This window comes from Amphiura filiformis, chromosome 19 (genome assembly GCF_039555335.1).
Source record: "Amphiura filiformis chromosome 19, Afil_fr2py, whole genome shotgun sequence".
In the NCBI taxonomy this organism is placed as follows: domain Eukaryota; kingdom Metazoa; phylum Echinodermata; class Ophiuroidea; order Amphilepidida; family Amphiuridae; genus Amphiura; species Amphiura filiformis.
Genome location: NC_092646.1, coordinates 51325714 through 51389998, shown reverse-complemented (window position 1 = coordinate 51389998; position 64285 = coordinate 51325714). Strand labels below are relative to the sequence as shown.

General features: G+C 36.1%; 1 protein-coding gene across 1 annotated transcript; it reads left to right on the top strand.

Annotated features, from left to right (window-relative positions):
- Window positions 1-3673: 3673 nt before the first annotated feature.
- LOC140140639 (uncharacterized) lies at window positions 3674-32655 on the top strand. The gene is made up of 10 exons (XM_072162396.1): window positions 3674-3715; window positions 6851-6965; window positions 7790-8017; window positions 9070-9294; window positions 9739-9852; window positions 29650-29886; window positions 30063-30287; window positions 30627-30800; window positions 31180-31334; window positions 32452-32655. Exons 2-10 carry the CDS (start codon window positions 6896-6898, stop codon window positions 32653-32655), a joined length of 1632 nt encoding a protein of 543 aa, XP_072018497.1. The 5' UTR covers window positions 3674-3715; window positions 6851-6895.
- Window positions 32656-64285: the final 31630 nt, after the last annotated feature.

Here is a 64285-nt window from a genome sequence, read left to right as displayed (position 1 = left end):
GATAAAGCCTTGTAGGTGTAGACTATATATTAAATGGTATGCTTCATCCATGTTCAAGGGCCAAAGTACATAATATGAGGTTTTTCCCATAATGTCATTGTTTGACAGCGTTACGTGATTAACAACTAAAAATATCATTCAAAGCCCAGACTTAAATTTTAGGTATCTGTCTCATGATATCATGAAGGGAAACAGCGAATAATAATATCACACAAAATAACCTCTCCGAAAGATTTTGGATGATGATAAAAGTACTACTATACTTTCCACATTTGTTAGTAACCTTTATTTTTGAACAGGTATGTTGTCAATTGATGTACTCACTGACGCCACACAATGCAGCTAGCAAGAGAGCAATAAAGCTTAATTCCAGAACCAATTTTGAGCAATGTTCGAGGTCCAATACCATTTACCCGTTTCCCACGAATTCCATGAAATATGAGGGCAGTTTTCAGTTTAACCGTAGTTTATTTATTATGTCTGTATGTTTGCATGTCAAATTTGGTGTCAAACTAATTTTTCTATGCAAAGACACCTTCATGTTTGCTATGGATGCTAAAAACTAGAGTCATAAACGTTCAAGATGATATCGAGACTTTTGGGACACCCTGTATTGCCGAATTATCTTTTTTTTCTTCTAGTTTTGCAGTTATAATCAAGGAGCTTGAATAACATGGAGGTACAATAGACTACATAACATATTGTTCAATATATCAACCTGCACTACAAGCAGGTTGCATTCACCACCTATGTATTTCTGCAATCAGAGATTGAAAACAATGCCGCTCTTTTCAAATTTACTACTCTTACCGTTGCGAGTAATCAGTATGATTAGGAAAAGTCTATAGAATAATGTTTCTAGTCTTTATCCCTGTTCTTTGACATCTATGGTTCAATCCGCAGGTACCGCGTGAACGTTGTAGTGCAGTGATATATTCAAAAATTGTATTCACCTATTGCTGTGGGAGTTATTCCATCACGTCTACGGCGAAGCAAACTCATCGAGAGGTACCTTTTGTTCATGACAAAAGGCATGCTACTGTTAATAAGTGATCAAAAGAAAGTCGTGTGAAAGGGCCCATTTGATAATGAGGTACCTTTTGAAATATGGATATCGATTGGCAACATTTTCCAATATGTCAGCGCTCAAATCGGACATAATGGATGAATAAAAGCTTCCCTTTGTGCTATAACGTGTTCACATTCATTATTAATCATTTTAAGCAATGGATAAGAAGTACGTGTGTTAATCATCAGAAAGCAATATGGCAGTCAACTCTTCATTAATTTGAACTACTTTCTTGTCGATAAACATCATTTTATCGTTCGTAGTTTTACGATATAAACTAAGTGTATCGTGGATTTTGATCATAAACAAAATGTAGCTGATAAGTCTTGGTTTTTTGAAACAGCTCTGTTTTTCTCCAAGAAGAAAATATCAGAATTCAGATTAATTCCTTTTAATGATATTTGATGGAAGTTGCAGTTAGGCGTTAGCATGCTTAGCTATATTATAGTATTAAGCGTGATTAATGGTTGTAAAATACCGAAGCAGAAAAATTGATAGCTACGAAATGTGTATAATTATACATTAATGCCGTTGCTAAGGCACTTGTAGTTGAGGAATAATAGATGACGATGATACGACTTTGTCAACCAACGTTGCCAGATCTCTGCGTAGCCATCACTTGACCTAATAAAAATTCCCTTTAAAAGGGAAGGCCAGCCTCAATGCAGAAGAGGTCTTGTAAATAGTTTGGGTCACCGTGAAAGGCATTTTTAGGATCACGCTTACATCCATGTTACATGACAGTCCACCAAACCATCAATGGTGAGAACATGCACACTGAAACAGCAAAAAACATTAACTCCTATAACTCCTGTCAACTCTTTAATTCATTACTCCAAATTGTTCTGTATTTTTGTCTTTACTGCTTTTTACCCATGCTTATTATTAAAATCAAGAAATACACTGCAGTTGTTAGTTAATTCGCTATGTAAACTCAACTTACATGCACATTTTATTTTAAAATGATTTTATATTATTTCGCAATGTATAGTTTACTATAAAGTAGATAGTGGCAAGCACATGATAAAGGACTGATCATTCACTACAATCTTCACTTTTAAACTGTATTTCTTGAATGTGTTGATTGTTAGTCCGAAACTCCTGCAAAGCTATGGACATGGCATCTTACCTACTCCATTCTGTAATAGTCTGCATTGTGTGTTTTCTCAGTCTTCAATCATTTTGTTGAATGTAATTTTATGAATCAAATAAAAAGATAGAAAGTGGCCTCACTTTAGTTATGTGTAATTTTACAGTATTTATAATTTATAAAGTAAGACAATAATTTATTTATTTTCTTTAAGTGCATGTCAAAATATGGGATATATTGTTCAATATTATAGCTAGCCCCTAAAAACTCTATTTTCCATCGGATTTTTCCCGTTGAAAAGACAAAACTTAAAGATAGCAATAATATCATCAATAACATTTTGAGTCATTTTTATCCATAAAACGATACAGGATAGGATAGATAATTACTTTGACTTCAATGTGGTCCATATAATGAAGATTTTGATTCTACAACATTATTAGATCTGTTATCAACATATCAATTATGCACTCACAGCAACCAAACATCATGCTATGCTCAGTAGTCCACTGATATGACCTCGTTCCAGTGATCATTCCCCTAAATTATTAATTGTTGACCATGTCATTTTTTTGATATGCTGATTGCTGAACAAGTTTACGTTTATATGTGTATGCCTAACCTATGATAACTTTTTAAGTCATAATTAATTCAAACATAACTTTGGCAATACTCAATCGTTTTCGTTCGTTGAAACGGCAAAACATACTTTCTTTTCCTTGCAAATCGAATTAGCAGACATCAAAAACATTTCCACCACAAGAAGTAAAAAAAAATCATACCAATAGAAGAAGGCTATAATCTTAGCTAATCTTTAGTATACACAAATCCCATCTAAGAATTAGATACCAGCCCTATGGGCTGGCGAAAAACTTAAAATGGTGGTCAAAAAATGGTGGTCAACATGAATTTAAGGGATGGTCAACACGACATCTCGTTCAATCACCAAACAGGAGGCATTATGCTTAAGATGTTAAATGATGTAGACATTATTTCAATAACGAGAATATGGATCACTTGATAAAAGCACTTTGTAATTGTCGGATAAATCGTACAACCAAGATAAAATAAGAGGCCTGGGTTCGTTCCTCCAATACTATACACGGGAACTCATCAGCTTCACAGGTATGAACTACACTCTCAGAAAATATGGTTCCAATTAGAACCCCTTTGTCCTCTATATGGAACCCCTAAGAATTGAACCCTTAAAAATGGTCTTAAAAATTAAAGGTTCTTAAAGGAACCATTAAAGGTGCTAAACAACCTTTATAGAACTCATTTTGGTTCCTTGTAGAGGACAAGTGAAGAACCCTTTTAGAACCCATTTTTCTGAGAGTGTAGATGATGATACATTTTATGTACTTCCGATGAAACTAAACCTCAAACATTGGCTTGCATTTGACGCAATATTCGGTGGCTAAAGCGCGCCGTTGGCAATACTGCATGTCATGATAATGATATTGAAAACAGCGCGTAGCTACGCGTTCCTTCATTCATTACCCCAGTTTGTATCATAGAGGAAATATACCGGTAGGCGTTATATGATTACGAATTAGGTGAGTAGATTAAGTTGTATTTTTTACTTTTTTTTTTCAAATAACATGTTTACAGAAGTCTTATTTCAGATAGGCTAGCGCACTTGTTTCGTTTCTCCCTAGTGTAAGCCAAATCCAATCGGAAATTTGCAAGAAATACATATTTTATTTTCAATGAAGACGAGATGCATGCATATGCATCAAACTGCCCAGCAAACACAAAAATGTTTTTAAAACATTTTAAACAAGTTATATTTTGGGTTTTGGATAAAGTATAAAACGTTTTAATAGCATTAAAAGTCGGGTTATATAAAGGTCTTTAAAACTTTTTCAAAATGTTTTCAAAATGTTTTTGTAACTATTTTTGCCAAATATATTGTCAACATTTAAATAACATTAAATTTAAATTATTTTATAACCCTTTGAGCATGATGTCGAAAACGTTTTGTGTTTGTTGGTATCTACTTACTTGCTTTCAGATTATTTTCCAGACATGTATTTTGAGTGAAATTAAAGTAAAAACAATGTAACACGTGTAGTTTCATTGTTCTATTTCATTTCTTACAAGTCTTGAACTTATAATGATGTTCGAACCATAAGTTATCATATAATAATATTGCCATCTACGCATGGAAATGCTCCATTAATTAAATTATTATACCATTACAGTAACTGTCATTATTTGTTTATAACAGAATGCCTACAACCGATTTTTGGGTGTCGAAGAAAAGGCGATTTCTTTTTATACTCAGTGTTTTCATAAAACCTATTCTCAATTTTGATGGGGTGGAGGGGGGAGGGACCATCTTTAAAATGCCGTATTTCTAACAAAAAAGAAGTATTATTAGGGACACAAAATGTGTGGATCTCAAAGGATTGACTGTTAATATCGTAAACATTTAAATAGCACAGCAATATGGTCTAGTTTTGATCTTTTGAAACCAAGCTAGGACTGACGCAATTCCATTCATTTTCTTCGTGAATTTTGAGTGCATGTTACCAACTAGCGTTGCCAAGTGCTACTTACTTCTGAAACATTTGACAATGCTGTTACAGGTCAAAGAGTGTCCTAGTTTCGTATTTGAATAGACGCATTATTTCCTCAGTGACAACTAACGTATGATTTATAGCCAGAGTAAAATACATACTGAAGATGATGGAATACTACATTAAAGGGCAGGTCTATTGCAAGTTTATCTCTATTCAAAGAGAATAATAATTATTATTACATTACACGTTGACACTTGTTGCAAATTTTTTGTGCGTATTTCTTCTGAAAAAGGAGTAATTTTGTGTGTAAAGTTCAGCCTCGTACGTGTTCTCCCCCGTTTGAAGCGTACGTGTTCTCCCCCCGTTTGGCCGATGACCTAGGTAAATGAAGCGGGCACTTTATCATGCTCTCATCATACAATCACAATCACTTTGACAAGTTTGACATTAGCAACAATGAGTTGTACTATCACTTACCATAACAATGCTGCATAACAATATGCACACTATTGTTCTTCTCATTTCGGGAACAAAACCAACCCAGTATTGTTACTATGGGTTTGCTTTGTAATATCTCTGTGAACAGCAACAGTATACGTTCTGTCCATTGAGAGCGTGTATAGTCCCTTTTCTCATAGCGGCACATCTCATTTCATGACGTCACCGTTTTTCTAGGCTAAATCTGTCTCGTTCGAAGGAACTCACCGCTTAAGTTGGTTTTTGCGGAATATCAATTTTAAACGTCTTATTTTCTCAAAAAAGGAGTCATTTTCATTGTCCTCATAATTTTAGCTTGCCAATGATATGACGTTGTCCGAGCAATTATAGACCTGCCCTTTAATTCCATTAAGGGGGCACAAAGGATTACTCAAAGTGTCACACTTGAGAGGTCTATTGCCATTTGGTCTAATACCAGTTCGTCTAATTCCCGTTTAGTCTATATTCAATTGGTCTATTACCAGACAGGCTAATTGCCACTTAGTCTAATAATCATATAGTCTAATATCCATTTAGTCTAATATTGTTTGATCTAATAACTGGTATGTCTACTAACCATATAGTCTAATAACCGTTTGGGCTAATATTTCTTTAATAACCATTTGGTCTAATAACCGTTTGGTCTAATAACCGTTAGGTCTAATACTCGTATGGTCTAATAACCAGTTAGTCTAATACAATTTCGTCTATTTATTAATAAACTAAATGCTTGTAAGACTAAATGGTGTGTAGACCAAATGGGTATTAGACCAAATGGCTATTAGACCTATTGGTTATAGACCAAATGAGTATTAGACTAAATGGTTGTTAGGCTAAATGGTTTTAGACTTATTGGTTATTAGAGTAAATGGTTATCGGACCAAATGGTTATCGGACCAAATGGTTAAAGGACCAAATGATTATTGGACGCATGGATATAGACCTAATGGGTTTAGACGAAATGGATATAGACGAAATTAATATTAGACCAAATGGTATTATTATTATACCAAATGGCAAATCCCCATTTTAGATAGTGATTTGTACACTCTTAAAAATATTTAACTCAACAGGAGTAAAAAGGTCACAACAAAATGAGTAAAAAATTACTCAAATTGAGTAAATAATACCCAGCATTGAGATCATATTGATAAAGAGTACCCAACATTAAGGGTATTATTTATTAATATGAGCTGAATGCTGGGTATTATTTACTCAATTTGAGCATTTTTTTATTTACTCCATTTGCTTAGTTATGACCTTTTTACTCCTGTTGAGTAAAATATTTTTAAGAGTGTAATGTATCCTTAAAAGTAACGATGATACGTATATCTGCAAATGTATAATTTTATTTACACATCATCATTACTTTTAAAGATACAATACTGAAAAAACAATGTCTAAAATATTCAATTAATAGTGATCATGCGTGCCACTTTAAGTATGCTTTCAAGCTTAGTAAACATTTAGTCATTCAAGTATGACTACTAAGCCATGCTAAGTGGATACCATTGTACTTTCTATGTCTTGTCTTGTGAAGGTTTACTAATTCAGGTTTTAATGGTAATTTTAATTAAATCGGGTAGTAGGTTACCATAGTCACCCTGTATTGCTGTTCTCTAAACTCTGCCATATTTGTACTTTTGTCTTAGCATATAACCTTGTAATCTGTTATTATTTTTTGCGCAGCTTAAAAACTGAAGATGTGAATTGCATACATCGTACGGTACCAATATGTATTGGTTAATAGAAAACAATTATGTATGCCGGCTGCCGATTCTGTTAGTACTCTGCATTTTGTCAGGTAGGTTTACAATTTAAAAGAAATCCTCCTCCTCCTGCTCCTCCTCCTCCTCCTCATCATCATCATCGTCATCATCATTATCATCATCATCATCATCATCAGCAGCAGCAGCAGCAACAGCAGCAGCAGCATCATCATCATCATCATCATCATCATCATCATCATCATCATCATCATCATCATCGTCATCGTCATCATCATCATCATCATCATCATCATCATCATCATCATCATCATCATCATCATCATCATCATCATCACCATCGTTATCATCATCATCATCATCATCATCATCATCATCATCATTTGGGCGCGACCACGGGGTAAAAGCAGGGGCACCTATTATCCCTACTGCTATGTGGCCTGTGAATAGCTGTCGAATGTAAAGCGCTTTGATGTAAAATGTAAAATATAAAGCGCGTTGGTATAAAATGTCAAATGTGAGGCGGAAGTCGGAAATATTGATTGATTTCAAGATGTAGCCAAACAAAGGAAATATTTCCTTTTGTTTCCTATTGCTTTTACTTTTCCTTTTTTACTGTTCATATCTTTTGAACTGGTTGTCCAATTTTAATGGAGTTCTCTGCAAAATGTAGCTATACAAATCCCTGTTACAACCCAATAAGAAACCGAAAATTGTATATGACCGACTTCATCTGATTTTGCTTGATCACACCAAAAATGTAAAGTGCTTTGATGTAAAAATGCAAAATAATGCCAAGCGCTTTGATGCAAATGTATTGAAATCCCGTTTGATACTCTTTTAATTTTAAGGATCTAATTAATTTTATTTATTTACTCATTTTGTTTCTACTTTACCTCAGATATTACTATATTCATCCATGCGCATCAGTGTGAAGTCGGCCAGGAACATGATGAGAATAACACATGGCGCTGGGTTTTGCCGTACAAAGATCCATGCCATTATTGCACCAGTGTCGCATTAGGCGGGGCGAATCCTATCACACCTAAGCGATCTTTTAAACCAGTGTATGTCGATAAACCCATGATTACGAATGATGTCAGCATGATCATTAAACATTATTGCATGAGTAAGAATTTCGATTTTTTTTATCGTAACTTGTTGGCCCGGGCTTGTTGATTATGCCGATGGTAGCCATAAAAAGAAAATATGTAAATGTAAAGTATAAAGGCACTCTAAAACTTACAGGCATTTATAATCAGATTTAGATGTCTGCACTTCATGATTCCTGTAACTGTTACCTTTGATGTAAGTATGTGTCGCAGTTACCGCTTTTAGTACGTCAGTGCGGTTCGGCAGACCTTAACTGAAAGCAGATAGATAAATGCACTTCAGGGTCGTGCGTACATGGCATGTGTAAGTAATATATGTGTTGAGGTATTATGGAAGGAAGGTCAGACATTGTAAATATAAACCAACATTTTCCTCATGCAGGTATGGAAGGGAATTGAATAATGTGTGATTTGCTTCACAGCGAGGCCCTCAATTTTACTCGGATTTCGGCTTTTTGTATAAATGTAATGGCCAGTGGTATACTAAAATACCACGTAAAAGACTAAGCCTGAAGTGCTTTAATAACAGTACAATTTAACTTTTTATATTAAAACCGGGGCGACCCGGTTTTATTCAGAGTTCATCGATCGGGTGCTTGTTAACATCTCCCGTGGATGTCAGCTTATGTGTACACACGTCGAGTGCATGTTACGATCGGCGAGTGTAGTACACGCATTGTGTGCGCTCGAATGAAATCGCAAGTTTCTTCGTTATACCTCATTTGTTTGGCTCGAAATTAAAAGGGGATAATGTGATCAGTGAAAACAAACATTTAAATAGGAATTTATTCTTTATGCAAATCACACATTATTTATTGCTTTAACCAGTATTCCTGTAACTGTGAACCGGGATGGCAGGGAAATAACTGCGATTGAAGTTAATGTCGCAGTAACTAGTTTTTGTAATTCAGTACAGATGTGCATGCCTTACATGTGAAGCAGATAGATGAATACACTTCAGGGTTGTGTGTGCGATACGTGTGACTATTAAGTGTTAAAACATTCTGAAATGAATGTAGTGTATTATAAATAACAAACATTTTCCCTCATTTGAATACATATTATGCAGACATTGATGAATGCAACAGCTCCCCTTGTCAAAATGGAGGCTCCTGTATCGACCAAGTCAACAACTATACATGCTCATGTCTAAGTGGGTGGACGGGCATTAACTGCGAAGCAGATATAGATGAATGCACCTCAGGGCCATGTGTGTATGGCATGTGTGACAATAATGTCAACCAGTATTCCTGTAATTGTGAGCCGGGATGGCAGGGAATTAATTGCGATGTAGGTAAGTGTCACAGTCACTGCTTTTAGTACTTCAGTGCGTGTGGGCAGGCTACTGAGGCCTTAACTAGCAAATAGATGAATGCATATGTGTGACTTTCAAGTGTGTGGAGGCATTCTAGTGCGTTGTAAATATAACATAAACCAGCACTTTCCCTCATTGTATGCAGACATGTACGTATGCAACAGCTCCCCTTGTCAAACGGGAGGTTCCTATACTATCGACAAAGTCAACAACTATAAAGTATGCATGCCAATGTCCAAGAGGGTGTATGGATATACTCCAGGGCCATACATGCATGGCATATGTGAACATCATGTTATCCGGTATTCCTGTAACTGTGAACCGGGGTGGAAGGGAATTGACTACGATGTAGGCAATCGAAGTAGATAGAAGAATGTACTTCAGGATTCAGCATTTTCCTTCATTTTCATGCATTTCATGCAGATATTGATGAATGCAACAGTTCCTCTTGTCAAAATGGAGGCTCCTGTATCAACGAAGTCAACAACTTTACATGCCAATGTAAACCGGGATGGCAGGGAATTAACTGCGATGTAGGTAAGTGTTGCAATCCCTGCTTATATATAGTACTTCAGTGCACCCCCCCATAATTTTGGTGTGTGTCTGCCTCAGTACCATATCGTCATCCACAAGGAAACTTAGATCTATCTTCCGTGACTTGGTTTGTGGTGTATGTGTTACCCATTTTTTAGATGCTTGTCATACTATTCTGCATATAAAAACACATACACGTGCTCTTCAAGATTAAACTTCCATGATATGAATTAAAGATAGTGTTTGTTTGTATTATCTTGAACCAAGGTACGTCCATGATGATTTTGAAGTTAAATCCACAAATCCGTTCGACATATCGTACACAAAACTTATTTATTTCACATTGCAGGCGTTTGTTCTCATAAATGGAATGGACATTGCTATAATTATGTTAACATTTCTAAATCATGGTCTGATGCTGAAATGTACTGCGGTAGTCAGTATGGAGCCCATCTTGCGAGCATCCATTCCTTTGATGAAAATAATTTTGTCAAGTGGCTTAATGAATCGGATTGGGTAAGTGACATATTTCGAATTGACAGGAAATAAAAACGGGATGTTCTTTACCTTGGATTAACACAAATGTGAAATTTTGCTAGTGTGCCATGAGTAATTCTTCTTTTCCCACGTACATTAATATATCAGACAACATTTATTTTATCTTTGGTAATGTTTGAATGTTTATATTTTCCAGTGTATGATGCGTAAGGCCTTTCCCTTGTTTGTGTCGCAGCATCGCTGAATAAAGAATAATTCCTCAAAATGTTCAACATAAAATTCTATCGATTTTACATTACCTACTAGATGGCAATGTTCTTTGCACAAAATAAGTAAGAGTATGCTAATAAATGGGACGAAAGGTGCCCATGTGTTGGCATAATAGTCGTGTTTTACAATGGCGGAAAGACACAAGTCCGCTTGAATGCAGAGACGAAGAAACTTGAATTCCACAAAAGTCCTTTACAATGGTTGCCGACAGCTTTTTATTGCAATGAAACTCCTGTGTTTTGACGTCGGTCATTTTTGACTCAAGGCAGTTAAGCGAATGCCCTGGTGCCGTGTGTCATTATCGCTCATGCACTGATCAACAACACGATAAGAGGAATCAGGAAGCACTGTAAACAAATTGGCAAGTGGTTTCAAGAAAATTTCGCACCACGTACGTCGAAGTTCACTTTTCAAAGGGCGGACTGTTGTTACGAAAACAAGACGGCTGGTAAAAAGTCTACTAAATGACCTCAAAAGGTCAAGTCTTCTGTTTAAAAACAAAATGTCGAAATTGCGACAAGAACTGTCAGTGATTGTCACCCTTGCGAGTGAAAATACAGCTTATTTAGCCATCGCGCATAATTTTTTCTTAACATATTGGACTAACTCTACAGCTGTATGGTTTTTTACAATATAATAGTAATGGAAAGAAAACTGAAATTTTTCGGCACAAAAATTTGGCAAAAAATGACGTCACGGACATAAACAACAATCTCCTAATTAGCATATGGTCGCCATTCCTTCAGCTAGCTCGTCCTGTGATTGGTCCTTTAGATATCTAGATTGTATTCTATATCGCTGCTTTGACTGTTATCAGTATGCTTCCACCATGTTTATAAATACGTATTTATAAATACACACGTGACCACCGCAGTGCTGCCATTACAGTTACCCTCTACACAGCGGGTGGTCTTCCTGTACAATGGAATGCAAAGTCGAAAAAAATATTGTAAACGTTTACGTCGATATTTTTTTTTTTCGTCAGCAAATACTTTCACAATGTTGTTTTTGCTACTAACCCAGAAAACACAAAACGTTTTAAAAACGTTTTAAATAAGTTATATTTTAGGTTTTTGGTTTTGATAAAAACGTTGTAATAACATTAAAATGTCGGCTTATATAAAGTTCATGAAAACGTTTAAAACGTTATGTATGAAAACACACTACAAAACTATTTTAAATTGTTTTTAAAATGTTATTGTAAAATATATTTTTTGCAAACATATTTTGCCAAATATTTTGACAACACCTAAATAACATTAAGTTAGAATATTTTCAGGAGGTTATCAACAAATGCTTTTAATGTTATGAAAACGTTCTATACTCTTTATATACCCTTTATATATCCGACATTTAAACGTTTTCTGACAACCTGTTCTAACCTTTGCCGAGGTTCTAACCTGTTCTAACATATTACAAATTCGGAATCCCCCATGAGTGATAATTTTGCAATTTTACTAATGCTTAGGACTTAGTGATCCTAGCATCCTCTTTTCATGACATTTTTCAGTAGATATCCACGATAAAAAGCTTATTCCCAAAATTTTGAGTTGATTCCGATTTTGCGTTTGCGAGTTATGCATGATTATGTATATTACACTGCTCCATAGGCCACTGTTGTAATTTCGTTCTGGTATACCAGAACGAAATTCAAATTTGACGATATTTGACGATAATAAGCTTATTCCCAACATTTTGAGTTGATTCCGATTTTGCGTTTGCGAGTTATGCATGATTATACTTATACTTATACCAGAACGAAATTCAAATTTGACGATATTTTTGCTAAACGAATTAATCTGCAAGAAATGTTTAGTACACAAACATTATGTAGCCAGAGATTTCCAGTGGTATAAAAATCTCAACTTTTTTTTGAAAAAATTGGGGGGATGTGGTTGTGAATCACAAAATGCCCTTTTAAGGGTTGTGTAAAGCTACTACAGGTGGGTAGCGGTAAAAAAAAGATTGTTGCCATTTTGACCAAAAGACAGTCATGTGTATTTATGATTTGCCATACAGAAACTAACAGAACAATTCCTAAAGGAATCATTTTTCACAAATTACAACTGTTTGTACCGGGGTGTGCTTGTTGTCAAGTCGATGACAGCTAGACACGCGTAACAACCTTGAATAAAAATACATGTGCATATCAATGATTACAATGACAAAAAGAAATTTTTTTTGAATGCAGAGAAGAAGAAACATTAGTCCAAAAAGTATCCAATGTCTTTACAGTGGTTGTCAAAGAGTTTATTCGTTCCTGTAAAGTATTATCGGATAAATGGTTACGGAAGAAGTTATTTGGACGAATATCATACATTTTCACGATTATAACCATTTGTGTTGTGACCCCGAGGATGATTTAAGGAAGCCCCATCATGCATTGTAAAAGTGTTATCACTAGAGTTTCAACTGCCACTTTACTTTTCAAATCCCATTGAACTCTGTGCAAAAGATGTTGTTTTAGAATTGCCCGTGTGTCATTATTACTTGGTCGATTTCAGATCTAAAGTGATGTATGCATGAAGGATAATTCACACCTTCTGTAGATAACATAAAATGTGAAATCGACCAACCTTTTGAAGGTGTATTTATTGTAAATATATCGGTCCAAATTCAAATTTCACCATGCACGTGTGTATGCAGTGGGCGGGCAGTGGTGTCATGTTCACTTACACAGCTGTGCTAACCGCAAGACTTGCTGGGAAGTGCTTAAATCATCCTCTGGTTGTGACCCATTTATTTGACGAAATGTTTACTCAGTAGGGTAGCCAGGATATATTTTGTCCAATTTGTAGTCATTTTAACGACACTATACTCTTTGCCGTCCCCATTTCATCCCCGAAAACTTTCTGGGGCACTCTCTCTGCATCCCCCCCCCCTCCCCCAGCTACGCCACTTTGTTTATTGATAAATAACCTGTTAATGGGCGTTATTATTTGCAGATGTGGATCGGATTGAATGATCAGACTACTGAAGGTACATTCAAGTGGAGTGATGGGACTCCAGTGAACTACACTGACTGGTTCTTGAATCAACCAAACAATGCTGACGGTGGTGAAGATTGTGCCCATTTCCTTGCTTATCAGTGGAGTGACAGAAATTGTAGTTCAGAAATGAAGTTTGTTTGCAAAAAGTAATGCATTATTACCTAAAATAGATTGCAATAAAAAAAATATGCTACACCACGTAATAATCAAAATGTTCAAAGTTTTAATTTCGTCTGGATCAGCAAAGCAAGTCTTTTGTGGTCAGATTGATCACGCAAATTGGTTTGGGTATGTTTCTCTCGTAATTTAGTAATAAGAGAGGTTTTTCCTGATTATTAATTTGTTGGTAGTTGTTTGACTTTTTACGCCTGCTTTGACATAAAAAAAAATCCGTTTAGCCGTTGATTAGCTCATGGTCGATCATGGATCCCAACATGCGCGTATATGGGGGGAGGGGCTGTGGGGGCGCCAGCCCCCCAGGGTAAAAGCAGGGGCGGATAGAAGGGCGGCAAAAATAATTAGTAAAGAAAAAAGGGCAAAACTAATTAGAAAAGATTACAAAAATTTGTAAAAAATTGTACTATACATCAAAATATGTTGCTTTTTTTCTTCTTCACTTTTTCAAAACACCGACATTTTTTTTGGGTCAACCATTTCGGACTGTTGAGGAAGGGGCGGCAAAATTTTCTGCAGACCGCCGGGGTAGGGGCGGCCACGGTACGCCACTGCCCAAGGGCCCAACCTGTGGGTTGTGTGGTGGTGGTGTTGATGAGGGGGGGGTGAAATTTCACCTTTTTCCAATTTTATTACGTACATTTAATACACTGATAGCACATCGTAGCTTTTCACAACATGCGGCATGGTTCTTATAATTACCGCCTGGATAACCGGGACACACGGAATTGTAAATTGTTTACACAAATGCGTTTTTCGAAGGGACCAACGCCCCACCCCCGCTGGCTACGCTTCTGCTGGTTGCTTTGATCAGCTAAAAGACATGTATTCAATAATAAACTCGTATATGGAATATTTGAGGCAAGAGTAAACCATTCTTGAACATTATGGTAGTTTGGAAAAAAAAATGTACATACTAATTTTAGATTAGCCTGTGTATATCAATGATCAAAATAATTATCTATGTGCATATGTAAGAACCACTGTAAGTGTAACAGTTTTGTAACAAACAGCTGCTGTAGATAGTGTGCTATCACACAGCATGGAAACCCCTCCATATGCACGAAATGGACGACTACATTTAAACCCCATGTGGGGAAGAATAAGGTCGTGTCTTTTGTAAGGGGTGTATCTATTTCAACTGGAATAGCCCATTGAACCGTTAACACGGGTAGCTATTTAGGATCCCTTCCATATGCACGAATGGAAGGTTGGTTGGGTACCATATGAAGACCTGAGCGCAAGGAGACCGTATAATGTCCATATCTGGCATTTTGAGATACAGACTTGTAATTTAATATGGAATATTTTTCGCTAAAGTTCCAATACTAGTCTGGACGGAGTCTGCATAGACCGCACGGGCTAAATATTAATTGGGGTGTGTCGAGAGATGGTGTAAAATAATTGTTTGATAGAAAATGTGCTTTCGATATGCTTACATTATGGTGCTCATAATGTAGCGAATTTGCCCAAAATGGCGGATTTAGGGAGGCTGGATTTGAGTTTTGTGGGGTACACAATTTCAGACTTTATGCAACGTTGTTCTGTTATTATCAAATTTATAGGGGTTGGAAGTGATATTTCTTAAACTTCGTCTGCAACTGGCATTCATCACAGCCGAAATACACTTACAATGTACCAAGTTTTTGAACAGGGGAGGAGCTTAAAAATAGGGCTCTTAAAAGTTGTACGTACTCTGAACGTTTGAATGGCCCCTGGGGTCAAATGTTATCAACTTACGATACAAAAACAACTGTGCGGCTTCCTGGTTGTCCAATAAACTCACACTGTTTCTTTGTGTACAGTAAGTTTATAATATTTGGCCCCAGTGGACCATTCAAATTTTCTGAGTGCACACCACTTTATAGAGCCATATTTTTTAAAGCGCCTCCCACTTTCAAAATTGGTAGATCACAGGTGCATTTCAGTTCTGACGAACACTTATTGATATTTAGGTTCAATAAAATTGCCTCAAACCTCAATAAATTTGATAATATCAGAATAATGTTGCTCAAATTCAGAAATGTTACCCCACAAAATTCAAATTCAGTCTCCTTAAATCCGCCATTTTAGGTTAATTTACTACATTATGAGCGACATAATATAAACTAATGAAGAGTACATTTTCTGTCAAACAATTATTTTACACCATCTCCGACACACCCCAATTCATATTTAGCCCGTGCCGTTTATGCAGACCTCTTCCAGACCAGTCATGGAATTTTACGAAAAAGTGTTCCATATTAAATCTCAAGTCTGTATGATCGTTTAAACTTTTTAAAATAAGATAATTTGGAAACCAAAAAAGCCATAATATTGATACTTCTCAGGTACATGGGTAATTTGGTATAGGCAAGAAGAATCATTTTGTATATCAACTAAGGAAATATCTGTAATATTGATCGATATTGATCGATTTATCATTTTTGGACTTAGGGTCTTCTTGCGCTCGGATTGAAACAAAAGCTTATATAACTCAAAACTGAATGCAGATGTTGGAAATATTTAATAACCATATTGGTAATCTATGTGCAGACACGAGCAATTTGACACCTTGTTTGTTGAATTTGAAGGTTGTTTTAAAATTTGAACTCAGTTAACCTTTAACCGGAAGTGACCCTCTAACTCATTAACCGAGCTCAAAATATATGATGAATTATATATTTTCGTAATCGTTGTGATTTTTGACTCTCTTGACCCCTCATGCGGAGGAGGCCAAATGTTAAAAAAAATGTCAAATTTTTGTCTTCATCCGATAACTTCAAAACCACCTGTAACTCAATTTCGTCAAAAGCGGCCGTACAGTCTTCTTGCGCTCAGGTCTTCATATACAGATAGGCTAGAGTACATTATATATAGAGAGAGCTAACATATTGTGACTTTACCACTTGGTTGGTATATTATTATTGTATTTCAGTTTGAAAATAAAATTATAACACAGAATTCTAGCAATATTTGTTCTGAAAAACAGATACATACATATTAAACAGAAAGTGCTCATCAAGTTATTCATCCAATTTATTTGTCATCAGTCATATATCGCTCATAAAATTCAAATGACATGTGTTTGTGGTATCTCAGTGCAATTGACTTAGCGCTTTGAATAGTGTAATTACCGGTGTTGTTCAGGTTATAATATGTGACTGGAAGCGGCGAATCAGCCGTAAAGTCGGCCCCGGTCAATTTTGTTTTATTTCGTGTTTAGAATAATTATACCATAAGCTTTAAAGTGGTATATCATTTGACTTCAAACGATATCCAAAAGCAGGGTTATGATTTGTTGAACTCTGTTCCTTCGACAAAATTGTATTTTCATCGGTTCTACATGTGTCTCTTTTCTACATTTCTGGTAATAAATATCCAACAGTCATAATTGGCGGTCATTTCAAATCATCCCCAAGTCAACGAGGTTCAGAAATATCCTCTCATTGTTCATTGTTGATTATACATACCTAGACAAAATACAATGATTTGTTATCTACCACTTGAACAGGATTTAGCCAAAGCAAACAAAGACAAGAACTATTCTATAGAAATAGCAGTAGTATTATTGATTGATTTAAACAGCGTTTGATAAGATACTTGTCGCAACGAATTGATACGCCTATGAATACGACCTTCACATACATTTTACACTTTAACTCAGATTACAATTTGCCGAGTTTACGGCTGATTCGCCGCGTCCATTCACATATATGTTAATAATTCTAGTAACTTTAAGTTAATGTTTATACAAGGTGTCCCATAATGAGTCCCCATGCGTGCGACAATTCTATGGTATTTTGTAGTTTCACTTGACCATGTTTGCAGCTTGTCCAAGTAAAAAAAATATATAGCCCCCATCCATGAGTCATGTGGCAATATCCATGGTATTTTGCACGTTTGCTTGACCATCAACATGTCTCTCCAAAAGTTTGCACACAATATTTATTCTGAGACACCCTGTATACCAAGCTTGTATCGTGTGCGTTGTTGATATAAATTATTATTCCCCATTCCAGAAAAATACAGCACTAATTTGTTTGGATGAAAACAATATTATCAAGTTCTGTCGAATGAAACATAGCTCAATCCTAATGATTCATTGCAGACAAACGGACATAATCAAGGCTTATGATTGGCCGATGTCATGCCGCTTGCCGTAGTATGACAGGGGCATTATAGTGCATATTTACACCCAGAGGAGATATAAACCCCATCCCAGAATGCAACACGGTGTATACTTACACTCCTTTATTCGTATATATGTCACATTTTGACAACGTAACGTGATTAAAACTAAAAATATCTTTCAAAGCCCAGTCTTAAAAGGTGTGTAGGCCTACCCGTCTCATGATATCATGAAGGGAAACAGTGAATAATTTTACCACACAATTCGCCACTTGCACGGTTCCGCCATTATGCACTATATGCGGGAGAGCCTCGAACTGGCAGCATACATGAAAGGAAGAATTACGTAACCTTACACAGAATGTTATATGACTGGTTCAATTCCCATTCATGTATGCTGCCAGTTCGAGGCTCTCCCGCACATAGTGCATAATGGCGGAACCGTGCAAGTGGCGAATAGAACCTCTCCGAAAGATTTTGGATGATGATAATACTATTATACGTTCCACATTTGTTTGGGGTAACCGTTATTCTTGCATTGCCAATCGTCGTGCTCACTGAAACCACGCTATGCAGCTATAATATAGCAAGATATCAATCAAGCTTATTCCAGAACCAATTTCGAGTGAAAGGTTTAAAGATATCTACTGCGACCACCAGGGCCGTTCCTAGGGATTTTGCCGCCCTAGGCAAGGCCTCTTCCTGCCGCCCCACCAGAACACACCAAAAAGTGTTAAGGGGGGCTACCCTTCAAACTCACCTTTTTTCCAGTGCCGGAGCTATAAGATTTGTGGTGCTCAGGGCAATAAGGATATATAATGACAACCCCCACCCCAATTCTTGAAACAATTGTGCACGGAGCGAGCAAAAATAGGGCTTTCCACTGATTAATTTTGGTTACGATGATATTGAATATCGGTCTTAAATTGATATTGTAAATGATTTTGTACGAAATGCGCGCGAAAATTTTGACTTTCATCACTTGGAGGGGCGCTGAATCGATCCTGAATTGGTCAATTCGGCGCCCCCTAAGGGAAGCGCTGTCATTTTTCTTCCCTTTTCTTTCTCCATTCCCGTTTTTATTTCGCCCCTTTTTTTTTGCGCCCCTCTACGTTTGCCGCCCTAGGCGACCGCCTTACCTGGCCTAATGGTCGGAATGGCCCTGGCGACCACCCTCACCAGGTCACCTGTGCATGGCCAAAGTTTCAACTTATCTTCCAGATTTCAGCTGTAGTTATGCTGAACATAAAAATGTTAAACGATCGGTATAGTTTCTAACCAGATTAGGTCACTTTCCCTCAACTTACTTTTTTCCGTTTTTATATGTTGTTCAGGAGGGTGTCATACTTACAAACAAAAATCTTTCTGTTTTAATTATGTCCAGGTATTCATATGATTAATTCTTCTTAGATTGGCGGAACTCGGAGTTGTACCATATCTCGATGGTTATATGGTATAAACAAACCCAACAAGTTTTAATTTGACTCTAGGCTGTAAAAATACTATTGTATTTGTATATTGTTTGTATTTTCAAAGTCTGGCGTCTGCTAAGATATGGTGAACTTCTTTTGATGAAATTGTGCGAGGGTCATTCAAAAACTTCTACCTCCATCATCACATCTCTGTCATCTTATGTCTCAGGGCATGTCATGGGGCTAAAATAGGACAAACATATATAGCTCCAGTTAGCAGTTGGACAACCACATTTTTAAATATTATGGACATTGTCCAAAACTACAATATGAAGCCTGCTAAACTTTTTTGGCTTCAGATTTTAATTGTTTCCGATGTACCAAGTCTGTATTTGCTTTAACCAACATACAGGGTTCAAAAGAAATAACTCCCCCCTTAAAATTACAAAACATTTCTTTGCATAACTTGACATATATTTTGTTGATTTGAAAAATTCAAAAAGCTGTGAATAGAGGAATCGTTTTTCAATCCTCCCAAAGTTGTTTCATTTGCAAAAACAATATTTTTAGTCAAAAATAATCACATTTTCCAAAAATGATGCTTTCAGAAAAAGTTGCACTTTACCACATTATGTAAAAAATGTTCTCAATATTAATGTTAAGGTTGATTTAATTCTTGTTTTTTTCCTTCACCTTTCTGTCTCTGATCCTTTAGGCACCCATACAACCATCATTCAGTGCAAAACAAAGATGTGTTGGAGTTAATTTTGGCGTAAAATAAGATTTTCTTTGAAGTTTTTAATCAACAGTTTCTTCAAAATGATAAAATCACTAGGAAGGAAAAATGAGCTCTCCACGGATAAAGTTGACCAACAGGGTGAACATTTACCTGTATTGGGTCAGTTGAAGCATCTTGCATTTTGATTTAAAATGATGGCTTTCTTGGATAGAGGTGTAACACTCATGATGTGGCCACAAGAGATTGGCTGCATGCAGTTAATTGGCTGGATGCTGACTTCCAACCTCCAATATTTGTTGGCCATTTCTTCTTTGTTATGTACGCCTTTATTCAGGAGAGGCGTTGCTATAGATCTTTGCAACTGTTTCAGTCTACCATTTGCAAGTAAAATTTTCATCTCTTCTAGACAACGAAAGAAATAAGCATAACACTACAAACCTTATTTCTACTCTATATAGTGACCGACTGAAAACCCAATTCATGTCAAAATTCATGTCAATGAATCATTGTTTTATACTGAAAGATGATTGCATGGGTGACCGAGTAATCGGACACATAAAATTTAAGAAAATTAACTAACAATGAAATCAATCAAACCACTGATCACATTGATATCGAAAACGTTTTTGTACATTACATGTATTGGATGTTGAAAAGTGCAACTTTTTCTGAAAGCATCATTTTTGGAAAATGTGATAATTTTTGACTAACAAAAATGATTTTCAAAAAGAAGAAAATTGGGAGGGTAGCAAAAAGATTCCTCTATTCACAGGTTTTTAAAATTTTAAAATCAACCTAATGTATGTCAAGTTATGCAAAGAAATGTTTAGTAATTTTAAGGGGGGAGTTATTTCTTTTGAACCCTGTATCTTAACAACCAAAAATCACATTTTTATTAAATAACTTGATTAATTAAAGTAAAGAGCGTACTAATGGGTAATTTCAATTGCCTGGCATGCACGTAATATAACAGAGATGTGATGATGGGGTAGAACATTTCGAATGACCCTCGTAGTTTGGCGTTAGCATGATTAATTAGTAATTAGTATTTAGAGTAATTACTGTTAAATACCGTAGCAGAAAAATAAGTGATAGCTACGATTGAGTATTATTCCGTTGCTAAGGCACTTATAGCTGATGAATAATAGAGAAGATGGTTAAATGAATTTGCCAACCAACGGTACGGTGTTGTGTTGTTGCCAGTTCGTTCTCTGTGTAGCCATCACCCGACCAAAGAAACTTAAATGGTCAAAATGACATCTCATCCAATTGGCAAACAGAATTATGCCTAAGATGTTCATAACGAGAAATATGGCAACTTGGTCCACTTGATAAAAGCACTTTGTAATTGTGGGACCAATCATGTATGTAACCGAGATAAAATAGCAGATCCGTGTTCGTTCCTCACATAGGGCCTACTATACACGGGAACTCAGTTGCACTGATATGAACCTGATGATGATACAGTTTCTTGCTTCCGACGAAACCTCAAGCATTGGCTTGCATTTGACGCAATGTACGACGGATCGTGTTGTCTGAAGTAGTATTGTCTAATGAGTCTAATTCGGTGGCTAAGGTGCGCCCAGAGGATGATTTAAGGAAGCCCCATCATGCACTGCAAACGTGTTATCACCAGAGTTTTAACTGCCACTTTACTTTTCAAATCCCATTGAATTCTGTGCAAAAGATGTTGTTTAAGAATTGTGCGTGTGTCATTATTAGTTGGTCGATTTCAGATCTAAAGTGATGTATGCATGAAGGATAATTCACACCTTCTGTAGGTAACATAAAATGTGAAATCGACCAGCATTGTGAATGCGTTTTTATTGTAAATATATCAGTCCAAATTCAAATTTAACCATGGCCGCCAATGCAGTGTGCGAGCAGTCGTGTCATGTTCACTCACACAGCTGTGCTAACCGCAAGTCAACACAGTGGCGTGGTGGGAAGTGCTTAAATCATCCTCTGAGGTGCGCCGTTGGCAATACTGCATGTCATGAAAACGATATTGAAAACAGAGCGTAGTTACGCGTTCCGTCATTCATTACTCCAGTTTGTATCATACCTGGGATTAACTCGAGAGAAAAATGTAGGCGTTATATGATTCAAAATTGGGTGAGTAGATGAATTTATATTTTTTACTTCTTTTTCAAATATATACAATGTTTACAGAAGTCTTATTTAAGATAAGTTAGCGCACTTATTTCCCTTCTCCCAAGTGTAAGCCAATTCCAATGGGAAATTTGCAAGAAATACATGCAGGTATTTTATTTTTGACGAAGACGTTTTGAGATATTGATGCATAATGCATCAAACTGTGATATTCTTATAATTACTTTCAGATTGTTTTTCAGATATGCATTTTGATTGAAAATAAAGTAAATGCAATTTAGCACCTGCATTATATTTTGTTTCGTTTACCGAAACGTACCCCTGATTTATGACAATCTGTCGTACACGTGTAAGTACACAGTATGAATCTTTTCCAACAGGTCATTGTTTTCAATCTTCCCGATATCCCAATGTATTCAATGTTGCTAAAGTTATATCATTATATCTTAACATTCAATGTATGTAAAAAAAAAACTACTACACTAAAGAAATTTAGCTGATAATTTATTTTATTGTATTTCATGTTATTGTATTTTATTTCATTTCATTTCATTTAACATTTCATTCCATTTCATTCCATTCCATTCCATTCCATTCCATTTCATTTCATTTCATTTCATTTCATTCCATTCCATTTCATTTCATTTCATTTCATTTCATTTCATTCCATTCCATTCCATTCCATTCCATTCCATTTCATTTCATTTCATTTCATTCCATTTCATTTCATTTCATTTCATTTCATTCCATTCCATTCCATTCCATTCCATTCCATTCCATTTCATTTCATTCCATTCCATTCCATTCCATTCCATTCCATTTCATTTCATTCCATTCCATTCCATTCCATTCCATTCCATTCCATTTCATTTCATTTCATTTCATTTCATTTCATTCCATTCCATTCCATTTCATTTCATTTCATTTCATTTCATTTCATTTCATTTCATTTCATTTCATTTCATTTCATTTCATTTCATTTCATTTCATTTTTTTCATTTTATGCATCTCAGATCAGTGAAAAAAGTACTGCCTCTGAGCAATAATATAAAATACACAAAGTCTTGCCTAATTTTTACATACAATAAGTTGCAAAAGATATTAATGGTTTTCCGTCATTTTCATGAATACACTTGAAGTCTTGAGCATTATTGTTTGGACCATTAATCACACTTGCTGTCTACGCATGGAATATTATTGTATAATTCAGAACGTGGAAAATGAACACATTGGTGTCAATGAATAATTAAAGGCAGTTTAATTTTAACTCAATTTTAATGGAGGTAGCCATCTTAAAAATGCTATGTTTCTCAAAATAAGCATTAAGGGGAAGAAATTATTGTGTTTTAAAGTATTATTACTTGACAGTTGATATTCTAAATAGCACAGAAGTATGGTCTAGTTTTGATCGTTTCAAATTAAGTCAGGACTGACTCAATAACCGTAAAGATTCGCCTAATGACGCTATGGGCTCCCTTGACATATCTGTAATTTCAGGCACACTCTTAAAGGGCTGTCCCATAACCCCCAGTAAATAAGGGCACGTACCCTTAATTCTTGTTGGGATTTTCAGAGGATGGAGCTCTCTACTTATACATAAAATTACCCAAGACATTAGGCGAACCTCTACGGTATTTTTTTAAATCATTGATTATTAAGTTTCTTCTAGAATTTTGGGTACATGTTACCAACTGGCGTTGGCAATTGTTAAATACTTCTAAAGTACTTGACAATGCTTTTATAGGTCAACGAATGTCCTAGTTTCGTATTTTAATAGCCGCATTATTTCTACAAAGTGACAACTAACGTATGATTTATAGCCAGAGTAAAATGCATACTGAAGATGACGGAATACTACATTAATTCCATTGGCCTAGTAAGGAGCACACCGGATCACTCAAAGTGGGAAAATTTAGATACTATTTTGCATTGTATCTTTAAAAGTAATGATAATAAGTAAATAAAAGTATACATTTTCAGAAAGAAAACGATACAATGAATCCAACTAGCACAACAAAATTATTTCTGCAAAAACTGAGCGGTTTGTTTGTTTTTGAGAAAAGCGCCATATTTGATTTCCCATGCCATTTGGCTTCTTCCGTCATAACAACTTAAGTTTCCAAATCGATGGAAATTGCATATTTTTGAAGACACAAAGCTAGAAACATGTTTCTCAAATTTTTAAAGTATGTCCTTATACTGTTTCTATACCTTACAATATCACAAATTTTCATCAAAATTAGGAAAAAAAATCAGATTTTGAAGTCGTACGTTTAAAAGGAAGACAAATTCTAAAATTCTAGTTTTGACGCAGTTTCATCAATTTGGAATTTAAGGTAAGTTGTTATGGTGGACGAAAAAATGGCATTTTCACAAAATTTGATGATTGTTTCAGACATATGCCGTACTAGGTGAATCACTCGCATCATTCCCTTTCTGAAAATGTATTCATTTTGTTTACATGTCATCATTACTTTTACAGATACAATACTGATAAAACAATGTCTAAAATTTTCCATTTAGAGTGATCATGCGTGCCACCTTAAGTATGAATCTTAAACGTTTTGCCATTCAAGCATGACGTACTAAGTGGATACCGCAGTCTTTTTATGTTTTGTGCGGGTTTAATACTGTTTTAATGAAAATTTTAGTTTAATTAATCGGGCATTAGGTAACCATGGTTACCCCGTATTGCAATCAACTAAACTCTGCGATATTTGCAGTTCTGCGTCAGAATGTAACCTTGTTCTATGTTATAATTTTTTTTCGCAGCTTAAAAACTGAAGATGTGAATTACATACATTCTTACTTTGCAATATGTATTGGTTAATAGATAACAATTATGTAGGCCGGCTGCCGATTCTGTTACTACTCTGTATTTTGCCAGGTAGGTTAACAAGTTCAAAGAAATCATCATCATGATCATCATCATCATCATCATCATCATCATCATCATCATCATCATCATTATCATCATCATCATCGTCATTATCATCATAATCATCATTATTATTATCATCATCATCATCATCATCATCATTATCACCGAGGCCTATCATCATCAGCTCAACATCATCATCAGCACATGTGTCATCGTCATCAACGTCAATATCATCATCATCATCAGTATTATCATCGTCATTAGGGCCTATTAGTATTTAAAAATATCAAAGTATTGTGACTCTTCCCCACAAAACTAAACGTGTCGTCAGACCTGTTGTTGAAGTAAAGGGTCTTTTAATAAGAAAACATAGTAAAATATTGTGACATTTCTGAAATTGAGTTTTAGGTTTTTTCACGGCAGTGAAATAATGCCACTTGCCCCCACATCTCATATGCACAGTTTATCCCTTACATGTCATGTGTCTTGAATAGATATTGTAGCCCACCAACCCTGTGGTTAAGGTTGGTCTGAACTCTGGAATTATGAAAACTTTCGGGCCTCATAACTGCTAAATTATTAGTCTAAAGAATATAAAAGTATACATTTTTAGAATGGAAATGACTTGCTGAATTCATCTGCGAGGTCAATTTGGGCCAAAATGCTCATTTTTGAGAAAATCCCAAACAACGGGTTTTTGGCCCAAATTTTTCGTGCAACGTAACAAAAAATTGTTTGGCCAAATTTTTTTTTTATTAATTTTTAAAAACTAGATAAAAATATCTAGGGACCGTTTTTTTTCATTTTTTTGAATTTTGACCAACTTCACCAAAAATATTTGAAATTTGGGCGAAAATCAGGCTTTTTTATGCATTTTTTGACCATTTTTGGTGCAAATTTCTCAAAGTTGGTCAAAATTCAAAAAAATAAAAAAACGGTCCCTAGATATTTTTATCTAGTTTTTAAAAATTAATAACAAAAAAATTTTGGCCAAACGATTTTTTTGTTACATTGCACGAAATAATTTGGGCAAAAAAACCCGTTTTTTGGGATTTTCTCCAAAAATGAGCATTTTGCCCAAATTGGACCTCACAGATGAATTCAGCAAGTCATTCCCAGTCTAAAATGTATACTTTTATATTCTTTAGACTAATAATTTAGCAGTTATGAAGCCCGAAAGTTTCCATAATTCCAGGGTTCAGACCACCCTTAAGAGGCTAGGAAATAATTCCTAATCTCATACCCTAGTTTGTAGGCATTTATCTAATCCTGCCCCCACATGCCAAAGACTATTTAGCCCTTAAATCCGGCAAAGAGACTGTTCAGTGTAGGAAATTTTAAACCTTTTTTTATAAACATATTTGCAATTGGCTTATAGCCATCATATGCTGACATCACACATAACTGATTGGTTAATCAAAACTAGGCAGATCATGGTCAGTACCCTGAATGTTAACTTTGTGATTAGGCCTATCATCTGTATAGAAAACTATGCAGCAGGCGATTCACTTCATTAGACCATTAATAAATTCGTATTTATCGTATAATAAAATGTGGCCAAATGTATAATGTGTACATAGTGTGTGCATCACAAGAAAACTAATCTTCTACGGGCTACTAAGCATGTCGGGAAGGATATTGACCTGTGTCAGTTATTATTTTAGAGATGATGTCCGACCAATGCTTGTTTCATACTTTTGTGCCGCTTGCCGCTAAGCGGCGTGATGCACGCGCATTGCAGAGACAAATGGACACAATCAAAGCTTGTCATTGGTTGATACGTCTTGCCGCTTGCCTTAGCGACAAGCGGCATGGAATTATGACGGGACGTTATGCCCCATGTCACAGTGTGCGATCATGCGTGACAGGCAATTACCGATATTACGTTAAGTTAAGGCCTATGTGAAAAATTGGTCGTACCCATTAAACGTATGCTGAGATTTCACAAAAACTAAACTTTGACAATCTATTACGATCTTACAGCAGTTTAACATTTATATAGGAAATACTCCACTTTTGATAGACACGTGAATTGCTGAACATTAATGGCATGTTTCTATTATGTCCAGTACACATTCATCTACTCAAAATTTTTACTATCCACATCCGTCGAATACCGATTACTATAAACGCCATGTAACCAGTGTAAAAGTCAAATGTAACGAAATCCCGTTTTATACCCCTTAATAATTATACGGATCTAAGGCGCTATAGAGTGTATACAAAAACCAACGGAATGGTATAACAGTTGAAATGGCAGCCATGTTGGAGAACAGTTCTAAGATAGCTTAGGATGACAGATGGGCAGGTCTCTGTATCAATTCCACAACCATTCAGGTATATCACCTGCTTTATTGTATTATCATGTGAATTGCCCCGTGGTACCTTATTCAGGACTGATTTTTTTTTTTTTGAAAGAGAATGACCCTGCCATGAGTGATGTCGTATTGAATACCCCGTATATAAATGCCAACATTTATTGTATTTACTTACCCATGTTGTCTCTTTTTACATCAGATATTACTATATTAATTCATGCGAATCAGTGTGAAGTCGGTCAGGAACAGGATGAAAATAACAATTGGCGCTGGGTTTTGCCGTACAAAGATCCATGCCATTACTGCACCAGTGTCGTGTTGGGAGGAGCGAATCCTATAGCACCCAGGCGATCTTTTAAACCAGTGTATGTCGATAAACCTATGATTACAAATGATGTCAGCATGATCATTAAACATTACTGCATGGGTAAGAATTCTTGTTTTTTATCGTAACTTGTTGATTGTTTGCGTCGATGGTAAATTGCGTGTAAAATAAAATCCAATATTTAAAATCGGGAAGCCATGAAAATTATCAGTAATTTAAAGGATAGAAACACTCCAAGATGTACAGGCATTTACAATCAGATTTAGATGTATGCACTTCATGATTCCTGTAACTGTGAAGTTTGATGTGCGTAAGTGTCTCAGTCAACACTTTTAGTACTTTAGTGCGGTTCGGCAGGCCTTAACTGCAAAGCAGACGGATAAATGCACTTGCAATAGATTGGTCTTACAAATATACATGTTTGTACAGCCGCCTTTATCAGTAATATAGTTGTTCAAACTCCAAATAACGTTTTTGTTGAGAGTGTCTGCCTCTTGTCTCTTGTGTCAAAAAAAAACCTCGTTTAGAGGCATATATATGCTTGTAGACGGAATTTTACGGTATTATATGTGTTGAGGTATTCTGGAAGGAATGTCAAACATTGTAAATATAAGCCAACATTTTCCTCATGCAGGTATGGAAGGGAATTGACTGCGATGTAGGTAAGCAAAGTAGATAGAAGAATGCACTTCAGGGTAGTAAATAATCAACAATTTCATGCATTTCCTGCAGATATTAATGAATGCAACAGCTCCCCTTGTCAAAATGGAGGTTCGTGTATCAACGAAGTCAACAGCTATACATGTCAATGTCCCAGTGGGTGGACAGGCATTAACTGTGAAGCAGATATAGATGAATGCACCCCAGGGCCGTGCGCGCATGGCATGTGTGACAATGAGGTTAACCAGTATTCCTGTAAATGTGAGCCGGGATGGCAGGGAATTAATTGCGATGAAGGTAAGTGTCGCAGTCACTGCTTTTAGTACTAGAGTGCAAGTCTAAAGGCCTTAAATGATAAACAGCTAGATGACTGTACTGCACGTACGTGGGTGCACGATAAGTGTGACTATTAAGTATTTAGCCATTCAGAAATGATGATAGTGTATAATAACCAGCATTTTTCCTCATTTTCATGCATTTTATGCAGACATTGATGAATGCAACAGCTCCCTTTGTCAAAATGGAGGCTCTTGTAGCGACCAAGTTAACAGCTATACATGTCAATGTCCAAGTGGGTGGACAGGCCCTAACTGCGAAGCAGATATAAATGAATGCACCTCAGGGCCATGTGTGCATGGCATATGTAAAAGTGATGTTAACCAGTATTCCTGTAATTGTGAGCCGGGATGGCAGGGAATTAACTGCGATGAAGGTAAGTGTCGCAGTCACTGCTTTAAGTACTAGAGTGCAAGCAGAAAGGCCTTAAATGGGAAACAGATATATGACTGTACTGCATGTACGTGGGTGCACGATAAGTGTGACTATTAAGTATTTAGGCATTCGGAAATGAAGAAAGTGTATCATAACCAGCATTTTTCCTCATTTTCATGCATTTTATGCAGACATTGATGAATGCAACAGCTCCCCTTGTCAAAATGGAGGTTCGTGTATCAACGAAGTCAACAGCTATACATGTCAATGTCTCAGTGGGTGGACAGGCATTAACTGTGAAGCAGATATAGATGAATGCACCCCAGGGCCGTGCGCGCATGGCATGTGTGACAATGAGGTTAACCAGTATTCCTGTAAATGTGAGCCGGGATGGCAGGGAATTAATTGCGATGAAGGTAAGTGTCGCAGTCACTGCGTTAAGTACTAGAGTGCAAGTCGAAAGCCCTTAAATGATAAACAGCTAGATGACTGTACTGCATGTTCGTGGTTGTACGATATGTGTGACTATTATAGGCATTCGGAAATGAAGATAGTGTATAATAACCAGCATTTTTCCTCATTTTCATGCATTTTATGCAGACATTGATGAATGCAACAGCTCCCCTTGTCAAAATGGAGGCTCCTGTATCGACCAAGTCAACAACTATACATGCCAATGTCGAAGTGGGTGGACAGGCCTTAACTGCGAAGCAGAATTCGATGAATGTACTTCGGGGCCATGCGTGCATGGCATGTGTGACAATGATCAGCTGAATGATATTGACCAATATTCCTGTAATTGTGAGCCGGGATGGCAGGGAAATAACTGCGATGTAGGTAAGTGTTGTAGTAACTGCTTTTAGTTATTCATTGCAAGCCTTAAATGCGTAGGAGATAGATGACTGCACTTAAGAGTTGTGTGTGCCGATTAAGTGTTTAGGCATTCTGAAATAAAGGCAGTGTATAATTGTAAATAACCAGCATTTTCCCCTATTTCCATGCATTGTATGCAGACACTGATGAATGCAACAGCTCCCCTTGTCAAAATGGAGGCTCCTGTGTCGACCAAGTCAACAACTATATATGCCAATGTCCAAGTGGATGGACAGGCCGTAACTGTGAAGCAGATATAGATGAATGTACTTCAGCGCCATGCGTACATGGCATGTGTGACAATGATGTTGACCAGTATTCCTGTAAATGTGAGCCGGGATGGCAGGGAATTAACTGCGATGAAGGTAAGTGTCGCAGTCACTGCTTTAAGTACTAGAGTGCAAATAGAAAGGCCTTAAATGAGAAACAGATAGATGACTGTACTGCATGTACGTGGGTGTACGATAAGTGTGACTATTACGTATTTAGGCATTCGGAAATGAAGATAGTGTATAATAACCAGCATTTTTCCTCATTTTCATGCATTTTATGCAGACATTGATGAATGCAACAGCTCCCTTTGTCAAAATGAAGGCTCTTGTAGCGACCAAGTGTGGCTATTGAGTGTGTGGAGGCATTCTGAAATGGAGGCAGTGCATTGTAAATAACCGGCATTTCTCCACATTTTCGTACATTTTATGCAGACATTGACGAATGCAGCAGCTCCCCTTGTCAACATGGAGGCTCCTGTATCGACCACGTCAACAGCTACACATGCCAATGTCCATGTGGGTGGACAGGACATAAGTGCGAAGCAAATATAGATGAATGTATTACAGGGTCATGCGTGCATGGCATGTGTGACAACTGCGATGGTGGTAAGTGTTGCAGTCACTGCATTAGTACTTCACTGCCCCCGCCCCCCCAACTAATTTTGGTGTGTGTGTGTGGGGGGGGGGGTGTGTGTGGCTTATTACCATATCGTCACCCACAAGGGAGCTTAGTTCTATTTTCTTTGACTTGGTTTGTAATTTATGTTACCTATTTTCTAGATGTGTGTCATAATATTCTGCACTTACAGACATCTACATGTTCTCTTCAAGATTTAACTTACGTAACATGAAATAATGAAAGTGTATGTGTGTGTGTTGAACTAATGTACGTCCGTGATGATTTTAAAGTTTAAACTACAAATCCGTTGGACACATCGTAAAAAAAAAAGAACTTGCCCAAAAACTTATTTGTTTCACATTGCAGACGATTGGAATGGACATTGCTATAATTATGTTGCCAGTTTGAAATCATGGTGTGATGCTGAAGTGTACTGCTGTAGTCAGTATGGAGCCCATCTTGTGAGCATTCATTCCTCTGAAGAAAATGATTTTGTCAAGGGGCTTATTGGATCGGATAGGGTAAGTGACATTTTTCGAATTGTGAGGAAATAAAAACGGGATGTTCCTTACCTTTCATGCCTTTGTTCAAAACAAATGAACCTCATATTTGGCCTTTAGCTCCAAAATTGCCAATTTTTGTGCGCTTCGCGCGAATTTATTCCACTTTTGCACCATATTCCATCAGTTTAGCTTCAATATCGCCAAATTTTTACCACCAACGTATTCTGTCGCCAAAAAGGTGTTGGATTCACTACACTTAAAGATGTTTTTCAACTTTACCCCCCCATGTCAAAAAGAAATCTACGCCACTATATACGGAGTTCAAACCCTAAGCTTGGGATCAATTATACTCAGGCCTTGGAAATTCTATTAGACATTGTCAAACACATATTACCCTTTCTGCATCCACGGTCAATATTATAAACGCTTCCAGCCACATGCCCCTACAACCTCAGATTTGAGAATAAGTGTAGCATTACAGAGGTCCCGGGTTCATCATCTCTAAATTGCACCCACTGATTGCTCTGTTAGACACAATGATGCAATTAATGATGCCGAGAACATGTAAATAACTTAATCATCTATAGAAGATTCGATAAGTGCAACTTAATGTGGCTGCTTTGTGCTAATAGTGAAGGAATTTACGTAAAAATGACTAATACCGTAGCTATCTTATTTTTTTCTTATTTTCACAACATTAACAAGTTTCATGGGAGTTAACACGAGGTAAAGCACTTTACAATTTCATTGATTTGCTCCAATTCGCAATGTAATACAGAATTCCGATGTAATACAGATTTTCTCCTATGAATGTGAATATACCTTGGACATCAACAGCATGGTTAGATCTCAAACAAAACTTCACACGTATAAGAGACTATCATTACATTTAAACGATTATAACATTTTGTGTTGTGACCACAGAATTAGAGACAGTGGTGACCCATTAATTTTACGAAGTGTTTCTTCAGGTAGCCAGGATTTAACGTTTTGTTCCATTTGTAGTCATTATTAAGGACAACCTACTCTTTGGCATCGCTATTTTAGCCCTGAAAAGTTTTTAAGGGGCACTCCGTCCCCCGGCTATACGCCACTGTGTTAACAAAACCTATTATTTGGGCGTTATTATTTGCAGACTTGGATCGGATTGAATGATAAGAATACTGAAGATGCATTCGAGTGGAGTGATGGCACTCAAGTGAACTACACTGACTGGCGCGGGAACCAACCAAACAATGCTGACGGCGGTGAAGATTGTGCCCATTTCCTTGATAGGCCCAGCAAGAAGTGGAGTGATTTTAAGTGTCATTCAGAAATGAAGTTTGTTTGCAAAAAGTAATGCCTAATATTGCCTTTAACGTGCCGTCGAAGTGATGTATATAATAATTGGATTAACTACCATAGCAATATGTTGAAAACAGTTTTTGAATTATCGCCCTGCGCTACAACGTTCACAAAAACAATTTTTACGCCTGATTTGACATTTAGCTAATGAGAATGGATCCAAAAAAAGACCCAACCTCTTGTGCACAAATGGATCGCGGGTGGTTGATTTAATTTTCTATTTTGTTTTAATGTGCATTTAACACAGCAATAAAAGTCCTTGAACATAAACAGGCGAAAGGGGAGAAGCACCTCGCACATTTTCACAACATGGTGTGGTTTATTTTGCTGGTAGCTTTGATCAGTTATATATAAATGACATTTGTTTGAAAAATAACTTACTTGAATGTTTTAGGCAAGAATAAACCATTTTTGAGCGTAGTGGTAGTTTGAGAAAAGGCTTGTACATAATAATTTTTAATTAATCTCTGTAGCTCAATGTTCAAATTTTATCTATGTGCATGTGCAAAAACTAATGTGATTTTAACATTTTCGTAACAAACATCTACTGTTGATAGATGTGCTTTCTAATTCACCCAGTTAGCATGGAACCCCTCCATATGCACTAAATTTTAAAATGTACATCTACTGTGGGGAAGAATAAGGTCGTGTCTTTTGTAAGGCCTGTACCGTTAGCATGTGTAGCGATATGCACTAATGGAAGATTGGGTACCATATGCAGCTACAATCATGGAAAATGTGTTGGGACACCTCATACTGCAGTTACTGTTCATTTTCCTATACACAATACACAGTGCTCTCACCATTGACGTGTGACCTCTACAAACAGTGTATGTTAGAGGTATTGGGCATTTCCTAATTAACGTCACTGTGTGAAAAATAACCAGCAAATATTTTGTATACTCAATGAAATTCTAGAACATATAGGAAATATTCGCACTTTGGTGTTTTAGTAAGGAAGGGCAAGGCATGGTCTGCAAAATTCCCTGTGTAAAGCGAATGAAACTTTTAGTGACTATCACTCCCTTGTAGACCGCTCTCTTCCGAAGGGCATTAAAGCTAAACCACTTGACGGATATGTTTTGTACTTCCTGTATACATCACATGTAGGCCAAAAACTGAGTAGGAGTAGGTGGGGTATCTGCAAATGTTCGTACCTCCCTGATATGTAAATAATAACAGATAACAGCAAAAACTCCCATATCTTTTCATAACTTTGGTCAGTGCAGCGAGTCAGGGGATTTCAAGTGCAGTGTACCATTTAATGTGAAGGATAAACTAGACTTTATCGACTGATTTTGCTGGAGTAGTTTCCTGTTAACCAGGTTTAAGTACTGCAAAGGTCGAATCATGTTTGCTGTGCAGTATAACTGCACTATGTGGTCAATTTTACTCCTTGTTTCCATCCCGGGTCACGCAAATTTAGTTCTACGTGTAGCTTCAACACTCCTGTAAGCTATATCCCTCCCCTCCCTCAGCAATCAATGTTGCAGAGTCCAACGTGGAGCCTGAAAATAAGACCCCGGTCACCATTGTACGGGGAAAGGGGATCGATTTCAGTGATTTCGATGATTGCAGGTTAGTGTACATAGAGCTAACAGGTTGTGACTTTACCACTTGGTTGGTATTATTGAATTTCAGTTTTAAAATATATTATGACACAGAATTCTAGCAATATTTGATTTTTAAAAACGTACCTATCAAACAGAAATGCTCATCATGTTATTCATCCAATTTATTTGTCATCAGCCATAATAAGATCCAACTCAGTTTTAAACAAAAAAGTAATGCAAGATATTGATTTTCAACGTTGTATTGATAATGTGATGCCTTTGGTTCCGATTATTCTGAGACACCCTGTATACCAAGGTTTTAGCGTGTGTTTTGTTGAGATAAAGTATTATTTACCCCGCTCCAGAAAAATACAGCACAATTTTTTGGGGGGATTAAAACAATATTATCAAGTTCTGTCGAATGAAACAACCGTAATCATTCATTTAGTATTAACTAAGAGATAAAAGATACATTCGCTTTTTTACTAATTTCTTGAAAAAAGAGCCAAAAACATGCATTTCAGCACGTTTTCTGACAATCAACACTCAGAGAAATATTTACAAAACATTATGTAAGTATAGAACCTCATAATAATTAAGTAAAATTTACCTCAGAACTATGTAATAATTACCAAAATTATGTAAAATTTTAATTAATTTTACTTAATTATTATGAGGTTCTATACTTACATAATGTTTTGTAAATATTTCTCTGTGTGAAGGCACACAAATCAAAGACATGGAACAAGTCTTTTTTGGGGTATATTTCGCAATTTTGCTATAATTTTCACATCTAAGTGTTAGTTTAATTAAATGATTGGTTATAAGAAGGAAAATGTCTTTTCCAAAACATAACAATGCATAAATTGAAATTAGACTCCATACACGTCTTTAGACTTGATTACCACAGCAAACGAAGAACACCTTAACAATGCATGTTTTTGACACTTTTATAATTCCAAAATAAGTGCTGTGTTTTTCTAGAATAGGGAGTAGGGTCTTTCTTAATGTAATATTCAATGCTTTTTAGCATAGGTTTGTGTATTTTGTCGTCATTTTAGATTCTAGTTTACATGTTAGGTGGCTAAACACCAAAGTCATAATGTGTGATCTTGTTATATGAAATTGTTTGGTATATTTGTAACGTTTACTCATGTCCCATCTTACACCTAAATGGAATCAGCCAAATTTGTTGTGTCTGTAGGCCTCAACCAGAGCAATTTGGGCATGTAGTCATATTATGACATTAAATCCCCATAGAACCCGATAGATCTCCATGCAAAAATAGCCATTTCGTTTTCTTTCACTTTACCATACTGCAGTTACTGTCCGTTTTCCTATACAAAATACACAGTGCTCTTTCCCATTGACGCGTGACCTCTACAAATAGCCTACGTTAAAAGTATGGGGATATGCCTAGTTAACGTCGCTGTGTGAAAAATAACCGGCCAATATTAAAAGTACTCTTCTAAAATTCTAGACAATATAGTTTTGTAACATGTCCTAAATTTTTAGCTAATTTAGATGTTTGGAAATACTCGTACTTTGGTGTTTTAGTTAATGTTATAGGTAATAGTACATTGCCTAGTTAACGTCGCTGTGTGAAAAATAACCGGCCAATATTAAAAATACTCTTCTAAAATTCTAGACAATATAGTTTTGTAACATGTCCTAAATTTTTAGCTAATTTAGATGTTTGGAAATACTCGTACTTTGGTGTTTTAGGAAGAATATGTAAACGACAGATAACACCAAAAAATATGAAGAAATTATTTCCAACCCGTGTTAAGTCTGCAAACCACCATGTTTCTCATTTTCAAGAACGCTGGTTAACAATAAGCACGTATTGTCTCATTTCGTAAACAAAGACCACACACAATTGTTCTCTAGCGCTCGCTTTATAATCGTTCACCCAACTGAAAGTATAATCCCAGCTCATTGCTCCATTGTACGTTTAAAGCAGACACATAATGTTGTGTGTATTTAACCAGAGAAGATATGATTTAATCAGTTGAGCTGTTTTCAATGAGTGTTATCTTGGTTTAATAGCTTTTAATGGGGTTTAAGTCCTGCAAAGGTCGAATTGAATTCTACTGTAGACATGACTGCATCATGCCTTGTTATATTCAGCTTACAATGGACAGAAGCCCTTCCTGGCAGATGTGTGATGTGATCAAGCAAAATCAGTCGTAAGTTGGAAATATTGATTTTGAGATATAACCAAACAAAGGAAGTACTTCATTTTGATTGTTTTGTGAACAATTTAAGGGGTCGGTTACCCACCTTTGCACAGTATTTTTGTTGGGCATGTGCAAACGTGGGTATCCGATCCCTTAAATGCTGGTTGTCCAAATTCAGTGGGGGGTTTTCTACAAAATGTAACTTTGCAAATGCGGTTTACAATCCTGTAAGAAACTGAAAATTGAATATGTTAAACTTTAGACTGATTTTGCTTGATCACGCCAACTAATATTATGTCAGCATTGTAAGGAATAATAAACTTAAAATTTAACAAAATTAGTACATTATGGCTTCAATCATAGTTTTTTGATAAACTTAAAAGTGAGTGGCTGGATTGGCAGTCTCGTCACTCATTTTACCCAATCAAATTTGAGTTTTGGTCATATGAAGAAAGTTAACATTTTTGTTATATCCCCAATAAAATTTAAACTGAGATATGTTTCTTTATTAATACAAAAGTGGAAGGCTCATACCCTTATAATGATTTCATACGCTCTTAAATAGCGAGAACCAATCAGATCATACGTTAGAAAAATGAGTATATTGTGTATAATTTCACGGACGCGCACTTCGCGTACAACGCGCGGTGCTATCGGACGCGTTTAGTCTTTCTTGCGTGTTGATATATTTACATTTGCTTGTACTTTCCGTCATTTTTGTGACAATTTTGTATATTGTAAAAAAAAAGTGTGGATTTTTGTTTTCTCGTGTATGATATAAAATAAATAATTAATAAATGAGTATCATTTGTTGCTCGAGATATTGTACAAAACAATGCACTTGGATGTTGATGCGTCTAATGCACTCCCTTGCTGGGATCGTGTATGATCACGGGGATCGTGTATTAGACGCATCAGCATCTCAGTCGCGTGCATTATTTTGTGATACAGTGATACGCATTTATTAATCTATAAATACTACAAACATTTAATATCAAAACAGTGCAGTTAGATAATAAAATATTATAAGTATTTGGACAATTTAAAGAATATGCTAATGGAATTAAGTGATACGAATTTTTGTAATAGTTCAATCCCGTACTAAACATATTAAAGTAACACTGTATTGTTCATGTTATATCACTTTATGTGAAACCCAAAACAATGGTGAATAAAAACATTACAACCAACAAAGTATGTCATACTTCCTAAATCATTAGTCTGCCCACAAATTCAGTCCAATAACACTTTCACGATAAAAACAACAACAACAACAACAACAACAACAAAAAGAAAAAACAAAATAAATCTTAGTGTCAAAGTCGGCAACCAGGTTGTCTTATTCTTGTTGAAAGCATTTTTTGTCAAATCCTCCTGCCTCCTTTTAATCTCATTGACCAGACTCTTCGGGTATTTACAGTCTCTTTAAGGGGAGACGAGGTATTGTTGGTCGAAGCAACCTAAAAATCGATTTTCATTATCTAGTTCAATATATTATTGAAAATTAACACCTTGATGTTTGCAAAAGTCTATTCTACAAATCGTATACTTTGCAAACTTGCTTAATTAATTGTTGTTAATGAGTTATGTACGTTTTACAAAAGTGTTGTTGTTTCAGCCCTCTTTACAACGCAGCACCTATAAAAGTATATATGTGATATTTTAATTCTTCTACACGCTATGAATTGAGCAATGCAGGTTTTGCCAAAGCTCTCTACCATTCGCAAGATGATGTGAACTACCAAATCACAACAGTTTAAAATAATTAATAACCTTAAACATTTTACAGGTTCTGTAGATGTCCATTGTCTGCATTTTTGATGCGATCTATCTTAAAAGTTGCCGACTATATCGAAAGCTTCATCTCTCACTCATTTTACCTCATCAAAATTGCGGTTTTGATATTAGAAGATATAATATAATGATAATAATCTTTTAAAATAATTACAATAATACTGTTCGATGATACTACGCATGATATTCTATTACATCCACTGTAATTTGTCCAAATGCGTCAAGTACCGTTACATCATTACTGTCCAGTCAATTAGCTTAGACTACAATCCCGGTCATAGATACGTAGTTGGGACACTTGTGTCAAGGTAGGACTGTTCGAAACCGCACTTCTGTTATACTTGACATATTAAAATTTCACTTTCGTTTGTGTAAAGTCAAAACCCTTACCTACCACTACAAGCCTCCCCTGCCCCACCAATCAATGTTGGATGTTCCTAGGGGTGCATGACCCCCCCCCTCCCCACAAAAAAAAAAAAAACTACTACCACCTGTACAAACATTAATCGAGGTGAATGGGGTATATTTGATGTACCCATACTAAAGTGTTCCAACAATTAATACCAGGATTGTAGGTGTTTTTGTTGGTAAAATGTAACAAAGAAATTGTATGCAGTTACTTGGGTCCACCAAACGGGTTCGCAACCTTTTCACAATTCAAGTGGGATGGTCCATTCTCAACTTAGGGAGGCCATAGACACTATCAAGAACTACGTCAATCCTTCTTAATTTAAACAAAATCCATCCACCAACACTAGTGGAAGTTTTGAATGAAAAAACGGACATTATGATGAGAAACGGCCAAAATGATGAGAATTCAATTTTCTCATTCTTTTGGATGAGAAAATAATAATGTTTATTTTGAGCTCAGCGGGGATTAGCAATTCTCACCAGTTTTAATAAGACACTAATGATTGACACACACACCAGGAAGTTTCTCATCCAAAAGAATGAGAAAATTTAAATTCTCGCCATTCTGGCCGTTTCTCATCAAAATGTCCGTTTTCTCATCCAAAACTTCCACTAATGCAAGAGGCTTCCGCGGGCAATTTGCATGATAACACAATAAAACAGGTAGGTATGGATGCTTGTGGAATCGAACTACAAACATGTCCTCTGATACTTAGAACTGTCCACCACATGGCTATCATACAATGTTGTTATACCGTTCCGACTGGTTTATCGGATAGACTCTATAGGTGATGATGGCCCAACGGTTTTTGTTCTGCGAAGTTAGGTGAAGCTCCGTTAGGTATGGGACGATTACGTTTTATTCATAGCATTATTCCGAACATTGTACATTGTTTTTCATACACAATGTCATTAAATTTATGGATTTCCTTCTGCCATCTGGTTTCATCGATAAAATGGAAATTGAAATGTGTTTAATACCAGGCCTAATATTCCTTCCCAAGAAAATCAGCTTTCGCTTTGAATTTTCGGATACAGTGACTTAACAAGAATTGTTTCCTGCCACCTTCGTTTTATTTTGTAAATAATATTTTCTGTACGAAAGTTCATTTGCTTCCAGATATCCTTTTCATAGTTTGTATTCAACAAGGAAAAGGAAATAACTAGTTAAAATAAATGTGTAGCTTTATAGGCTCACACCGTCTCAGACCCATCCACACAGTAAAAGAGACATGTCAATTTTGTAAGCGCGCTTTTGCAAAGTCATAGTTCATTGAATTTACACCGGTATGACAAAACAGGCGAAAATTGTATCTTTTTGCACAAGATTTGAATTGAAAGATAATTGGCCATTGCTCATTAAAATGAAGCTAGTATATTGACAATAAGTGTGCTCTTTCACTTAATGAAATCGTGTAGTATAACTAACTAGCTAACTAAATATATGAATACAATGAATACGCAAATAATGTATACAAGCTAGGCCTTTTTATTCTGAAAAACTTAGTTCATCTCAAGATTTTAATAATAAAGTGATATTTCCACAGTGGGATTTCAACACGAATTACAGGCAAATATTGCTATTTTGCCGGACAACACTTCTGATACGGCGCATCTATTTACATACCAACATTTGATTCATGACTTTTCACATTCATCGTTACCTTGTCAAATATTAAATAAAAACCCCTGGTCTAAGTTAATTGAATGCACATTAGTAATTATGTGCGCATTTGCGTCTGAAACGCAATAAAGCGTTATATATCAAAGAGCATTACAGGAAGTGAGTATAGAGCAAACGGATCATGCACCAACGACCTGCAATGCATTGCATTATCGCATATCCATCAAGGTCGATTGTTCTGAGGCGCGTCTTACAAATCATACGTTGCGTGTATTTGCACTAACGCGAAAGATGTCAACATTGCACTTTAAAAAATGTGCCGTAGCAGTCCTGTAGTGGGCGATATTTTCACGCCTCTCATTTAGTCATTTATAGTAATTTTCAACCAAAAACGATGAAAAAACAGGTAAACAATGTACATAAAGTGCGTCACATTTCCTTAACAATTCGCTCACAACGTACACAAAAGCATTGTCGTTAATGATGTAAATGCATACATCACTTTTGCCCTTGACAATACTTTCAGTCATATTTTTTTACAGATTTAAATGTAATTGGGTGTGTGATTTAGACCAGATAACCTTTAACAACAGTAGTTACAACGACTTCCGTAAATAGACCTACTTAAGGTGCCCGCTCATGGTTAGAACATCATTTATTAGTTAAAACTACAAAATGTAAAAAGAGCACAAGATGCTTTAGTTTGATTTGAATCTGGCTTGGGGTTCAGACATTCTAGTTAATTAAAGTCAAATACCCGTCCACAAATTTTGACCAAATTGTCGTCTCCCTATAATGTCACATATTTGTTGCATTGTATTTATTTTAAGTGGGATTAGTAACAATTATGTACAATTATGTTACATGAATTAGTTATTTTGTTTTCGCAAAATCAGTGATTAATGTTTATCCCTAACTATTTAACCAAATAAATTTTATGATGAATTAACTACACGTAAATGTCTGCCAAAATATCGTTTTGCATCATTTATCCTTTCGCGTAGGTTTTTCCAAATTCTGTATATCTCATATTTCGTTACATTTAGCATGATAGTTAATCTAAAATATTTTAATCAGATTTAGAATGTGGACATTTAGAATGTTAGCGGGACAATTACTAATTTTGAACTTAACGAGCTCGTTAACCTAACTAGCAAAATATTTTTAAACTTGTCTTTCACAAAGTAGGGAAACATTGTGACCGAATATGAATATTATAATGTAATCAGTATTTTCTCAAAGTTACCCATACCTTACATGTGTCACCTTAAATCCAGTAATACGTGGTCGTAACAGGATGACATGGCACAAACAACATCCTTTTGGGGTTCCCCTTTACTTCTACCGTACCAATACTGTACATAAATATGCCAAACATTATATCTGTTTACATTTTCATCGTATTTTCTGTCCAACTCGTACTCATCGTATTTTCTGTATCATCTCTCGCAAACCGAATAAATGGTATACAAATGGCGCACATTGCATTACGAGTAACTATTACTGCTGTTTTAGCAAGCCTGATCAATAGTGATTCAATGCAACCAGGATCACCTCTGCTATCGTCGATATTTACAGTTCACCCCAAAGATATAACGGCAGTACAAGGGCAGACCGCGTCGTTCAACTGTACATTCCCTGGGTTATATAATGACGATGAAAATTGGTTATATTGGGTAAAAGGAGCTGATAATAATTTTATTTCGATTAACACCACACTCAAGCCGAATTTCGATTCACCAAAGTTTTACGTAAGCCGCGTGTTGATTGGAACAGATGTTACATATACATTAAGGATTTCAAACACTAGTGTCGAAGATATGGACGGTTATTTTTGTGCTGTGTATAACAGCGTAGGTCTTGTCGAAATGTCGCATAATGCATCATTGGTTGTTGCTGATCAAGCTAAATTTGAATGTGAATCATGGCCAGAAAATGCTAATGTAGATGACTTTGTGACTTTAAAGTGTAGTTTTCAAAATCGCAAACTGTTTCAATACCTCTCACTTGGAAACGCGAACGTCTGCCGTTACAAGTTATCGGCGAGGAGGAGCGTGTTTTCACCGGGGAGTACCATGCGGTAAATATAACGACAAACGCGACAGATAACTTTGAAAGCTTTGCATGTTGTCTTGAGCACGATGTAGTCTGTAGTGTGACTCCAGTGCGCATGCCTCCTGATCCACAGATTGAACAGATACCAGCAGTGGTTCGTCCTGGTGATCGTGTGGAATGTTATTGTAAGCTAACCGTCATCTATCCTGCTGTTGCTAACTTCATATGGAAAATCCAAAATGACAATGACTTGATGGTATTGAATTCTACAACGGATAAATACAACATTGAGAACAATGGTACGTTGCTTTCTATTGACAACTTAACCCAATCAGACGTAGGTACTATTGTAAGTTGTTCTGCAACGAATGCAGTTGGTATTACTTCTGACTCTTCACCTATAACGATAATGTTTGGATCTCGGTCCGGACCCATACTACAATTTGATACTTTGTTACTGATCATTGTTATTGCCGCACCAAGTATCGTAACAATAGCATCCGTGACGATTCTAATATTATGTGTCCAAAGGCGAAAATCGCGAAAAGACCGATGGAAAGTTGATGGCATAACATGCCGATATTCAGTTGCACCGCCACAACATAATGGCGAATCACAGGCTGATCATAGCACAAACCAACAAGACACTCACTACGCTGTTCCCAAAACACAAGATGATAACGTGGCCCAGCAACATAACAATCCGCATTATGCGTCTCCAGCACCAATTATCAACGGAGCTCAAAATATAGATGTTGAAGCGCCAAATATTGACAATGGGGTAACAGGTCAAAAACGGTATAGCGAACCAAAGTATGCAGACGTGACAACAATGTCAAATTTACCGCCACGATACGTTAACACTGGTGCTAATATAAGTGACATGTGTGTGGACAATGCTGGTTATGCGAATCCGTCAACATTACCTAGACTCATTGAACTTGCATCTGCTAACGATAATGTAACGACTATATGAATACTTTTTCTTTTAATCTAATATTTTCTTCTTCGCACGCGGGAGGTTAAGAGAAATAATGTTTTAAGATAACCAAACAATTGTTTTAACTTTTCTAGTGGTCCGATATTATTAGATTGCCAAGGTTCCTGCTACTGTTTGGACTATATTTAAATGAATTATACACAAAGCAGCTTTTGGACAACAATTTCACAAGAGCAAAATAAAATAACATGACTAAGCACGTTTCTTGTAGAAATGTATACGCGTAGTGTGGGCACTACCGCGTTTACCTTCAAACCCAGTACCGACTTCGCACTAAATTGTGATGTTTGACGATCGATTTAGGGTTAGATTGAGTCAAACTGCACTTGCATAACACTTGTTTAGTGCCTGTATGGGACCATGACAACCCCTCTCTGAGATTTCGCGCCTCGTTGGTGAGCTTCTCGCACCCCCCTGCCCCGCTCGAGGAACTAGAACCTACACTTGCAATTCTTTTTAAAAGTGCAAGTACAGTAAATATTAATACCTGTTGATCTGATAGGAAATGTGGCGAGGAAGCCAATAATCGAATTTATACTCCTGTAGGTCTTCCGGTATTGATAAAGGACCAATAATATATCAAACCTTTTTTTTTGGGGGGGGGGGTCACTGCAGAGAAAAAATACTGTGACGAATACTGTGCCCGCCCACTGCATAGACGTGCATGGTTAAATTTGAATTTGGACAGATATATTTACAATAAAAACACCTTCAAAAAGCTGGTCGATTTCACATTTTATGTTATATACAGAAGGTGTGAATTATCATTTATGCATACATCACTTTAGATTTAAAAGTAATAATGACACACACACAATTCTAAAACAACATCTTTTGCACAGAATTCAATGGGATTTGAAAAGTAAAGTGGCAGTTGAAACTATAGTGATAACACTTTTCCAGTGCATGATGGGGCATCCCTAAATCATTCTCTGATATCATCCCTGACATCTAAATCTTGGGATATAGAACCTATTCTATTCCTTTTGTGTGTCTCAATACTGCTAGATCATAATTATTCCCCTCTGCTCCCTCATTAAAGGATGAGCGATTATTTCATGATATCATAGAGGGAATTCCTTGAATAATAATGAAAATATCTCACAAAAATGCTCTCTGCGCTCTATGATATCATGAAACGAACGCTCATCAATTAATAGCGGAGCAGAGGGTCACCGAGGTTTTAGAGCCAGAACTGGCTATGTCAATATGTTTTCTCAATTACATGTTACTCATTTTGGTAACAAATGGACGGTTAATTCTGCCTCCATAAGAAAATGTAAGTGACTTTGGGGTATATGCATGATCACTTAGGTCTAACTAACTGTTCAAGTGACCATGACCATACCCCAAAGTCACTTTTATTTATTATGAAGGGCATAATTAACAGTACATTTGTTGCCGAAATGGGTAACATGTAATTGAGAAACCAATGGACATAGCTAGTTCTGGCTCTAAGCCCTCGATATAATCTAGGGCCTAGTTGTATTGAGACACACAAGGGGAATAGAATAGTATGTCAATTAATTTAGCTGTTTTTGTTGTAAATAAAATAATTAAAGTACTATTACAGCAGAATGGGCTGAACCGGATTTCAAGAGGACCTTTTGGACCAGCAAACACAAAAATGTTCTTAAAAAGTTTTTCAAAACGTTTTAATAACATTTAAATGTCGGGTTCTATAAAGGTCGTGAATGCGTTTTTAAAACGTTATTGTAAAATATTTTGTCAAAAACTTAAATAACATTCTGTTTAGAATGTTCTGCATCAAGTTTTCAAAAACGTTTTTTGAATGCTATTTTTATACCCTTTATATACCCCAAAATTTAAACTTTTTATGTAGTGATCTAGGTCATTTCAATGTTACGTAGACCTATAAGGCTGCGATCACATACAAGTTAACTGTATACGGTTTACGGTATTCGCTATACGATATACGCTCATTCAGGCCCGTACGCAGGGGGGGTGCGGGGGGTGCGACGCACCCCCCCCCCCAAAATTTGGAAAAGTATACAAAAAGTCCAAACATTTCGAAAAGGGGTATAATCCTTCTTGTCTTCCATGAGCAACCTCGCCACATCGGGTATAATCTTCCTTCCAGGAGCAACCACTGTGCATGATTGACGGGCTATTCCATTGCTCGTAATAGGGTAGTGTATTTTAGCGGGACAATGCTGGATGGTGCACGCGCGCGTGCACGATGTGCAAGGTAGACTTTCGCCAAAGGCGGCCAACGACTTGGCATGTGGTTGTTGGTGTAGGGGTGTGGGGGTATGTGTATTGGGGGAGGGGGGGGGGGCGTGTTGTCCGAGATGTTAGGAATTATTTAATAATAGTTATTAATATTGGAAGAACGTTTTAAACTTTAATTTAAGGCATCATATACGATTTTATACTATTTTAGATTTTCAATTAATAACAAAATAATAAAATAGCCTTTAAAAATTATATTAATAGGCCTATTTATTATCGCACGCCATGGTAACAATAAAAAAAATGGCACACTTTCCGATGAAAATTTTGGAAACAAATTAATTTTAAAAAAAAATACAATCTTTCTTAAACCAAATTTTCATGAAATTGAGGGCCATCAATAAACCAAAATGCACCCCGAATCTGTCGCACATCCCCGTAGTAGGCCTACCCTCATTTCCACCCTGTTGCCCTAAACTAGACGTGTAATATAACCGCCACGAGTATTTTTTTTACCTGTAGGCAAGCTCACCCCTACAGTCGCAATAGTTCTAGCCCAGATAGCTTTTAACTCACGCCTACTAATAACGTACTTTCATCAAGTGATGGCGCTATAAGGTTTACCACGGAAGCTGTTTGGTTTACCGTGGAAGAAGATTATACCCTATATGAAAATTTCAGAATTTGCGAGCGCAGCGAGCCAAAAAATCAGGGTTTTTATGCTTTTTTTTGGACAAAAAAGGTCCACATTTTAGGAAGAAAGTCCACTTTTCACAAAATTTGGAAAAAAAGGTCCACTTTTTCAAAATCAGCACCCCCCCAAATGAAATCCTGCGTACGGGCCTGCGCTCATTCGATCAAGTTGAGTTCACATAGGAGTATACTATGTGAACTCAGCCGGAACGAATGAGCGTATTTCGTATAGCGAATACCGTATACAATATACTTATATGTGATCGCAGCCTAATGCATCAATAAATTGAGAGTAGCTATGCAATCATTTAGACAATATTTCACTTAATTGACGTATTAAGATAAGTTTTAAACTTCATATTATTGTGCTTTGTTGTCAATAATATTATTGGATAATAATGGTGTCTTCAACTTGTATCTGTATAGCTGTTATCAATATTAAATGTTATAGCTGATGGCAGATAGGATGTTTGGTATCCGTTTAGGTTTCAAATTTCGTGTCGCTCTGCTTTCTACATTATACAGCTGGCATGTTAATTATCTGTCTCTCTGGTTAACTCCCTTTGTTTTGGTGTTAAGGATATTACAACACCATTAAGTTCTATTATTGTACCTCAAAATATTAAAATTTAAAGAACTTTCAGGTCACAATGCTTCAGGTTATATCAAAGCAAAGTTGTAAGGGGTTCCCAATGAGTACGCGACAGAGAGTATGTCAACGGCTGCGGCAGCATAAACGTTCAAAAAATGACAAGTCAATCGACTGCTCCGCGCCCATCTTAAATAAACAGCACTCCTTTGTTCTTAAAATATGAGAGTAATACCAAAAAGAAATAGGAAAGTATTATTTACCAAAACATCATATTGTAGGTCACAGCTCTCAAATCATTCGCATAGGCACAAAATGCATGCCCTTATAATTTAATACTTTCAAGATGAAAACAATTAACAACTTATTTTATAAAGTCCACAATTCTTGCTACTAAAAGAGGATTTTGTTATGTAATTCTGTCTAATAAATGAAACGTTGTCTAAACAAATCATTGTAAAATGTGTGTTATTTTATTATTATCTTTGTTATTATTATAACGTGGTTAGACTTGGAACAAACCTTTACTTTTTATAAACAAAATAATGTGCATAAAAATCAGTCTTTCGAAAATAAAAAAGTGACATGATGCTTACAGAAAGACATTAGAAAAGGCTTAAAAACAATCATTTAGGTCATAACCTCTGTGCAAATGATAGCCAAAACATAGACTTTTAATTATGTTAACGCAGAATTATTGGTGAACATATTTTGAAATATCGCAGCATTCGTTGGCGCCCGCTTTTTGTGGGACACCCTGTAATACACACTAATTAAGCTTCAGTAGGACCCCTTACTTGTGTGTACAAACACTTAGTATACTGATGATTCATCTTAAGGGAGGTGTTATGAGCGAACCGTGGTTTGGATTCCAGAGGGAGGGTGCCTGTAAGAGGCACAGCCATCAGAAAATGAATAATTGAGATCGCGCGAAAAATAAACTTACTGCAGTAATTTTCCAAGTCTTTAAAAAAAATAGACATAGGTGGGAATCGAACCCGGCACCTTCCGGTTCTGAATCAACAGATAGTATCACTAAGCCAACTTCCTATCTGCAATTAAAACTGTGATATTAATTCTTGATAATGTTTAACGGAAAAATCAATACTAATGTACGATGTCATTCAAACTCAAATAGAAGTCCCACAACTAAAGTAGCAATCGATAAATCTGCTCACTCAATCATCAAATAATCAATCGAAAAATAAATAAATAAATAAATAAATAAATAAATAAATAAATAAATAAATAAATAAATAAATAAATAAATAAATAAATAAATAAATAAAATAAATAAATAAATAAATAAATAAATAAATAAATAAATAAATAAATAAATAAATAAATAAATGTGTCCGTTCTCTCGAGCCCCAAAACATCATTAAATAAATAAATAAATAAAATAAAATAAATAAATAAATAAATAAATAAATAAATAAATAAATAAATAAATAAATAAATAAATAAATAAATAAATAAATAAAAATTCAAAGAACAGACCTTCCAGAATAGGTAGTCGTTACTCTGAGTTTCATGCCTAAAAGGCAATCGTCAGACGACACGATGAAATGCTTTGGGTGGACTACCATCACTTGGGAATGTGAAATAATATACATTCCATGGTGTCAACACAGCCAAAGTCTATTCAGAGTCAGTCTGTCTATCGGAGATAGTCAGAAAGTGCTCAACTGCAAAACAGGAGCGTATTAACAACATTTTACTCAAGTTAGACTATCTTTTGAATAAAGTGCTCAATCCCAAATAGGGAGAGCGTATAAAAATTCAAAGAACAGACCTTCCAGAATAGGTAGTCGTTACTCTGAGTTTCATGCCTAAAAGGCAATCGTCAGACGACACGATGAAATGCTTTGGGTGGGCTACCATCACTTGGGAATGTGAAAGAATATACATTCCATGGTGTCAACACAGCCAAAGTCTATTCAGAGTCAGTCTGTCTATCGGAGATAGTCAGAAAGTGCTCAACTGCAAAACAGGAGCGTATTAACATTTTATACGCTCTCCCTATTTGAGATTGAGTACTTTATTCAAAAGATAGTCTAACTTGAGTAAAATGTTGTTAAATAAATAAATAAATAAATAAATAAATAAATAATACAAAAATAAATTATAAATTAGTTTTTCTAGGCCCTACGCTGGAAAAATAAAGCAGCATAAGAAAAGTCACAGACGCACGGTTTCGAACAAGCGACGCTCAGAAAAGCAACTAAGAAACCACAACGCCTTAGACCACTCGGCCATAGAAGCACACAGTCTTCTCAATGTCAAAAAAATAAATTAACCTTTAACGTTACGCAATATTGGCACATGACACGGGCACATGTCTGCGGGTAAAGATACTGCGATAGAAAGACGTGCAAAGGGTCTATCCCTGAAGTCAATGGTCATTGACATGTAACCAATTCTTTGTATACCATACCAGTACACTCAACCTATACAAATAAGTATATTATTAGGCGTTGACGCAATCATGAATGCGAGAAGTATAAAACCATAGTCGCCACTCGTGCACTTGTTTGAGTCCACAGGTATTCCGAAAACAGCCTTCAACCCCGAATTCAGAGGTCGATTTTGGGTTGTTACATGCAAATACAAACTAATTATATCATGAAAAACCCACCAAGAGGACTACGATACTTATTCAGAGCCAATCTACATTCTGTTATTTACAAAAGCCGACGGTCAAAGTAAATTTATAAAAGGAGCAAGACCAGATATCAACGTTAAATCACGGTAAGCCTAAAATCGCATCGAAACATGTAACGTATGTATGCAGAAAAGAGTTGTATTAGCAATAACAAAGTATGTGCAAAAGGATTTGTCTTTGGCATGTCGGTTTTGTGAAATATCGCCAAAAATATGAAATTTTGGAAAAACGCCCCAAAATTTAAAACAAACACGAACCTTCCAAAATAAATATATATTAGCACTCGGCGGCCCAGTCACTACCTGTCGCTGTGATTTGGGGTAACTCGTTGCTTCCCTTCTCCAGATACCTGTACTTCAAGGTCGCTCATACCCCAGCCCTTAAGAACCTCTTCCAAAATTAGGGAGGTCAAACTACAGTTCTGTTTGCAATGTATATTTAATTGTACATTCTGGTTTTATGTTAGGCTGTGTTTTCATATTTGCATTTTCATATTTGGTATAAAATACACACAAATGTGAAAATGTTTTGTCCGTTTGTACTGCAGAACTCTGAAATATTAAAAAACAAGCCTAAGAAAATAAGGCGAACTTGTATATCTTGCTATTGTATGTGGCAAAAAACAAAACTAAACTAAACAAAACAAGACAATACAAAAAACAAAACAAAAAAACAAAACAAAAACAAAAACAAAAAACAAAAAAAAAAAAAGAAAAAGAAAAGAAAAAAAACGACCGACCCTGACCTTGAAGTTCTAAGGAATATGTGTACGTGTGCACGATGTGATGTGATACTTGTTGCAATGAAGGTAGAGCTGTTTGGCTCGGTGAAAGATAAAAACAAACCTTTACATAAGAACAGGGAACCTTGAGCAATGACTTCCATGTTACGTTGCATTTCCTCTCAAAACACCACCTACGTAGTCATACTATGTGTACACAACAGGATGGCAAAAACCACATCAATTCACCTTTACTTCTACCTCACCCCGGTACCTCACCAATTTGTTTCCATAAATGTTCCACAAACTGACACTGTTTTCATATCTTCGCATTTTTACTCCAACACATCATCTCTTTCTCAAACTAACTGTGTGGTATACAGGTAGCACAATGGCATTACGAGTAATTGTTGCTACTGTCTTGTCAAGCGTCATTTATGGGAATGTCATTCAATCAGTATCACCTCTGTTGTCGTCGATATTTACAATACACCCCTACGATGTAACAACAGTACAGGGGTACGCCGCATCATTCACCTGCGCCTTGCCATCGTCATTCAACGACAATTTCTATTGGGTAAAAGGATTTACTTTCAACGTAGCTGACGATTTTATCTCGATCAACACCACAGTCAAACCGAGATTCGATTCTCAACGGTTCCACGTAAGTCGCGTGGTGAATAGCACAAATGTATTATATACATTAACGATTTCAAACACCAGTGTTGGCGATATCGATAGTTATTTTTGTGCTGTGTTTAACCGTACTAGTCTTGGTTTCGAAATGTCTCGTAATGCATCTTTACTTGTTGTTGATAGACCTACATTTGAATGTGAAACATCTCCGGAAGACGCTAAGGTACACGACGAAGTGACTTTCAACTGTACATTTCAAAAAGCAATTACTGTTTCACTACCTCTAACTTGGAAACGTCTTCCATTGAAAATCATCGGCGAAGAAGAGCGTGTTTTTCCTGGGCAGATCTATTCAGTAACAGTAACAACGATAGAGACGGATAACTTTGAAAGCTTTGCATGTTGTCTTGGGGAGGATGTGATGTGTAGCGTTACTCCACTTCGTTTGCCTCCTGACCCACAAATTGAACAGATACCATCAATGGTTCATCTTGGTGATCATGTGACCTTTTCGTGTAAGCCAACTGTCAACTATCCTACTGTTGCAAACTTAATATGGAAAATCAAAAGTAACAATGGATTGATTGAATTGAATTCTACAACTGATAAATACAATATTAAGAACAATGGTATGGTGCTTTCTATTGACAACTTAACTCGATCTGACGATGGCACTGCAATAAGTTGTTCTGCTACAAATGTGTTTGGTATCACATCTGACTCTTCGTCGATTACGCTTAAGCTTGAATCTGAGCAACAAAGATCACCAAATATTAATACTGTTCATCTGATTATTATTATTACCGTAGCGAGTATCCTGACGATAGCTTCTGTGATAATTGTATTAATTTGTGTTCAAAGATGGCGACGATCGCGACACGAGAGATGGAAAGTCGACGGTATAACATGCCAATCGTCAGTTGCACCACCCCAACGTAACAACGGAAACGTGCGTAATTCGTCCGATGAGCGCAATGTGCAAGCGTTGACAGATATTGAACAGCCTAATGCACATCAACAAGATGTTGATAAAGACAATAATGCAGCTCTAGGACTTAATAATCCTCAGTATGCGTCTGCCAAACCAATTATCAACGTATCTCAACATGAAAATGTTGCGACGCAGATTAATGACATAGAGGATAGCGAGGCCAAGCAACTTAACAATCCGCACTATGCGTCCTTAAAACCAGTTATCAACGTATCTGAAAATGATGACGTGGAAACGCCGCTGAATGGCAATGAGCTAACAGAACAACAGCAAAATAGTGAAACACATTATGCAGAAGTGACAACACAATCACGTTTATCGCTACGACATTTGCATAATGGTGGCTCTCAAAAAAGTGATGTAAGTGATGTAAGTGTCAACAGTGCTGGGTATACGAAGGCGTCAACATTGCCTGGACTCCGTGATATTAGTGTCACAAGTGCCGGTTATGCAAATGCGTCAACATTATCTAGACTCAGTAATATTAGTGTTGATAGTGCTGGTTACGCAATCGCATATGCGTCAACATTACCTAGACTCGGTAATATAACTGTCGACAGTGCTGGTTATGCGAATGCGTCAACATTACCTAGACTCAGTAATATTAGCGTCGACAGTGAAGGTTATTCAAAGGCGACAAGATTACCTAGACTCAGTATTATTAGCGCGGACAGTGTTGGTTATGCGAATCCCACAATATTACATAAACCTGCACCGCCCAATTATAATGGCACGTCACAGACAGATGAACAGCGTAGTACACACCAACAAGACACTGACAATGCTCATTATGACGATCCACAAGATAACAACGTGGCCTAGCAACTTAACAATCACCACTCTGGTGTGTCTCCAAAACCAATTATCAGCGTACCTAAAAATGATTATATTGAACCGCAGATTAATGACAATGAGGTGTGAGGCCAGCAACGGTATAAATAACCAAAGTGTCCAGAAGTGACAACGTTGTCAATTTTATCTTCCCGATACATCAATACTGATGATTCTAACCTAAGTGATTCTAGCGTCGACATAAGTGGTTATGCGAAGCCGTAATCATTGCTTAGACTTAACAATGGTATCGTCGACAGCTGCTAGTTATGCGATCAGAGTTAGTGACATCAGTGTCATATTGTGCGAAGCTGTTAACATTACCTACAATCAACGAAATTAATAGTTGGCACACCTTGACAATATGTTGGAACTCTTCATTGCCGCTCTTATAGTAGGTATATCACCCCAAAAATAAGCGCAGCAGAAACATGTTATTTGACGCTTTTAATTGAATCATCGTTATGAATGCTTCAAAAAACAAAAAACAGAATTGAAATCGGATAATGCAAAGTGATGTAAAGTCAACTTGAAGATACCCGGAAATCGGGTGAAAACCTGCCACAAATTGCTATAAATGGCAAAATGGTAATTTTGGGATTTGTAATGCTTATTCGGACACTTACTTGAAAAGGTAGCATTGATTTAAGTATCACAGATTAATTGCATATCTTTCCGGACTTCGTTAAAGAAAACAAGATTAAAAAATCTCTCCTTGAATAAATGTAATAAATCCACCAAATATACAATTTTAGCCATTTTGACCAATCTGCAGACAAATAAAAGCTTAAAAAATGACTAAGTCCAGCTAATTAATATGCAAAAATAATGCCAACAGAGAACCGTACATGATATGAGGATGCGTTTTTTTTTGCACACATAAGTACCCAAAGTTCTTTCATTTGGTAACAAAAAATACACAAAAAGTCATTAATTATGCAAATTAGCTAATTACATCTAATTATATATTTATGCCATTCTTATGTTAATTAGGCATATGTAATCTTTACTTTTTTCAATGATTTATTTATGTTTTATTCATACAGCATGATTTTGTCAAATATGAACCTGCTGTGATGTTGAATAAAGAAACTGCAGTTAATTGCCTAAGTGCACCGAGTTTTCAATTGGTATAGGGAAGTGTTTCACTCATTGTCCAAAAAAAAAAAATACATGATAACAAACACTGGTATTTCAGACCGGTGGTACTAGGTCCTCTATTTCGAGAGACCTATATTTATTGATTTATGGACGATCTAAAAAAAATCATAAAACAGGTCTTAACTCTTAAACTAGGCAGTGTTTAATTTCGGCGGAGTTGATAGTGATTTAGGAAATGTTTCACCTACCATATATTAAAAAGACAAATTATTGTGATCAATGAAACATAACGAGGAAATCGTTTTTTGACATGTATGTTTTCAAAAATTGGCCAACTTTGATCCGCGCGCTTTTTGATTCACTGTTATGTATGCGTGCACAGTATGACAGAATTATTGTGCAGCCACTGTGACATACCTACTTATAGTTCAGTGAAATTAGTATAACTATGTTTGATGAGAAAAGTTAATAAAGTAGAGGTGGCTACATACCTTCTCCTTTCCCCTTCCCTCCCCCATTCCCCTCAATCAATGTTGGGGAGACTGGAGAGTTCAATGGAAAAAAGTGCTTTCATCAACATTGAATTAGGGGATAGGGGCGGCGATTTACATTTTGTATGCCAGAGTGTGCCAACATTAATTTCCTTGATTGTAGACTCGTTGAGCTCGCATCTGCTAAAGAAACGAATAAGAATAAGATTATAAAATAAGACTGTATAAAATTGTATTTTATGTGTCTACATGTACTTTATTCGTTTATGTGGTTAGTCAATACTTCGATGCCGTTGCATTGTGTGACATAATTTTGGTACAACTAAATTTCAGGTGCTTAGTATATTTCTCAGCTATTTATATTTCTCGACTATTTAGATTGTTGTGGGTGTCCCTTTAATCTTGGGATATTTAAATGCTTTTTTAACTTATTGACAGCGCTGTTTATGAAAATAAGATTTTTACGAAAAACCCTTGAACTTTGGAGGTGACGCGTATGTAGGGCTGTTAAGACCCCCCCTTTTCCAGCATCGCTGTCACCCAAAGACCCCATATGTTTTACGAACACATGCTCTGTCACCCGAAGAACCCTTATTTTTCCATTTGATCTGTCACCCAAAGACCCTTACAAGTTCAATTTGAACAGTAACTTTCATTTATCCTGATTTTGTTACTTATTTTGAAAAAACAAAGAAATTTGAAGCCATTTAAAACTAGAAATTCGATTTTCGAGGTTTCTGTGGCGCTGTTTCGGTTCTCACACAAAGATTCCATTTAAAAAAAAGGTCATGTTCTCACCCAATGACCCCATATTTTTTTACATTTTGCTCTCACCGAATGCCAAAAATCATGCTCTCACCCAATGACCCCATATTTTTTACATTTTCTCTCACCGATTGCCCCTTAGTGCGAAAGTGCCAGCCCTACACCTATATCCATCAAATTGAAGTGCCCCCCCCCCCTGGGGATCCATAATGCAGAAAGTACAAATGTTATTGTTAACTACATGTATGCATACAACATATGGGGCCCTGCATAACATTAAAAAACATACAGATACATGAGTATTATAATAAAGCATAAACATATAAATCACAATTTAAATAGAGTATACCAATTTTCAAGTACTTAAACTAATACAATGTTAAGAACAAATCATTACAAAGTATGCCTAGTACTAATATTGGAAACTCAACATGGCACAAAATTATAAGCAAATATATTGCACAAATCCGAATCAAAAGCAAACTCATATTGAACTCATATATTCTCCTATCACCCTCAAATATCCACCACTGCACTACTCCCCGCGCAACATTATCGTCCTCATATCCCCACTACCGTACAAACACATACACATCCCACACTATTTCACCCCTTACGTAAAAACTCAAACCCTATACACTCACCCCCCCCCCCCCCCCACACACCCCACACCCCCCACATAATTATATACAAACATAAAATGAAGATACTGTTTAACATGATGTTTTGTGTGCATCAACCATGATGAAATAATTAACAATAAAATAAGATACAAATAACAACCATCAGATTCATAAACATTAACCAAAATATACGATATACTCTTAATGCAAAATAGACCAATATTGGTCCCAAAGCAACAAATATTTTATGTTCATCAAAAAGTACATAATAAACTACATGGAAATATACCATTTGATCATAAATTGTACATGCGCTTAAAACATTGAATACTTGGTGACTTTCTGATGTCAAGATTAATTTTGTTCCATACTTGAACACCACTATAGGAAAATGAGGACTTGAAGTAATCAGTATCATTGCCATTGGAACATGGTGGTAGCGTCAGCAGATCAGCTGAGGCTTGTCTCGTATTAACACAATGTCTATCTGAAATATAATTGAATTTTGAAGAGAGATATGATGGAGCCAAACCATTTAGAGATTTATACATCAGTAAAGCCTTAAAATAGTTACAACGGTCTTGAAGTGACTTCCATCCTAACATTGGAAACATAATATCAGATGAAGTTAGATAATTAACACTTAATATACTTCTGGCACAACGCTTTTGTAATACACTGAGTTTATGGACATCCTCATTATATCTACCAAACCATACAGCACTGCAGTAGTCAAACTGGGGCTGAATCAATGACTTATACAGAATATTTAAAATATTGGCATCAAGAAATGTGCTAAGACGCCTTAAAAGAGCTATCTTACAGAAAACTTTCTGTGTAACACCATTTACTTGTTTGTGCCACAGCAACTCATCGTCAATTATCACACCCAAACATTTAGCCTTATTTACCCTGTCAAGTTTACAACCATTTACCATAACTGAAAACGAATCATCATGAACATTGCGTATTTTGAACTACTGCCCAATAGCATAACATTTGTTTTGTCAGTATTGAGGAAAAGCATGTTATTACGAAGCCAATTAGTAATTTCTTCCATATCATCGGTAAGCTTCTTGGATATTACATTAACATCACTTCCACTAACATATAGTGTGGTATCATCAGCGTACATTGAGATCTTTCCATGTTTAATTACCATTGGCATATCATTAATAAAAATAAGAAACAACAGTGGCCCAAGGATACTGCCTTGTGGAACTCCGTTTTCACGGGAAGTGCATCAGAAACAATACCATTAAATAAAACTCTTTGCATTCTTCCAGTCAGATATGACCTAAACCATTTTAGAGTGTTACTAGATGCCCCAATATCACACAATTTATTAATCAAAATATCATGGTTTACAGTATCGAATGCCTTACGTAAGTCGATAAAGGCCACGCCGGTCATTTTACCTGAATTAATATTTGAGAGCCAGTCGTCCACCATGTCTATAAGAGCGGTATCAGTAGAATGCCCTGGCCGAAAACCTGACTGGTGCTCATTTAAAATGCCATGCTGTGTTACATAAGAATATACATGATTATGCACTGCCCTTTCAATTATCTTACTTACCACAGGCAGAATTGAAATAGGCCTGTAGTTATTTGTGTCGTCGAGATTACCACCTTTATGCAAGGGTGTAACCTTAGCCTCTTTCCATGCAGTTGGAAAAATACCCTTTGACAAGGATAAGTTTAAAATGTATGTCAAGCTGTCTACAATAGCAGGACGAGCTAATTTGAGCACTCTACAACTTAAATCATCAAGACCAGTGGCCTTATTAGCACTCATTGCACGAATTTCCTTGTCAACAAACTCAGGAGTTATGAGAGGTAAATCAAGGAGAGGGCTAACTTTACTCAACTTTACACTTTCACCCTTAACATTACCAGTACAATTATTATTACAACTGCCAATTAACTTTGTTGCAACATTTGCAAAATGTTTGTTAAGGCCATTTGAAATATCATCGTCAGATGTTAAAACATTACCATCATAAACAATGGATGATGGATTTGAAGATTTCTTAGATGGAAGGACCTTTTAAGAGATTGCCATAGTTTACTGGAGTTTTTACTATTTTGACTGATTAAGTTCTTGTAATACTCACTCTTAGAAGATCTTATCATATATGTTACATCATTACGTGCTCTTTTATATGCCTCCCAGTCAAAAACAGTATTTGTACGAACTGCCGAACGGTGAAGAGAATCTCTTTGTAACATTTTCTTCTTAATCTCTCCACTTAACCAAGGAGCTGGGGAGGTCTTAACACGCTTACTTTTCTTTGGTAAATGGCGGTTTATTACATCAAAGAACATGCCCAGTTAAAAATGAATTCGTCTATTTCGGAATATTTTCACGTTTTTTACCCTGGTTGCTAAGGAAAAAGCGTGATTCACGTCTTTTTTCCTAGATATTTCACGCTGTGATTCAGAAAATAACACTGGTCATTGTATTTCGATGACGGAAAGTTTGTGAAACTTGCTGTGAATCACTGAAGTAAATCCGACAATAAAAGAACGTGAACTGATATAATTCACGTCTGGAAACACACCCTATTCAAGAACAATAAGGTAGCAGAACACTCAATCGAGTAGGAATCACACCGTGATAAAAGCGTGAATCACGGTGTGAATCATGAGCCAATCAAAAACGTCAATCAAATATAAAAGAATCAAGTCACCGCTTGCTTGCATTTGCAAAGTTTTTAAAACAAAATGTTGTTTGCTGCCATCTTATGCTTTATTTCAATGTTGGTATTGCAGTAACTTTAAAATGTCTGATTGTATTTGATTGGTTTTGTATGTTCAGTATACCTAATTGCAAGAGCCCCAGTGTTTTCTTTTTGAAAGTACATATTTTATGCTATAGAAAAACTAACACCATCATAACCAGCGACATGTGGTACATCGGATCTCAGCAACATGTACTTTATAGAATCTACAGGGCTAGCTTCTAAAATGTGTAAGGAATCGTGGCTTCCTTACAGTAATGAATATTGAACTTATGACTTCTGGTTAAATTAAATCAGACGCGTCATTATCATTTGACAGAGATAAGAAGCACAGTGTTGGTGTTGGTAGGGCCTAACATGGTTAACTGCGCTTGATATTCGGAATTATCATGTAACATGATCATGGAGACACAATGTAAAAAAGAAATCGTTATTTAAGCCATGCAGGTGTGGAAGTTTAAAAGTTTACTTCAAATTTTATTCAATTATTTTGAACAACCCGGCTGTTTAAAAACAACAGCTTGTCAGCGTTCTTGGTATTTACATAGTTGTCTTTTAAGACAACTTCTTCCTTGCCTTGACATATTTTTCAATGAATGATATCCTACAATATTAATGTGCCCAAAAGCACGGTCGGTGCCATATCCCCCTACCACCCCAAGTGTTGTGAATCACGGTGTGATCAGCGTAATTTGCGAAATAGAAAATCAATCATAAGGAACCGTTCACAAACACTTTTTAGGGGAGCCTGATGCAAAAAGGGGGCCCTGAAAATTGTCGACCCTCCTAAGGGGAGGGAAAATTGAGTTTATATGCTTTTCTATGCGGTTGACCCATAAGTTTCATGTCAAAAAGGGATGTCTGTAAAGGGGGCCCTTGCATCAGGCCCCCCTAAAAAGTGTTTGTGAACGGTCCCTAACTGGTCTCTTAACTATAGCGTAGCCTGATTGACTGGCACGTGAATTCCGGCAACTGATAATAGATCAGGGAAACACGGTGTGATTTGTGACTAAAATCACGGTATAGGCCTAATCATTACTGAAAAACACTAATACTACATGCAAATACCTATTGTTCATCCACCCACAAAATCAGATGAGAGAGTAAAATATTTTCAGTCAAAAGAGATCAGTTTTGAATCGATTCCGTGTTTACCATGGTCAAGTAAAGGAAGCAATTACGTTGGAGAGGGGCATTAATATAGAACCTGCTCTGGGGAGCGAAACGCTGAAGGGTGTTGGTGTAGGAGGTGGTATCCTCCTCCCGTGCAATGGAAGCTTTTGAAATGCATACAGTTTTACATGGTTCCCGGCATGAGTTATACCTTACATCATGAATTATAAAATTAGTGAGTTATACCTTACATCATGAATTATAAAATTATGAATTTTACCTTAAAATAGAAACAAATAAAATGGCTAAAATCTGAAAGAGAAAAATCTGACAAAAAATTAAAGAAAACATCGCACAGGCAGGAGCTCGCCATTTTCGACCCAAAATTCACCCCGATCATGGGCTAAAATAGTGTAAAATAAAAAATGTATGCGCGCTACGTGCTACAGTGTCTCAATAAAGCCCTTTTCACTCCGATCATGGACCAAAATGGTGTAAGATGTACAAGTTTGGGCGCTACGCGCACATAGTCCCAATGTAGACTTTTTTGGAAGCTTGAAGATTTAACATGCACAGTCTTTCTAACTGAATAACACCGGCATTAAGGATAACACCCGCCGATAATTCCTGGTCAAAATGATACAACCTGGAGATTTTCTATCGTGGCTTGCAAAATCATCCATCCACGGGTACATTCGCGAGTTAATTTTGACAAAACTGGCAGTCGGAATTGAAACATGGTGCAATCAAAACCGAAATTCTGACAAAACTATGATATATGGCTTACGGTGATGAGCGTTAGAAAGTTGGGAAAAATCCTTCAGTAGCGAACCATACTTTGAAAAGCTAAATGCTCGCGCAGGCCAAGTTGAAGCCGAGAAAATCGAAAATCTTACACTAAGTGACTGAATTTCACGCCTAAGCTTAACACTAGGATTTGAAAGAATATATATATATATATATATAGTATCAAGCATTATAGTTTTTCATGACATTTACTGAAAAAATGAAAAATTTTGCTTTTTATTTAGCCGAGAAAATTAATTTTACAATGAGAAGGTGGAACTCAAAATTTATCTCATTTCAATACCAAACTCAATCGTTTGTATTGCCACCTTAAGGGCTGGGGTATGAACGTTTGGACAGTATTTATTGTGGGACATTAGATCACATCAGACATATCGAATTGCATTCTGAATACAAAGAATGTCCTTCTGATATCAAATAATTTTCATTTTTTGAAATTCGCAATGCATGTAATACACATTTTATGGCAAATCATTAAAAATTGATATTTTTGATATTTAACAGTACTCGAAGTAAACTTTATAAATCTGATGATTTATACTTAAAGTGTATGTAGGTGGGATGAAATGCGACGATCAATTGAAAAGTTAGGTCTTTTGGGGAAAAAAATCCATATCTTCAATATCAAAGGTCAAAATTTTCAATTGATCGTCGGCTTTTCCTCCCAGCTACATACACTCTAAGAATATATCATTATATTTATAAAATTTACTTCGAGGACTGTAATATATCAAAAATGTGAAAAAATATCAAATTTTAATAATTTGTCATATATAAAATTTGTATTATATTGTGAATTTCAAAAAATGAAAATTATTTGATATCAGAAAGACATTCTTCGTATTTTATTCAGAATGCAATTCGATATGTCTGATGTTCTCTCATGTCCCACAAACAAATACTGTCGAAACGCTCAAAGCGCTCATTCCAGATCCCTTAAATGACTGAGTGAGCCTTGTACAACAATAGAAATCGGTTGACTAGAGATCTGTCTGTATATAGTTTATGTATAGGCCTATTTAGAATACGTAAATAATAATAAACAAACAAAAAACGCGATTAATATAGCTAATTAATATGTCAAAAGTGAATGTGCAATGTGATGTTATCAGTGAAAAATTGTGTTTATATAGATATGTGTTGAATTTGTACATTTTCCCCAAAAGACCTAGTTTTTGGTGTTTTGGAGGGGAAGTCTATAATCTTCAATACGAAAGCTCAACATTTTCATATGATGGACGGCTTTTCATCTCAGCTACATACACTTTAAGTACATATCATTAGATTTATACAATTTACTTCGAGGACTCTTAAATTTCAAAATATTAATTTTTAACAATTTGCCATAAAATGTGTATTATATCGCAAATTAAAAAAAAAAATTTGATATCAGAACGCCACTCTTCGTATTCAAAATGCATTCGATATGTCTGATGTGCTCTCTGGTCTCGCAAAAATATGTGAAAACGTCGCTATCCGATCCCTTAACATTGCTCTAAAATCTGAGGCCCGCCGCGCTGCACACTTTTTGGGTGGGTGCGGCGTGCCGCACCCACCCTGTATTCTCTGACTATTGACCTACTTTTTCACATGCCGCAGTGTTGAGAAAATATTCGTGCCGGTTATATCCCAAACACCCACAGAGGTGATAGTTTACGGCGAGTTTTGTAATTATTACATGATTTTGATATGTAAGTAATACGATAAAGTCGTCATAGGCAGTAATGTGTTTGTATTAAAAGAAATAACAAAAATATTTATTTAAGTAATAGAAATACTATTTGGAAATTGCAGCAAGATTTGCAGATGTTTTTATTTGAACAGTACCAGTTCACCAGTTTTGCTAGTTTTCCTAATCTTTGGGCTAAATTAATAGCATCATGAAGGTCATATAATCATTTTATACTGACAGCTTAAGCATGTAGTACTTAAATACAGCTTGTATGTGCATTGTGTTCAGTGTGTACATAGGCTATTTACTTTTCAAATCTTGTGACAAATAGTGCTAGCTGATGCTTGTATAAGGTATTATAGACAAATTATTAGAATGCATGTGCACCAGTAGAAATGGCCCAGGTTGAATAAAATAAATAAACATATGAATGAATATTTTATTCCCTGGATTATTTTTGTTGGGACAAAATAATGATATAGTTTGACGCTTTGAAATACAGTTATGTTAATCATAATAAAAATAATATCGAAATATTGTAAAATCAAACATTTCCCTCATTGCAATACAACATATTGAGGAAATTGATATGACAGATTTTTAAACTTTGATATGGAAAGATACCCCAGCCCTGTTGTCTCACCAGAGAAGATGAGCAGAAGTCTTTCTATCTGATGATAAAAAAAACTCTAGGTATGATTACGAAAATGTTTTAAATAACTATTATCTACAAAAATTTTATAACCATGTTTATATAAAATGTTAACATAAAACGTCTTGTGTTATGATGTGAAGGGTTAATATAAAAACAGGGAAAATCTGTTCCAACTGACCAGCAGAGAACAAAGGATTTATAAGCAATAGATCAGATTAAAATCAGGGAAAATATGACACAACCTCCAATGGGGGAATAACAAACGTATAAACGTATAAAGTTAAAAACTCTTTTAACTTTGTTTATACGTTTTGTGTTGTTCCCCTATTGGGAATCGATGTTGTGTCATATTTTCCGTTTTTAATTGTGAACTTGACTTACTCATTCTTTCATTTCTCTTGACAATTTTTCATTTGCCCACCCTATTCCTTTTAAAGGAATTTTTATTAATGGTCGTAGAATATTCGATGCAACATGTCTTCGTTATTCAATCTAGCATGTTTAACTTCACGCGAATGGTTGTTGACGTAAAATCGATAATTTACTTAAGTACTTCCACCAGATATATTTTTTACCTCACATACAGGCTGAGTCAAAAGAAGTAAACTCATGTTTGAGGGCTGTTACTAGAGATCTGCAAAGAATCTGCTAAAAATAAATATACCAGTGGAAAGATCAAATTCTACACGTCTAAATAAAAAAGAATTGTTGCAATTGCTCACAGCAAACTAAAGTTATACTCATTTGAATACAACCACCCATTTTTGTAGCTGCACACGGCTGATTGATTTCTATCCATTTCAATGTCAACGAATCAGCAAAGTGCTAACAGAATTTATTGTTGAAAATACAACTTTTGCTTTTGATTAATATTTAACAAAGTCCATGACGGTACTATAGTTTGTAGGGATTCCAATTCAAGTCTTTACGAACGATCCGGCAGAAGCTTGATTGGGGCCGGGGAATGTTGGGTAAAGGATTGAGCTGATCTTTGGTCTTGCTGTAACGCATGTCTAACTCTAGCAATGTTTACTTGTGATCTAGCAGTTCGTGGTCTGCCTAAATCTTCCGGCTGTCTGTTCCTTAGTGTCCCATGCGCATTGAGCTTGTTCACATTCTTATATACTGCTCCATTACATGAAACCCGGTTAGCTGTAGGAAATTGGAGACGAAAAAGATGCTGAACTTCAGTGGGACTCTTAGTTTCATGATACTTCGTCGACAGAAACGTGCGCTCCCGTGCGGTAAATTGTGGTGCCATGTTGTCATTTGGCCCGTTTATTATAATGTAGTGCAATGAGGTAAAATTCATATTGAAAAGAGCCCTTTAACAGTAGGAATTATTGATCAAAACCACACCTGCCATAGAACTTTATTTGCATTTGAATATCGCGCCTTACCAATCAATTATAATACTATAGGTAGGCCCCTACTTGGGAAGTGAAACCGTGTGCAGCTACAAAAATGGGTGGTGGTATTCAAATGAGTATAACTTGAGTTTGCTGTGAGCAATTGGAACAATTTTTTATTTAGACGTGTAGAATTTGCTCTTTCTAGTGGTATTTTCATTTTTAGCAGATTCCTTACAGATCTCGAGTTACAGCCCCTCAAACATGAGTTTATTTCCTTTTGACTCAGCCTGTATAACTGAATTTTTCATCAACAAGGCCTATTCTGCGTCGAATATTGGAATCTGCATGGCACCTTATCATGCTTATT

Coding starts and splice junctions, on each gene's coding strand:
- LOC140140639 (XM_072162396.1), top strand. CDS start 6,896: ATGTATTGGTTAATAGAAAACAATTATGTATGCCGGCTGCCGATTCTG. Junction 9,295..9,738: donor GGGAATTAATTGCGATGTAG/GTAAGTGTCACA, acceptor CATTTCATGCAG/ATATTGATGAATGCAACAGT. Junction 29,887..30,062: donor GGGAAATAACTGCGATGTAG/GTAAGTGTTGTA, acceptor CATTGTATGCAG/ACACTGATGAATGCAACAGC.